This window comes from Schistosoma haematobium, chromosome 6 (assembly GCF_000699445.3).
Source record: "Schistosoma haematobium chromosome 6, whole genome shotgun sequence".
Lineage (NCBI taxonomy): Eukaryota > Metazoa > Platyhelminthes > Trematoda > Strigeidida > Schistosomatidae > Schistosoma > Schistosoma haematobium.
This window is the reverse complement of record NC_067201.1, coordinates 21932004-22004092: the sequence shown is the minus strand read 5'-3', so window position 1 is coordinate 22004092 and position 72089 is coordinate 21932004. Positions and strand designations below refer to the sequence as shown.

The 72089-nt window shown below is 35.7% G+C and overlaps 3 protein-coding genes across 3 annotated transcripts; 1 reads left to right on the top strand and 2 right to left on the bottom strand.

Annotated features, from left to right (window-relative positions):
* Positions 1–3125: 3125 nt before the first annotated feature.
* Positions 3126–18346, bottom strand: MS3_00008791 (uncharacterized protein). The gene is made up of 3 exons (XM_051217140.1): positions 17414–18346; positions 7971–8496; positions 3126–4702 (listed from the first exon to the last, which is right to left on the bottom strand). Exons 1-3 carry the CDS (start codon positions 18066–18068, stop codon positions 3691–3693), a joined length of 2193 nt encoding a protein of 730 aa, XP_051065774.1. The 5' UTR covers positions 18069–18346; the 3' UTR covers positions 3126–3690.
* An 18518-nt stretch (positions 18347–36864) lies between these two features.
* MS3_00000630 (uncharacterized protein) lies at positions 36865–38537 on the top strand. Its single transcript, XM_051208327.1, has 2 exons — positions 36865–37480; positions 37528–38537. Exon 2 carries the CDS (start codon positions 38043–38045, stop codon positions 38460–38462), a length of 420 nt encoding a protein of 139 aa, XP_051065773.1. The 5' UTR covers positions 36865–37480; positions 37528–38042; the 3' UTR covers positions 38463–38537.
* Positions 38538–41200: 2663 nt separating this feature from the next.
* On the bottom strand, positions 41201–69099 carry MS3_00008790 (uncharacterized protein). The gene is made up of 4 exons (XM_051217139.1): positions 68884–69099; positions 54335–54596; positions 51344–52032; positions 41201–46691 (listed from the first exon to the last, which is right to left on the bottom strand). Exons 1-4 carry the CDS (start codon positions 69061–69063, stop codon positions 45858–45860), a joined length of 1965 nt encoding a protein of 654 aa, XP_051065772.1. The 5' UTR covers positions 69064–69099; the 3' UTR covers positions 41201–45857.
* Between the last annotated feature and the right edge of the window lie 2990 nt (positions 69100–72089).

Below are 72089 nucleotides of genomic sequence, written 5' to 3'. Positions count from 1 at the left end.
GCTTCGGTTTGGGCAACCGGGCAGTATTACATCCCATACACAAATCAAATGAGATTTGTGTGGCGCATAATGTATCTGGTCCTCTTTTGTACCAATATCTATGTGTTCAAACAAATAAATAAAAAGATAAAAACACAACTAGTCTGGATAGTTCATCTAAGACAATCACCTGTTTCGGTTTGGAAGCCCAGACAGTATCCCAGCCTTCACATAAATTGAATGATTTATGTGAAGCATATCTATTTCATGCCTGTTTATGTGTTCAAATAACTAAACAAATCATTGACAACCTAGAAGCACTAAACAGCTGTTCTCTTCTTGTATGGAATTACTCAGTAGTGTTCATCTATGATCCTGGAACCAAGAACCAAACCCAAGACTCAAACTTTCAGTGGTTATCGTACTTGAATCGATTCAATAATCTCCACAACCCTAGACCGATAAAATGAAATCTCACAACAGCAAAGTTCTACTCTATTGTTGTTATTTGACTGAAACCTAATTATATAACCATTTATTTCTTGTCCTTTAATCAATCACTGCTATCAATGTTCCAGAATGTTCTTTCGTATAAAATACATATTTTCAATGTTTTACACTTGTACTAACTATGACGATACATATTTTAACTAATTCATAGCTATATTCATTTCTGTAAGCATTTTCACTTCTATCCTTTGAAATATTACAGGTTATAATCAGTATTCACTTGGTGTTCTTTACATGTATCTTCGAGTCCCAGAGTGAACATCAACTCTCAGATGCAGATACATCGTCCAAATAAGACGAAAAGCGAGTTCTGGATTCCACTCCTATCCACTAACCATCTTTGCTTATAATCAGTAGTTGATGTTAACCTAATAAAATTAGCATGAACTGTCATGTCATCTTGATCAGTTTGTTTGATAAGTTCATGAACAAAACTTTGTAGCCCCCCCCACACACACATAGTTACTATGTTGTAATTGCATTTCAACTGACCAATCTCTGTTAATAATAAATACATCCTGAAGTGGATTTGTTGTGAACAATGGAATCCAAGAAGTGCATTTCATCCTGACACATTGGTGTTTAAAGAAATAAGAATTCAAGTGAATCAAACTGATGAGTCCCAATTAGGACGAAACACACATCTTAGATTCTATTGGTTATTTATAACGAAATAAAAATTAGATTTTCTATTAGAATGATATGATCTAGGATACTATAGGATAACTAGAAAGTACTAGACCAGTACTTCATTTCAAGATGGTGATTTTCAACAATTAACATCCATAACTTATCCAAGGACTAAATGAAAGAGTTTCAGAATTTCAAGTGGTTGTCTTACATTTCAAATCACTATCTAATACCTCATATTTTCAAATTAAATTATTTAGAGGGGGGGTTTTGTGGAGACTTTAGTAATTTAATAGTTAAATTCATGAGTCCATCGAGTCTAGACTATCATGGAGAACCTAGAAGCACTGAAGTGGTTGAAGATAGACATTAACACCATTGAATACCGGCCCAGTAGATTTAAAGGTCAAGTGTTCGTGCACGAAACTGATAGATCCTGGGTTCGAATCTCACGAGATGAGATCATGGATGCACACTGCTGAGAAGTCACACAATAGGACGAAACGGCCGTCCAGTGCTTTCTTATTTTGAATCTTTGATATATGAGTTGTCGCTGGAAGTTTTGAAAATTATCTCTAAGGTAAACAATTCATCCTCGGTTATGAGTGATTTGTAGATTTTACTTCAAATTAGTTTGTCTTTTAGTTATGGTCACATAGTTCAACAGTTCAGTATTTAGTCATACATACTTTTCTATTCCATTTTATTTTTCTTTGAAACATATACTCATTGTCCAGTCCTTCTTCTTCTTATGATTGCTACTACATTGTTTACCACTCGTTTACTGGTCACAGTGTTAATTTCATCTCATGGTGGTACAATGATATGGTAGCTTGTGCCAATCTTTATCAATCCCAGACTGTACTTTAATAATTATTGACTTAGTGTTTATCACAGATGAATATTACAAGTGTAGATTGAAGTTGAGCCTTTTACCAAAGCAATTAACCAAGTACTTCCCAGATAATTTAAATCTGTAATAAAATTCCACTTCAACGGTACGTCAGATTGATAGTTGAAGATAGTCACCAGAAAATCCTAATAAACAGGGATTTCATACTACCTGGCACTATTCATTAAAGTATACCTGGAATCTTCAAGGAACCAGTACTAGTACGTAGAGAATTGAAATCCAACCCATTCAATTTCATATTGTAATATGTCAATACAGGGTTATTCAACCAGTCATTGATCTTTCATATAACTGATATATTCACAGTAACTAATCACTAAGTATTATTCACGTGAATATTAACCAGAGATGAGCTGAATGTTACAAATATTAATCATCTTTATAATTGTTTCCTTCCATTAATTAAACATATACCCTATCAATTTAATAAAATAAAAAAAATTCCTCAATCCAATCAATTGTTTTGGATTGAGATCATGAACCGATTGATGTTAGACCACCGTTGGAAACCTGGAAGCACTGGGCAGCCGTTTCGTCCTAGTGTGGGACTCCTCAGCGATCTCACACGCGGGATTCGAACCCAAGGCCTTCAGTCTCGTGCGCGAATGCTTAACCTACTAGACCACTGAGCCGGTATCCAATGGTGTTAATGTCTAACTTCAATCAATTCACGAAATTATGCGACCATCTTCCATTTTACTAAGGTAGATACCTGTCTCTACCCGACACGGATTAGCTCCATTGATCACTGCTTCTCACTAGAACTCCGAGAATTCCCTCGTGAAGTTAGTCACTAGTCAGTATATGGTAAATACCAGGAAAAACTTAATAATCTTCACAACCCTTATACTGATAATTGCGTTCGAACCCCGCGAGCGGGATCGTGCATTCGACTGTCCTCACTCGTATTCTTGTTCACTACAGTAGTAGTAGTAGTAGTAGTAGTAGGAGGAGGAGGAGGAGGAGGAGGAGGGAGAGTTTTATTAGTAGTATCGGTAATTGTCGTCTTAATAATTCATCACTCAAAAATTAAACTATATTTTATTCAATTTTCAACAAAAAATTAAGAGATAAATTTAATAAAGAATAAAACAAAATAAAAAGAAAGAAAAATAAAGAAAAAAAAGCAATAAAAGTAATTTTTTTGTACAAATTAAAGGAACAAATAATGAATTGAACCTAGTAACTAAAGTAAATTAAACCGAGATCAAGACAAGTCATGGCAACAATATTATTGATTAATAATAAGGATAATAATAAAAGTGGAAAAGTTAATTTACACTTCACTCTTATAGATTTGCACATACAATTGGATTATGATGTGTGTGTTTTGGGGGTGGGAGGAGGGCGGAAAGTTCTCACTCCTATCAACATCGTTCACTCATTTAAAGAATAATTCTAAGATGATGAAGAACATTTATAGCTCAAATGGATAATTTTGACAGAGTTCTTTCTTTTCTGTTGTTGTCCTCTGAGCTAAATGGTTTGTATCAATGAACCGTTCATTGTTCTACTAAACAGCATTATCATTAGTATAATGATCAAGATTCCGACCTGAATGTTTGTATTCAAAGAACAAACCTTCATCCAAAAACAAAACCCAACAAATCAATATTCTATCAAGGAAAGAATCAATGTATCATCATTACGTACTATTATTAATCTTTTGTTATGATACAATGATGACGTAATAAATTATTAAATAATGGTATATTTTGTGTAATAGATAATAGATCATTTGTATTGAATGTTGACCATAGATTCATTGATGTATAAGGTTGTATATTGAATGATGATATTGTTGAATTCATTGGTAAATCCAATTGTAATAATTTAGTTGTATCTATGAGAGATGAATTCACTATAGGACAATAGGATAATGTTGAGATAGCAGGAGTAGTCGGAGTAGTAGTGGGAGTAGTAGTAGGAGTGGTAATAGTTGAAGAAGAAGAAGAAGAAGATAATGTATTTTGATATTGTATTAAATCTTTTATGGTTGATTTAAAAGGCCACCAATCTGGTAGTTCCACTAATGATGTACTATCTACTGCATTTGTAGTCGTCGTCGTCGTAGTCGTCGTCGTCGCAGCAGTCGTTGTAGTAGTATTCAATTGATGATCTATTGTAGTAGTTCTTAATGGGAAAGTAGAAGTTCCTATAGTGATTGGTAATTTCATTGATGAATTTAGTTTTGAACAATTTTCTAATTGATGATTAAGATCATTTGATTGGAATAATAATGAGGATGAGGATGAAGATGGTATTTGATGATTGAATTCAATCGATTTAAAAGAAAGTGAATCTTGATCATTTGATCTTGAATGATGATTATAAGTAGTATTAGTAGTAATAGTAGTAGTGTTAGTAGTAGTGGTAGTAGGACTACTACTAATATTAGTATTAGTAGTATTGGTAATAATATGTTGATTATGATTCATTTGTTTAAAATAATTCATTTTACTATCATTATGATTGGTTTGTTTTAATTCATCAGTAATATTGCAATCAGTTTTCTTCTTCATTATTGCTTCCATATTAGCTAGAATAGTTTGTGCTGCTGGATGATATGCCCAATATGGATTCGTTTGTAAAATACGTTGAACTGCTACAAAATTACCAGCTTCAGCGAGTAATTCAAAACCGACAGCAGTTTGACGTTTCCATTTTGTTCTATAATTACAAAGAAAACTGAAGGTATAATGTAAAACTAAACATCATTTGAGTAAGTTTAAAATATTATATATGATGTATAGTGACTAGCAGTGGAATCCAGGACACATGTTTCGTCCTAGTTAGGACTCTTCATCTGGATGTACCTGCACCACAGAGTTGATGTTCACTTGGGGAATCGAACCCAATACCACTCGCTTCAAATATGATCGCATTATCCACTTAGCTGTTGAATCTTTATAGCCAGCAATGGGGTGAAGTTATAACTCCATCTTTTCTTATTAAGCTTATAACTTAGGGCTATATCGAGGCAATCCACACAGAATGCACATATGCCAACATGAGACTGATCGACTTTAGGCCTAAATAAAAATGGGAAGATACATCTAAAACAACGTCAAGTGATTGTTTGACAGGCCACTGAATACATGAAAGCATTGGATAGTTCTTTTGTTCTAATGCAAGACATCTCGAAAGTGTACATTCACAATGCTGAAACCAAGAGTCAAACATGAAAGTTGAACCTCTAAACTATTGAACGGTAATCCAATTGGATTAATATTTCCCTATAAACTACCCATCCACAGGTCGAGTGAAGTTAGATTTGTATACCAATGTATCCTGAATCAGTAAATTGTATTTTAAGTGTTTACGCGTGACACTGACGATCTTAGATTCATCCCCTTGTGATAAGGTCTTGGATGCACACTACACTAAGGATTACCATGCTTCGGCTAAACAATTGTCTAATGTTCCCTGATTTTCAGCGGTACCGTAAATGAAGCTAATCAGTGATTAAAAGATAAAGTCCATAAAACTGTGTCATCTAAAGTTTATCTATCTAGATATTCAATCTAATACAATTGGCGGCGTTTTATAAAATGTAATATTAGTATATATATAGTGTACACTACTTATATCTGATGATATAAGTAGTATGTAACATCAGTCGTATATGGAATGCCTGTCAAAAGAAGATTGAAATGATGACAAAAAAACAGTAAGGGAGGCATGACACAATTAAGAAGTGAAAGAATCATCAGGTATATAAATAACAACTGATGGAAGATTTGTAAATTGCATATTTTTATGTATGGTTGTTACATTTTACCAAAGAACTCTGTCAAGATGAATCCCTATTTCTGAACAAATTAAATATTAATTTCAATAATTGAGAACATGAGTCAACTGAAACTAGACCACTATGGAAAACCTGGAAGTACTGGACAGCCGTTTCGTCTTATTGTCAGATTTCTCAACAGTGTGCATCCACGAACTCGCCTCGTGAGATTCGAATACTGGTCAAACTCATCAGTGATCAACGTTGGTCGATTAGTCGTTCCATAATTGTTTTCTGTAAATAGACCTTTTTAAGGATTCATCATTCTTACTTGTCAGTAGCATATCAAGAAATGAAATAGAATGATCTATTTCATTTATTAACATGAAATATAGGAATAGATGTCAGTTGATTCAACAGTTCTATAACTTACATATCTTTTGTATAGACTAAGTTGAATGTTTTTACATATTTGGGCAGCATCATTGATGAACATGGTGGATCTGATGCAGATATGAAAGCGCGGATCGGTAAAGCAAAAGCAGTATATTTACAACTGAAGAACATATGGAACTCAAAACAACTGTGTCAACCAACACCAAGGTCAGGATTTTCAACACAAATGTCAAGACAATTCTACTGTATGGGCCGGAAGCTTGAACAAATACGGAAGCCATCATCAAGAGGAGGCGGGTGTTTGTTAACAGTTGTCTATGTAAAATACTTCAGATCCGTTGACCAGACACTATTAGTAACAGCCTATTATGGGAGAGAACAAACCAGGTTCTAGCTGAGGAAATCAGGAAGGGGCGCTGGAAGTGAATAGGGAACACAATGAGGAAATCACCCAAATGTATCACAAGGCAAGCCCTAACTTGGAATCCTCAAGGCCGTAGGAGAAGAAGAAGACCAAAGAACACATTACTCCGAGAAATGGAGACAGATGTGATATAAATGAACAAGAATTGGATAGAACTGGAAAGAAAGGCCCAGGACAGAGTGGGTTGGAGAATGCTGGTCGGTGGCCTATGCTCCATTAGTAGCAACAGGTGTAAGTAAGTAAGTAAGTAAGTAAGTAAGTAAGTAAGTAAGTAAGTAAGTTAGTTAGTTAGTTAGTTAGTTAGTTAGTTAGTTAGTAAGTAAGTAAGTAAGTAAAGTAAGTAAGTAAGTAAGTAAGTAAGTAAGTAAGTAAGTAAGTAAGTAAGTAAGTAAGTAAGTAAGTTGAATGTTTTCCAGTTCAAAGATGAGACAACTCGCTAATATTATGCTTAATCGAAATATCATTATCATCTTACTTCTTTGTCTAAACATTAAAAGCACAACGTAATAATACTTATCTCAAGTGATCAGTCAACAAGCCTGTATTTATGTTAATAAAACTGATATAATCATGTGTAACATATAGTTTCAATTCATGGTATACCAATGAACAGCGAACTAGTATTAAACGAGAGCATAAACTTTCCAGAAGTATTTCCATTATGAATACTATCAATAAATGGAAAAGTATCATAAACAGAATATTGAGATAATTGCCTTCTATTTGACTGCAATCTTTTGATCAATCATTTGATTATTTAGTAATAGGATGAATTAAACATTATTAGAGAGTATGGGACTCCTTAACGGTCCTTATCCATGATATTGCGCAGCGAGATTCGAACCCAGGACTTATCAGTCTCTCGCGCGAACGCTTAACCTCTAGATCGTTGGGCTGACCGGTATCTGACAATGTTAATGTCTAACTCGAACCAATCCATGAGATTGAACCACCATCCACCATTGTCTTCAATCAGTTACTATCTCACAACAGACCCGGTTGAACTTCACTATTCACTCCTTCTCACTAGAACTCCAGGAAATACTGCTTGAAGCTAGTCACTAGTGAGCATATACTGATTAGTATCAATTAGAGCTAGACCACTATGGAAAACCTGAAAGTACTGGACGGGCGTTTCATCCTAGTACAATCCTGCCTCATGAGATTCCAAAACAGGACCTATCAGTCTCAAGAGCGAACGCGTGAGCCAGCGTCCAACAATGTTAATCTTTAACTTCAATCAATAATGTACGGGATCATGAGTGCTCACTTTTGAAGAGTCCGATTATAGGACGAAACAGTCGTCTAGTACTTCCAGGTTTTCCATGATGATCTAACTATTTGAATTTCATATACATTTATAAATTATATAAATCAAACAAACTAACCTACGATTTTGATACCATGTTTTAACTTGTGTATCCGTTAAATGTAATCGTTCAGCTAATTCAATACGATCTTGTACACTTAAATATTTTTGATGATCAAACATTTTCTCTAATTCATTTAATTGTAAATCAGTAAATGCTGTTCTAGATTTCCGAGGTTTCTTTGATTTATTCATTTCATCATTAAGATCATATTCTTTATGATGATGATGATGACGATCATGATCATGATCATGATCATGATAATGGGGATGATATGATCGATGTAATTCATTGGAATGTTCAAATTTTGATTTTTTCTTGATGAATGTTAATTTATGATATGGATCTATTGAATGCGTTGAATATAAAGATCCATTTGAATTCATTTCAGAATATTCATCATCATCATTATCATCATCACTATTATCTTCTTGTAATTCATTATCTTTATGATTTTCATCATTTGTATTTAAACTATTTGGACTATTTATTGTTGATAGAATGAATTGAGTATTATCTGAATTCGTTGTAATTTCATTGAAACCTATTTAATTTAAAGAATATAACAATTAGTAATAGTTAAATATATGAGTCAATGAAAGTTAGATCATCATGGAAAACCTAAAAGTACTGAATGATCATTTCGTCCTATTGTAGAACTCCTCAACAGTGCATATTCATGATCCTGCCTAGTGACATTCAAATCCAGGACCTATCAGTCTCATTAACTTCGATAAATTTCGATAATAGAATGAGTAGACGAAGGTTATTAGAAGAATTATGTGGGATTCGAACCCAGGACCTTCGGTCTCCAACCCTAATTAATGAAGTAATAATAAACTAAATTTTACTTAAATCTTATTTTATGTTTATGATAACTTGGTCAATGTTCTTCTGTAGGAAGTAATTCTTCATTGTCGAATAAATGAATTGATAAAGGTAATAGATAGGCATAAATTGTGTGGCGCGAGACTGATAGGTCCTGGGTTCGAATCTCGCGGGGTGCGGGATCGTGGATGCGCACCGCTGAAGAGTCCCGTACTAGGAAGAAACGGCCGTCCAGTACTTCCAGGTTTTCCATAGTGGTCTAGCTCCAATTGACTCATGATTTCAGTTGAAAAAAATAAATTGTTTGGTTCGAAATGTATATAAATTATAAGTACACCATTTGGTAATGTTGATGATGTAATTGAGTAGACTAAGGTTATTAGAAGAATTATGTGGTTATGTATTTGCATAATACATTTCGAACAATCTGATTACACATAATGTAATTGCTATGACATCTTCATATGAAAACTAGAAGGTCAACTAGACCGATTCAAGGTAAACTGTAACAAAGAAAAATAAAGTACACAGTAACAATGTGGTTACCACTCTGGATAATAAATCAGTATTATCAGGGAAAGTTATAGGTAAGGACTAATTGTTTTTGAACATATAAAGGGGGTTTCAGTTTCCGTATGAATAATGCTTCAATAAATCTTAGTATACGTTGTTGAAGGCTTTTGTACTGCACTACAAATGCTGATTTGATATCAACCTTATGACTAGTGCCGACCAAATGTTTCACAATGAAGGAAGATATCTGTCTATGCTATGATCTTATTTGACCATTGGAATTCATTTGTTTCTGCAGCCATTTGGGTATGTGTTCCTCCACACTTACTTGCTATGTAGTTGTCTCCGCACATACATGTAAATAGATAGACACAATAGGATATGACGCAATCCCGTACGTGCTGGTTTTGGTGAAACATAGACCCTATCTTTTCAATAATGACAAATTGGGCTGAACCAAATGTCCTATTGATGGCTAATTTAAGTCTTCGTTTCAATATGAGACCATTTGATTCACCTCTAATTGGTAACAATGAAAATTCGCATTTGGATACCAGAAGCGTCATAGGTCTAATCGTATTACAACCCTTCCAGTGGTTTATGAAATTCTATGAATAAACATTATTCATGAACGTATCAGTCAAGAGCTTCGTCTCTACTTCAATATTAATGAACGAAAAACAACCATGGAAACAAGAATATGGTTCATTGTAAAGATTTGTTTTTAGGTACTACTTAAATATATACGTGAAATATCTAACAACAGGTTAATCTGTTAATTCTCCATTTCCACTGCTTAGAACATCCCTGAACGTCGAGGAAAAACAATCAAGTTTTTAATGAGAAGGTGAGATCAATGAAGTTTATACCATGTTGTGAAGATGAAATGGATAGACGAGACTATAATTTATGAACAAACCAATGACATATAAGACAACACGTCCTGGATTTTGGCGCAAATTTCACTCATCCATTTGGTTAAATAGAGTTTTGGTATTTTAGGTGATGTCAGTTCGTGATGAAAACCCTAAATCTAATTCCTAGCCTCCAAATGCCTTGGTATGGCCGAGAGTGGGATGGGCCCGCTCTCCCTCTTGAAATGCTCTCACACGGACACGCGTATACAGCCTCTGCCAGGGAAGTCCGACTCACTGCCTTCTCGCAGTGGGGTGTTGTTTACGAAACTGAGAGCACGAAAAGCGAATGTCCGGCGCTTTAACCGGATTCCAAATCCATGGTGCACATGGGCTCCAGTATCCTGAGGGAACAAATAGCATATGAACCAATCGTTGGTCACTGGCTACCACGGGACTGCATCTCCTCACGATGCTCCACTGCCTTGTAGATTAGACCTTTGGGTCCAAATCTCGGGTTGTGGCCCCCTAAGAAAACCACCTGCTTCGGTCTGGACACCCGGGCAGTATCCCAGCCCTCACACAAGTCGAATGGTCCATGTAGTGCATATGTATTTGGTGCCTCGTTGTACGAATGCTTATGTGTTTAAATAAATAAATAAATTCCCAACCGTAACCATCAACTAAAAATCATAATCCTGATTTCTCATACTTGTTTATAACCCTCATTCTGTTCTAGTTACTAGGTGGACACTCTCAAGGTCACTCAAGCGTCACTCAAATGCTGTTCGTAAATTAACTTCTCACTGATGGATATCATCCATGACAATGAATGATTGTTGATCAATTGTCTGAGTTGATGGAATCTGGAAATCTATACAAACGAACAATAACCCTGTAACGTAATGGTTAAATACTTGACTCAACATTTAAAAGCATTGAGTTCAATCTCTGATAGATTTGTAGTTTCCCGCCGATGAAAAATCTCATACTAGATTAGTATAGTTGTCTAATATACCCTGATTTTCAATTATATCCTATCTAATATCAACATATGAAGAACAACATTTACATATTAAAGTTTTCTTCACAAAAAAGTCTTCAATAAAAGTGATAATCAGAAGGGGTTTTATGGAAATTGTATTAATTTCAATGGTTGAGATCATGAGTCGATTGAAGTTAGACCACCATGGAAAACCTGGAAGCACTGAACGACCGCTTCATCCTGTTATCGGACTCTTCAACAGTGTGCATACAGGACTCTGCCTCGCAGGATTCGAACCCAGTACCTGTCAGCCTCTCACGCGTGCGTTTAACCTCTAGACCAGCGAATCGGCATCAAACGGTGTTAATGTCTAACTTCAACTAATCCACGAAATTGAGCGACACATCCACCATTGTCATCCGTGAGTTACTATCTCAAAACAGACCTGGTTGAACTCCACTGGTCACTGCTTCTCACTAGAATTCCAGGATATAACTCTTGAAGCCAATCAGCCCCGCGAGGCTAGATGCGCACTGCTGAGGAGTCCCACAATAGAACGAAACGGCCTTCCAGTGCTTCCAGGTTTTCCATGGTGATCTAGTTTCAATTGACTCATGATCAACAAAAAGAATTAGTAGAAAATCATTTATTAAGAATTTTCTACCCTATGAATTATTAACAGTATTATAAACTACTTTTAAACACCATGATGATGATCGTGGTGTTAAATTTCTACAACTTCTGTCGTATACAAAAGACCAGATTTATATATAGCGCTCGTGCGCAAGACTGATGGGTCCTAGGTTTGAATCCCGAGAAGATGGGCTTGTGGATATGCACTGCCGAGGTATCCCACAACAGGACGAAACGGCTTTCCAGTGCTTCCAGGTTTCCAACGGTGGTCTAACATCAATTGACCCATGAAGTCAACTATTAAAATTACTATAATATCCACAAAACCCTTTCTAAGATATAATTCTGTTGGGGAAAAGTGATAAAGTATACAATAATTAAATTTAAATAGTGTCACTTTATTCTAACACATGTCTACTATCTATTAAATTGAATAAAACAAAATAGAATAATGACCTTATTTGACCCTTTCAAAACTATGTAGATAGATATTCTGGTCACTAGTATAGGGGTTGTGGAGATTACTAAGTTTTTGATTGAGATCATGAACCGATTGATGTTAGACCACCTTTGGAAACCTGGAAGCACTGGACGGCCGTTTCGTCCTATTGTGGGACTCCTCCTTGGCAGTGCGCATCCACGATCCCTCCCGCGGGATTCGAACAGAGAGCCTTCGGTCTCGCGCGCGAACGCTTAACCTACTGGACCACTGAGCCGGCATTCAATGGTGATAGTGTCTGGTCATTAAATATAAACTATTCAAGAACATTCAGAACACTTGTCTATTCAAATCATGATCTACTGTCATCTAGGAACAGCAATAGTAAGAAAGAAGAAATGAACAGCCATTTTGTCCTAGCATAACATTCCTCAGTAGTACATATCTACAATTCTACCATAGGAAATCAAACTCAGGATCTATAGTCGTGCATGGAACATATTTACATCATTGATTAAGTATTCAATCATTGAATTATATTATCGATAGAATTTTAGTCGTAAACTTTTCACTTTTATAACCTTTGGGTATTTTAGTTTTCAAAAAAAAATTGTTACTTTGAGATTATGGAGAAGATTTATAGGTCAGGTGGATGATTTTGATGGAGTTTTTTTTATATTTCCCTCAGCTCGATGATTTAGTCGCAGAGCTTTCATCGTTCTTCTGAACAACATCATCAGCGAAAACTTCAAGAATTTTCACCTAAAAGTTTATGCTAATGATGTCGTTCAGAAGAACAATGAACGCTCCACGACCAAACCATCTAGCTCAGAGAACAAATGGTTTGTAGCTGACAGTGAATAGAATCTAGGATATGTGTGGTTCTTCTTTATTTATTAATTTAAACACATAAACATTGGTACAAGGAGGCACCAAACAGATATGCACCACATAAATCATTCAATGTATATGGGGGCTGGGATACTGTCCGGGTTCCCAAACCAAAACAGGTGATTTTCCCAAGGGGCCACATCCAGAGCCTTTGATTTGAAAGTTTAATTCACAAGGCAGTGGAGCAATGTAAGGAGATGCAGTCCCATGGTAGCTGGTCACCAACAATTGTTTCATACACCATTTGTTTCCTTAGGATCCTGGAAACCATATACATCATTGTTTTGGAATGAGGGTTTTCCAACTCCCTTAGGTGAATCCGCCGTTTGTTCCTATTCATAGCTCGTCAGCTTGATAAGTTCACATTCTAAAGTTGATATTCACTTAAGAATTTAAAGCTGATACTTTTCATTTTAAAAACTAAACTTATTATCCATTAAACTGTTAAGTTGAGATAGTCTCTTAATTGTGTAATCATAGGTTTAAGCTTTGATTTCATTTGTAAAAAGATTTCCATGTTATCCCATTGTTCATATTGTCTCTATGATACATAAGTATTTGAATGATTTGAATGAATTTAATCCCTGCAAATCTCAAAATATACCATCATAGTGATTCATCATGTTTTCCAATCTTCTTCCTATACTTCTTAAGGGGTAACCACCCATGACTACTATAGAATTTATGTGTCCAATTAAATCCAGTGATTGAAGAATGCTGTTGTGTGTATGTGTGCGTGAATATTTACAAAAATGACATTTAATCACTATATGAAATCATAAACAGAGATAGATGATGGTTAGCATTGAAATCCAAGATGTGAGTCTGAATTAAGTAGAGATAAGTTTGAACATGGATTCAGTAAACTACTTCTAATTCTATCATTTTCATTGAATGATTTCTACTTATATTAGAGTTAATTCATTTCATCAGATGTAAAGCTTATTGCTAACATCAAGATGATCTCAAATGCTTTCGGAGGTATGAAGATAATTTTCACTTTACCTTTACTTAAATAATGGAAGAATACTACTCCTTCAGAGATCTGAAAAGGAAAGTGGATTAATAATGGTCCTAGTGACTTAAGGAGAGCTACCGAAAAACCCAAAAGACAACTGCTTATGCATAATGTTGCAGATTATTGATGAGTTAAGTGGTGAATCTTTTGATATTATCATAAATATGATAGTGGAAGGAGATTTCATACCTTATAAACAATCATTCACATCACTCTCTCTATTTCTTCTAGGAGAATAAGATACAAATGTATTAGAATAAATGTTTACAAACAATAGGAAAAAGCTTTTTGTAAGTAATGACGGATAGTGGCTAGCGGTGGAATCCAGGACGTGCCTTTCGTCCTATTTGGGACTCGTCAGCTGGATGTACCTGCGTCTCAGAGTTGATGTTCACTCTGGGACTCGAATCCAGTACCATTCGCTTCAAGCGCCATCGTGTTATCCACTCAGCTACTGAGTCCTGATAGCTTGTGAATTAAGGTAATATCGAGGCATACGCACAGTATGCACATATGCCAATAACAGACTGATCAACTGCAATCTTAAATTTCAATGGGAAGATACAAGTCAAACAATACCAAGTGAATAGGAAAAAAGCTCTATAATACTGTACCTGATATATATTGAAGACACGTGTTTCGTCATATCTGGGACTCATCAACCGAATGTACCTACATCCTGGAGTTGGTGAAAACAAACCATATCTCTTGGATTTCTCTGCTAGTCGCATTCTAGATAGTCTATATAAACTTGTGACATAATGTCTTTATCAAAGTAACCCGTACAGGATGTACATATACTAACGAAAACTGATCAAAAATCAGTCAGAAACACTTAAATCAACGTAATCCAAACTATTACAAATTAAATTATTACTACTATTCATTTGTTGAGGAAAGCACCCAAATGAGTCATAAGACAAGCCCTCACATGGAATCCTCAAGGCTAAAGGAAACGAAGAAGACCAAATAACACATTACGCTGAGAAATGGAGACAGAAATGGGAAGAATGAATAACAATTGAATAGAACTAGATAGGAATGCCCAGGACAGAGTGGACTAAAGAATGCTGGTGGGCGGCCTATGCTCGATTGGAAGGAACAGGCATAAGTAAGTGAAACTCACTTGCACTCATTAAAATTCATTCCGAACAATCAATCTAATTAACTCTATGAACAGCAAATTTTAAGTTGAAATAACTGTTGTATTAATAATGTAGAATAATGATTGAACATCCTAATATGAGACTCTTCAACAGTGCGCATCCATGATCCAACTCTAAAATGGACTCGAACCTAGGACCATCAATCTCTCGAGCAAACATTTCACCTATAGACTACTAAACCGGCATCCAAAAGTGTTAATGTCTAACTTCAATCGATCCATGATCTTTCACAATCTTTCATTCATCCTTTGAGTTGGATAACTGTCCCACACCCAACACAGATTGAACTCCACTAGTCACGGCTTCTAACTAGAATGCAAGGAAATATATATTTATATTTAACTGTCCAACTACTTTAATACTCTTCTTATTGTATCATTTTGATGACTTTCAAAGTCTTTGACTTGTTTAATTCAATTGGAATTAATATCAGATAGGTTTTGTGGATATTATAGTAATTTCAATGGTTAAGATCATGAGTCAGTTGAAGCTAGACCACCATGGAGAACCTGGAAGCACGAGACGGCTGTTTCGTCCTATTGTGAGACTCCTCAGTAGTGTGAATCCACAATTTCGCCCCGCAAGATTCGAACCCAGAACTTATCAGTCTCGTGCACGAGTACTTAACCTTTGGAATTGTTTACTTATTTTCATACAGTTGCGTAATCTATTTCATTGTTATTCATTAGCTCATAAACTGCCTTGATTGATATCGATCTAGTATCGATCTGTTTTTCTATAAACTTCTACAATCAGTTTGATGTGTGCTGTTACATATTTCTACTTCATTTGTCTATGTTGTTAATAGATACTTATGTGTGGTGTGTGTTACTAATGTCGACAGATATAAGTAGTATGTATCATCAATCAGAATTGGAATGCCTATCAGCAGAACATTGAGAAAATTGAAGCGAAGAGAACGAGAACAAAGAATGGTTGATATGGAAACGGAAGAACAATGAAGTCTGAGACAATTAATTGACATCTTGCAAATGAATTACTTACTGTATGGTTCTCAGATTTTACTAAGTGATTCTGTAATGTCATATTTGGTTGTATATATTGGTGTTAGTACTGATGGGTAGCCTGTGCCCCTCCACGGGGAGAAATAGGCTTAAGTAAGTGAGTAAGTAAGTAACATTGTTGTTCTCGTTCATTATATGTGAAGTGAACTGTTCCAATTTCAATCCACTTAAACTCTGTTTATTTTACATTGTCATTAAATTTCAGTATGTTTGAATGTGATGTATCATTAACTCCGCCTGGAGTCCCTCCGGGGGCTACTGCCGGTCCTAAGCCCGGATAAAGGAGGAGGGTTGAACATGGAGTTAGCGATCCCATCCCGTAGATAACTAACTCTCTAACCACGTGATGTATCATTAAAGTCTCTATACTATCTCTTTACAATCTTCAAAAATGGAACTGTAGACGTTCCATTTTATAATTTTATAAATTAAATCACTGAGACCTCTACATCTTGTCAGCTTCCTGATCTAGATCAATATATCAATACTATGATTTCTATTTCCTATTGATTATAGAATGGTAATCCCATTAGACTGTCAAATACAGATATGTAATGTATGACTAGAACATTTCAAAATAGTTGAAGTAAACAACGAAGGATCATTCTTACGAAAGTACTCCGAAGTTATCCATGGTAATCTAGCTTTAATTGACTCATGATCTCAACTATTAAAAGCAGTGACACCCAACTGATGAATCCAAAAGAGAATGAAACACATGTGTTAAATTTCATTGATAGCCTCTATTCAACTTGACTATAAAAGAAATATAAGACAAAATGTCGATATATTGACCTGATCCTTTTAGTATGCACACATATGCAATATAGATCAACATACCCTTACAAATACTTAATACTATTTCAGTAGTTCAGACCATGAAGTAATTGAAGCTAAACCACTTTGAAAAACTTGAAAGCACTGAACAACTGTTTCGTCCTATCGTAGGACTCCTCAGTAGTGGGTATCCATGATCCTGCCTTGTGAGATTTAAACCCAGAACCTATCGATCTTGCGCGCAAACGCTTAACCTCTAAATCACTGAGCCGATCGGCATCTAACGGTGTTAATTATTGTTATTATTATTATTACTTAGATACAATATTTACCTGTTGCAGTATAAAGTTGTTTTAAATTCCCTTCTATCAATTGTGTTGTATCATTCATAGATTGTTTATATTGTTCATATGATTGATATTTTGTAAGATTTATTGACAAATTTTTATGATCTACATTCATATATGAATTACAATCTTCCTTTATTGTCATTAAGGACGGTGTTGTTGTGGTGGTGGTGGTTGTTGTTGTTGTTGCTGTGGTAACTACACGTTTATCATGATCATTCTCATGATTATGATTAGTATATTTTCGTTTCATATGATATTTATCATTTCGTTCATAATCATTTATAACTGATTTGATCATTGGAAATGTTTTAATTTGTTCATTATATGATTTGTATAGTTTATCTTTATTATTCATAGTAGTATTATAAGTAGTCTGTTTAGATTTATCTAAAATATCATGTATCATAAATGAACGACATTGATAGATTTCATGAATTGATGATACAGTTAAACATGTTGGTGAAGTGATAGACGAAGGAGATGATGATGACGACGACGACGTTGGTGTCGATTTTGATGAAGTGAATGACATTGAAGATGATAATGTCACAGAAGATGATGAATTCAATAAATGAATATCATTGGAATTATTATGATCAAGCTCGTCTATTTGTGATTGATTAAGATTAGGAAACATGCTTAGCAACAATTACATAATATCAATTTAAGGGCAATAAACTGTATTACATATATCTATATATATCTATTAAATAATATTACATTATGTAGCTTTTTACCGACATATCTCTGAAGTGTTAAAGAAAAAACTGTACAGTTATGTTATTCTTATCTCTTTTTTTGAAAAAATGCAATCTTTGTTTAGACACATATGTTATCCACAAGTTTCATTGAGTCCCTCCACCCCACCCCCCACCCCCGTTTTTGATTATATAGTCTCTTCACAACAAACTGTGATAATCCATAAAGTGTCTTTTACTCTCCCACTCCCACTCTGTCTCTTTCTTTCTTTCGTTCTGTCTCTTTTCTATCATGATTGCCAACAATTATATTTATATACATTGTCACTAATGAAATAAACCGTGTATTGGTTTAAATGAAAATTATCATGAAAGGGTTTTTAGAAGAAGAAAAAAAAGAAAGAGAAAATTATCTGAATTTTGAGTAGTAACTAGGGTGGATTATTTTCCTATTTGTTTTTATAGGTTAGGCAAAGAAATTTTTATTCTATCATGATTATGATTATTTCGAGAATACATTTTGTATAGGTGTATATTCTAATGTCGTATTGATAGGATAGTGTAGGACAGGATAGTATATCCAAAACAAACAAACAAACAAACAACAAAAATTTGAGGAAAGAGAAGTAAATTGTCATGAGTACAAAATTGTGAATATTTGATTGGATGAAAATTGTTGTTATTTTCTGTAATAGATAGATAGATAGATAAACAGGGTGGGTAATTAATTCATTTTGAGATGGAAACATTTTTGTGTTTAACTCTGTATACGGATTAAATGATTTTGTCTATTTAGATGTCTGTGTGTGTATGTGTGTGTATAATGTATGTATGTATATAATTTTGATTCACTTACAATCATTATAACTCCGCCTGGAGTACCCCCGGGGGCTACTGCCGGCCTCAAGCCCGGATAAGGGAGGAGGGTTGGGCATGGGGTTAGCGACCCCATCCCGTAGAAAACCAACCGCTAAGAAAGCGCTAACCATAAAAAATAATTCAAACCATTTAAACTCTGTCCTAGGAGATAGGTCTTCATCTACAAGAGTTAGGACGCCTCATGATGAAAGCCGAGTTCCTTCGGAAGTCACGTGGCCCTTCTGACAACCAGAGCAACCATTTATTTAGGTACATGTAATGCTCGTACAATGTTTTTTCCTCCTTCCATAATGTTAATTATGTAATATTATGCAAAAGATAAATAGGTTTCATAAGCAAAGATGGATAGTGGCTAGTAGTAGAAACCAGGACTCGCGTTTCGTCTTGTTTTGGACTCTTCAGCTGAATGTATCTGAATCTCAGTGTTGATGTTCACTCTTGGACTCGAACCCAATACCGTTCAATTCAAACACGATTGCGTTATCCACTTAGCCCTAGAGTGAACATCATCTCTCAGATTCAGGTACATTTAGCTGACGAGTCCCAAATACGACGAGATACGTGTCGTGGATTCCACTTCTAGCCACTATTCATTTTTGTTTATATTGCTTGTGACTTCAGGAAATATCGAGGCAGTCTGCATAGGACGCACATATGCCAACAAGAGACTGATGAATTGCAGTACTAAATAACAATGGGAAGATACAAGTAAACAAAACCAAGTGAATATAAATAGGTTTCATTTAACTTAAACAACTATCGGTCTAGCTTCAATTGATTCATGAATTCAACTATTTAAATTACTATAATATCCACAAAAATCCTTCCCTGATTATAACTATTGAAAACCTAAAAGCATTGGATGGTTGTTTTGTTGCAGTATGTTACTCCTCAGTAGTGTATATACATGACTCCATAGCTGTGAATCGAATCCAGGTTATTCGATCTCAATTTAGGTATGACCAATGTTATCGTATTGTTTGTAATACAAATGGTCCATGGAGAGTGTTGAATTTTGTCATCTCATATCACTAACTGATTTTATTTAAATAGTCATTAAAAATCAAGGAGCACAAAACAACCATTTTGTTTCATGTTACTAACAAAATACATGTGCTCACTAGTGATTAACTTGATGAGATAATTCGCATGGTTCTAGTGAGGAATCATGACCAGTGGAGTTTTAACAATGTCATACATGAGATGAAGATGATATGGTTATTGGATGATAACCACCCAATCTCGTGAATTGACTAGAGTTAGAAACTCATGCCAATGGATGTCAGTCAGTGCTTTAAATGTTAAGCGCTTGTCAAGAGACTTGAAGCACCTTAGTTAAGTCTCTGATGGTGGCATGAACTAAAATTACTGAGTACTATACTAGAACCAAGCATCTGTATGTATTTTAATATTACACTGTCAGAAATCGTGAACATATACAGCATGCTAGTTAAATCAGCTTGTACAAAGCTCTTTCATTCAAACCGTAATAATCAGCTTATTAGTAATCTTCCTCAAAATAGTCTTGAAGTTCTAATGAACATTCGTAACTGGTAAAGTTTGTGTATGCTAGATGATTATCATCCTATATCGCAAACTGATTGAAGTCAGAATTAAACTAATGAATGTCGGTGAAGTGATTCTAATAGTTCAGTTTTCGTCATGAAACCTAAAGATTTTGGGTCCAATATTTTATAGGGCAGTGAGTGTTCACTACTGAATGTTCCTAGACCAGACAACACCCCAAGATTAATCTGTAACGAATACAAAATACGCATTACATTGATCTACACAAAACCTTTTCAGTCAATAATTTCGGCGACTATCGAGCTAGTGCATAAAATTGTATGCGTTATGTCTGTCACTATTATATCAGACGAATGTTTAACTGGCTTCTGATCGGTAGTGAAAACCCTAATCTGACAACAAATAGTGAACACACACGGACTAATAATATGTATTAGATCCCGTAAATAAATTGAAATGATGTATGAACATACCACTTTGTATTTATCTGGACTGAGTAGTACTTGACATGTGTAAACACACATTTATCACATCACATAGTTGGGTATCTATAACTAACGAATGGAACTGACTCTTCAGCAGTGAACATCCATGATCTTGCACGTGTGACTCCAACTCAGGACCATCGGTCTTAACCTCTAGATCACTGAACTGTCATCCAACGGTGTTGATATCTGATTTTAACTAGTTCAAGGGGTTTCGCGATCATCTTCCATTGTCTGAGGTAGATATTCGTCCCTACCTGACACGGATTAGCACCAGTGAAGATAAAATTATCGAAATCGACCAGAGAAGGGAGTGAATATGCGAATTTAAGAAAACAGTTTGAGCTTTCTGTGCCAATGATAAAAACTTTAGAAATCTAAATGAGACAGAAGAACCCTGTCTCTATGCAGCTAATAAATGATTGGAAAGGATAAGTCACTTATGATGACATAATACATATTCACAAAGTGTTCTTTTATTGAAATTCCTATGGATCTACTTCTAACTCTTTTCAACAATACAAGATACTGTTCTGGAACTTTGTTGTATGAACTGTACATCGAATGGTCAATATTTTTTATCTTCAAAAAAGCAAGTGTAACAATAAATGAATACTGAAGTGATCATACACTAACTATTATCATTTCAGATTATTGGTGAATCTACGTTGATTGGAGACAGGTCGATGAGACTATAATTTATAGACGATATTTGGGCAATGCTAAAATGACCTTCAGAATTTCTGCCTACTAACTAGGATTAAATGAAGATTATAAACCAGTGTGAGGAATTAAGATTAATATTTATAGTTGATAGTTAGAGTTAGGAACTAGATTTAGGGTTCTCATCACCAACTGACATAAGCTAAACTATCCGAAGGGGTTTTGTGGAGATTTTAGAAATTTCACTGATTGAAATCATGAGTCAATTGAAGCTAGACCACTATGGAAAACCTGGAAGCACTGGGCAGCTATTTCGTCCTATTGTGGGACTCCTCAACAGTGGGCATCCGCAATCCCACCTCGCCAGATTCGAACCCATATTCATTTGTGAATAGTATTCTTTCTAAACGATGACTAATTCGCCTTTTATAATATGCATATTGAAAATTATCAGAATGAGCATTAAAAAAAGGGAAAGAATGAGCAAAGGTGTAAGTGAATTTCAGGATTCAAGTTCTAATGGACGACAAGGAATAAATGAACCTGAGCCATATCCCTCTATGTCTCCAATCATTGGTTATAGTAACCATATGGACTCCAATCTATTAGTGTAAACTTATATATATATATATATGGACTGATGTTATATCTCGGTTTAGCCGATCCTAGCTTTCCTTCATCTTACTCGCACATTAGACATCCGCCATCAATGTAGGCGGTGGTTGGGCATACCTAACAAATATCTCAACCACCTCAATAGAAGAATATTTACTAACTCATCAGTCAATTTTCCATCTTTACCTAGTACTCTATGATCAATGATCTGTGATCAAATATTGGTAACCAATCAATATCCTCAATTTTTAAATACAGAACAGAACAAACTATTGCATAATACACTCGTCCTTCAGTTGGTCGACAGATATCTCATCTATACAACATGTGGCATAAGTCGGCAAACACTAATTGGACATTCTTAATTTATACTATGGTTTCATTAGGCTCCAATCTATCAAGGTAAATATAACTTCAAACTGTAGTAAATGGGTTGATATGCTCAACTTCCACAATTGACTGATCACTGGGTGGTGATCAATGTCATGTTTGTCAAGTCCTTATTTGGTGCAGATCGAATGCTGTCGACCAAGTTGCAATGTGGCCACTAGTCTAGGTGACTCGACACTGCGGGCACTATGTATTGAGATTAGATGGTGGTTGGAGGTAGTCAACAGGAAACCCTGGACCCGGGTTTCGTGCTACTTGGCACTCGTCAGCAAGGTGTACCTGTAATCTTGAGGGAACCGGTGCTTGAGACCTGGATAGCTCAATGGTAGCGTCTCTGACTGTGAAGCTGGGTGACACGGGGTCGAATCCGTCAGGGAGCACCAGTTCCCTCAAGATTATAAGTACACCTTGCTGATGAGTGCTAAGTAGCACGAAACCCGGGTCCAGGGTTTCCTGTTGACTACCTCCAACCACCATCTAATCTTAAACACACAGTCTGTACAACGTTAACATCATTACTTAAGGCAAGAAAAACTCTGCATTTTGTCAGTATCCCTATCAACACTATAGTGTCAATCAGTTTACTCAATAAATAAGTACAATCATATCATTACAATGAATTACTAACATCTATTGTATATTAAATCAAATATACTTTATTATTAAGCATATTAACCCATTTATAATATCATGATAACCAACGATTTTCTTTATTTTGATTATGATTATTTCCGTTTGTCGTTTCAAAACAATTAACTACTATGTTCTTTACAATAATAATAATAGCAGTAACTAAATAGCCTCACCCTATCTGTTCCTTAATCAGATTAACAATGAATCGTTTCATTCTATTTACTTATTGTTATTCTCCCTATTAGTATGTGTATGTGAGTTGTTGTTGTTGTTAGACCCCACCCCCCACCTCCACCCGCACTACCCCACTCAGTCACTTAACAACAAACAACATCAACATATTTATATACCTTAAAGATAAAATCTATGATAAACTTTCTTGGTAGAAAACTGTTTTTCTTCTTGTTTCTTTTAGAAAACCATTGGTTTTCAATAATTATTGACTAAATCAATGAAATACAATTATTATTATTATAATAATAATTCACTTGTGTCTTAAACACAAAACCGGATATACATATGTATTATTTAGTCAATTGAATACACAATATAGATATGATAGTAAGATACATGATTTGTAAAATTTTCTTTTGAAGGGGAGGGGGGGGCGACGGAACGGTTAAGGAGGAAGAGAGGGGATAAAGGATACTTATTTTCTTTTTCTTCTTCTTAATAACTGTTACAATGATTACGCCCCTAGACAAATTAGGTTAACTGTTTTAATAATGTAATCAGTTATCGCGATTATTATTAGTATTATTATTGTTTTAATGCGTTTAAATGAGAAATTATTGAAACATTGAATGGTTTGTTGATAGGTAGGTAGGTAGGTAGGTAGGTAGGTAGGTAGGTAACATTAACTAATACAATATATACATCGTATTATACATAACAGAAATAAATGTGTGTGGTAAATTCTATGCATTAAACGTTGGTTTTTATCTATTCATTATGATCAATGTGTATTATTAGTACAGTTGACATAGAGAATAATTATCAGTGTTAATATGTCGTTTTATATTAAATTTTGTTATTTTATCTAGAACCGGATATTTGTGTAGAATTTTTGGAGCCAACAATATAAGTACTATTATTCATAAGATTTATAAGTTCTGATGAAGTTTTATTCTTTGAATTGGATGGAGTTTTCATTGTTCTTCTGAACGATATCATCAGTACAAACACATGCAGTTCAGAGAAGGAAAGGAAAACCTCTATCGGAATCATCCAGCAGAGGTATAAATCTTCTCCATTATCTTAAAAATTTATAAGTTCTTCTTAATGTGACTAGTCTTTTCTAGATAGTCTGTATAGGTTAATGGAGATTGTAAAGTTTAGATTCATATCATGAATGGATCATTGTTAGACTATCATTGAAAATCTGGAAGCAGTGGATGATCGTTTCGTCTTAGTGTGTATTCAAAATCTTGGAGTTCTATTGTGAGGTATAAACTCACTGAAGACAATGATGGACTGTTGAGCAATATCATGGATTAGCTGAAGTGAAGCATTAACACCGTTGGATACCAGTTCAGTGATCTAGAGGTTAAGCGTTCTCTCACGAAACCGAAAATCTAGGGTTTTACTCCAGTGTGCGGGATTGTGTACGCACACTACTCAGGAAACCCATAATAGGATGAAACGGCCGTCCAGTGTTTATAAATGTTCATTAACTGGTTAATATCACCATAGTAAAATAGAATCTTTAAGATTTATTTCAAGACTGAGTATTAAGGTATAGGATTCGGAAATCGTGTTGACTTTCTTGTTATGTACAATCTATAGAGAAAGAATTGAGTATTTGATACATCCTAAGATTATCATTTCTAGGCGAGACTCTAACTTATGGACGAGCCAATCAGAAGTGTTTTGGAGATTTCAAGGTTAGAGTGTTAACTTCAGTGCTTAATGCTAACGTACGATCGGTTCACAGGGAATTTTGTACAAAACGTGATAATTGAGCCGTTATAACAAATAAACCGGCGAGACTATAATTTGTGGATGAATCAATCAGTAGCCGTAACCTTGAACTCCTTAAAACGCTTCTCATTGGCTCGTCCATAAATTAGAGTCTCGTCTCATTTCTACCCTATAATCCGAAGGAATAAGTTTCTATTGTTATTCCATACACTTTGAGGTCTCTGGGGAGATTTTTCTACTGACATTTGAACTTGTTATTTGAATTATTTGCACGAAAGCTTAAGAGTTACGTTCTCGAATCATATTAACTTATCCCTTTCATCATATTTCATTATAAAAGTCTAGAGTTATCTCCAATTGTGTATTATGAGAATGGCAGTGTAAGCCAGATTAACATGTAGAATAAAAAATGAATACGATGAAATTTCAAACTTGAATTGAACTTTATGACAAGAATTCCACTCTAATATACAACAGTTATCAATTAGAAAACGAGGGAAAATCTTTGAAAATTCTGGGAATAATATATTTCAATGGATAAGATCATGAGTCAATTGAAGCTAGATCACCATGGAAGACCTGGAGTTCTAATGAGAAGTAGTGACCAGTGGAGTTTAACCAGGTCTGTTGTCAGATAGTAACTCACTGGAGACAATGGTGAATGTGTCGCTAAATTTGGTGGATTAGTTGAAGTTAGACATTAACACCGTCGAATGCCGGCTCAGTGTTCTAGTGGGTTCGAATCTCGTAGGGGGCGAGGTCGTGGATGCGCACTGCTGAGGAGTCCCACAATACAACGAAACAGCCGTCCAGTGCTTCCAGGTTTTCCATGGTGGTCTAGCTTCAACTGACTCATGATCTTAACCATTGAAATCACTACAATCTCCATAAAACCCATCTGATAATAATGTATTTATTGAATTTATTTAGTATTGTTGTTTAGTTGAATCTTCCCATTGATATTTAGGACTGCAATTGATCAATCTCTTTCTCATTGGCAAATGTGCATTCTATGCGTATTGCCTCGATATTGTATTCATTCACAAGCATTATAAGCAAAAATAGAGAGTGGCTAGCAGTGGAATCCAGTTTGACGCGCATTTCGTCCTATTTAGGACTCTTCAGCTGGATGTATCTGCATCCCATAGTTGATTTTCACTCTAGGACTCGAGCCTAGCAATTTTTTAGCTACAAATGTGATCACATTATCTACTTACCTACTGAGTTCTGATAGCCACCTACTTGTGTAATGAAGTGATATTTTATTCATTTTGCATTGTTTGTTTGAATCTTCCCACAGATATTTAAGTCTGCATAACAAGTCAATTTGAATTTCACCCCATAAGCAAATGACTATCAGAAATAAGTAGCTAAGTGAATAACACGATCATATTTGAAGCGAACAGTATTGGGTTCAAGTCCCAAATTGAATATCAACTCTGAAATCCAGACACATTCAGCTGATGAGTTCTAAACACGACGAAACATTTAAATTTTGATAATAATAATAATAATAATAATAATAAACATTAACTTAATTGTTCTACTTAAAATCATGTTCATTAGAAATGAAATCAAAAATTTTATTTTATCCGGAAAGAAAAATATTTTTTTAGTTTCTAGAATCCCCCCTCCAAAAAAAAAACAGAAAAAAATTCAATTAAAAAGTTTTGATATTTTATTTTTTTAAAAAGAGAAAGAAAACTAAAACAAAAAGACATCAAAGATTTAAAATGTCCACCTATCTATCTCTCTCTCTCTCTCTACCTTTATCTCTATCTCTTTATATATAATATATGTTGATGTTGAAATTCGCGCGCGCGCTGTGCGCACGTGCATGCGCGATAACTTGTAAGCGAGCCATTTTGTTGGTTCAAACATAAATAAATAAACAAACAAACAAATAATTCTTTTTAAAAACTTAAATAATCATTTATATCGGTCATAGGAAATAGTTCTTATTCATAATTTCCTAATAGTTTTAAACGGATATATATATATATATATATAGATAGATAGATAGATAGATAAATGATGAACATATTGAACATTGAACAAAGTAGCGTAAAGAAACATAATTGTTCAATTAAATAATTCAATAAAGCTTTTAATGATAATTAATTATGCTCAATTTGCTATTTCAATTATAATCATAATTGTTTGGTTTGTTTGTTGGTTAGTGTAGGTGTGTGTCAGAGAGAGAGAGAGAGAGAGAGATAGAGGGAAGGAGGAGGAGGGAAACATAGTGATGTTTAACATTATGTTAAACATTCATGTTACATTTGGGGAGAAACAAATAAACAAGTAATGATTTATATGATTTAATGCATTTATGTGATTATGTAATATTTAAGTTAACATGTGTAGACAAATGAAATCATTGAATAAAACCTTGTAATGTTATAAGATATGTCAAATGATTTTTGATGATTTGTGTTGAATTAAGTTTGTTCAGGAAATGAATGTTTGTTGTTGGTTGGACTAATTAATTGAATCGTTGATATGAATTCAATATAGGTAATATTGTGTTGCTTGCATGACAGATGAGGCCAAAAGTAGACTAGCTTGAATCACTCGAGTCCCTATATTATGTGTCCCCGATTGCCTGGGTACGGCTGAGAGTAAGCAGAGTCAACTCTGCCTCTCGAAATACTTTCATATGGTCACGTGTATACAGCCACTGTCAGAGAAGTCCTACTCGCTGCCTTGACGCCGTGGTGGTGCTGTTTATGAAATTGAGAGGACGAAAAGCGAATGTCCGACTCCTTAACCGGATTGTTGAGTACGGAGGATCCATCTAAGAGAGTTAGAAAACTCTAATTCCAAACCAATGGTGTACATGGGCTCCAGGATCTCATGGGATCAAAAGCCGTATGAACCTATTGTTAGTGACCGGCTTCCATAAAACTGCATCTTCTGAAGTTGCTCGACTGCATTGTGAATTAGATCTTCAGATCGAAGGCTCCGGGTGTGGTCTCCTAAGAAAATCACCTGTTTCAGTTTGCGCACACAGGCAGTACCACAATCCTTACACATATCAATGATAACTGCTACTGGCCGCATTGTTAGCGTATGGCGCATATGTACTTAGTGCCCTCGTGTGCCAATGTTTATGTGTTCAAATACAATAATAATAAACTGTAGTTTAATAGGATCCAAGTCTTAGTATCTGATTCTTTAGTTGTTTGGGCCTATTCGCAGTTTAAATGAAAAGCCACAGCAACTATCGATTCATCCATGTCATATTTTAGAGGTTACGGTCATGAAATATCACGATTTGGCTGAAGTTTAAAATATAAACCACTGAACACTATTTCAGTGGCCTAAAAATAACACTCTTTCTATGGACCTTGAAAGGCATGAATTTGAATATTTAGTAGAAAGAAACAGGTGCCTAGTGCCTCTTGGATTTCAATTATTCTTTAGGTCCTGTCAGTTACTGATATAAATTGTCTTCCAATGATATGTAAAATTGGTTAACCACCTCTAATAGTTTCACAGAATCCACCAGTATGAACTGACCGAGTGATGATGTGTATAAATATTACAAAAAATCCCTTTAGTCAAGCCTGATTGTTCATTCTTGAGAGAAAACAATGCTGAAACTAATGTAATTTTTTTGCTTAGTGTAAGAAACGGATCCGAAGTATTTTGCGTAGACAACTGTTAATAAACACTTGTATCTTCTGGATGATGGCTTTCGTAGTTCTCCAAGTTTACGTTCCATACAGTAGAACTGTCCTGACATTTATATTGAAAATCTTGACCTTGGTGTTGGTTGACAGAGTTGTTTTGAGTTCCAGATGTTCTTCAATTGTAGATATGCTGCTCTTGCTTTACCGATCCGTGCTTTCACATCTGCATCAGACCTACCATGTTCATCAATGATCCTGCTCAAATATGTAAAGGTTTTTACATCTACTAAACCTTCTCCGTCAATTGTGATTTGATTGATACATGTTGTGTTGTATTGGAGAATCTTGCGTTTCATTTTGTTTATGTTGAGACCTACTGCTGCTGAGGCTGCTGTTACACTGGTCGTGTTCTCCTGCATTTGTTGTTACGTGTGTGATAGAAGAGTCAGATCATCTGCAAAGTCTAGATCGTCCAGCTGTATCCTAGGTGTTCATTGTATCTCCTAGTTCTCCCCCCCCCCAGATATTGGAAGTTCCGTATACGTAAACATATATCTTACCCATTGTAATTATCATTTTAAAACTAATTTACTATAACATAATGAGCATCGGAAAGGTTAAAATTTTGCAACCATCTTCTACGTTCATTAATTATGAACTACATAAATCACACAACCTATCGCTTTGTATTGTATCTTACATAAAATACTGTTAGTTTAATACCAATCTATTACTTCATTGTATTCCATTTATATCGTCGTTAATGTGTGGTCGACAAATTACTTCAAATTGATTATAGAAGCTGGCTGTTAACATCTATTTACGTTCAAAGAAACACTTGAGAATAGCGAAGCAATAAAAACTTAACTGACTTGATCTCAAGGTTAACGGTGTAGGTCAAAAGTGTAATTCATCAAATTCAAAAATACCACAATATAGAAAGAATTAGAACTTTCAGTAATTGAGATCATGAGTCAGTTGAAGCTAGACAATCATGAAAAATCTAAAAGAACTGGATGATCGTTTCTTCCTATTGTGGGATTCCTCCTTAGCAGTGCGCATCCATGATTCTGCCTCGTGAGATTCAAACTCAAGACCTATCAGTTTCGTGTACGAAATAACCGCCCAGTGTCTTCAGATTTTCCATTGTGGTCTATCTTCAATTAACTCATGATCTCAACTATTGAAATGATTACAATCTCTACAAAATTTATTATTATTTCAACACATAAATATTGTTAGAAGAGGGCACCAAATATATATGCACCATACCATATTTGTATGTGTGGGCTGTGATACTGCCCAGGTGTCCAGATCGAAGCAGGTGGTTTTATTAGGGGACCACACCCTGAGCCTTTGACCTAAAGGTCTGACCCACAAGGCAGTAGAGCATCGTAAGGAGATGCAGTCCCATGGTAGCCGGTGACCAACGGTTGATTCATACGCCATTTGTTCCCGCACGATACTGGAGCCCATGTGCACCATTGATTTGCGATCCGGTTAAAGCGCCGGACATTCGCTTTTCGTCCTCTCATTTTCGTAAACAACACCCGCGCCACGAGAAGGTAATGAGTCGGACTTCCCTGGCAGTGGCTGTATACGTGTGGCCGTGTGAGAGCATTTCGAGAGAGAGAGAGAGAGAGGGCGGGCCCACTCCACGGCATTTGGGGACTAGAAAAACCCCTTCTAATAGTAATTAGTATTTTGATTACTAACTTTGACCAATATGATATTGATCAACAGTTTCAAGTTATGACTTAATTTATATGACTATACAATACATCACTATTAAAGATGAAAAGGATATATGTACAATTTAAGAAAGAAAAATGATTGTGTTTTATGCTATATCATTCTAAAATTAGGCTTGAAATTTGAAAGAAGAAAAGAAAAAAGAAAGAAAACAAAGTCGAATAAGGAAAGAGAAAAAAATTACCCCCAAATCAAGTAAGAACAACAATAATAACAAGGACAACTATTTAAACGACATAACTAAATGTCATTTGACTAGAACAGGATATAATATTGACATTGAAACAATTATTTCCTCTGTTGTAATAATCATAATAATCTCGTTTCTCTGTGTTTCCCCTCATACATGAATCTCTCTCTCCCTCTCTCTCTCTCTCTCTCTCCCTATATATATATATATATATATATATACCCGCAATATAATTTCCATGTATTTTTTTTTAACTGACGGAAATAACATTCAATAATATTAAATGGATTCCGTTTAAAACGATTAAAAGTTGTGTAGTTTCTTTTTTTTCTTCTTTTTTTCTTTCTTTTAAATGAATTATGTACTATGACAATGATGGGAATGAAAACAAACAAACAAACGTTTCCATTCAATGTTTACGTAATGTTTTTAAAATTTAGATCCCCCACCCTTAAAAAACACCAAAAAAAAAACAACAAAGAAACAGTAAACCTTTAGTTAAATGGTATTGGTAGGTAGGTAGGTGAGTGGGTGGGTGGTTGGGTGATTGGTTAGGTTGGTTGATTAGTTGTTATGATTGTTGCTTAATTATGTTCTAATTTAAATGATATAGGATGGTTCATACAATAATACTTCTACTACTAATAATAATAATAGGAAACAGATATCCTAATATTAACACAGCCTTTTATAATTCATTTGACAAGGTACATGTTTAATAATGGTAGAAATGTCTTTTTCTTGTAATCATTACTTAGTTGACATATGTAAGTGTATATATATATATATCAACGAGTGGTATTGGGAGAGAGAGATAGACAAACAGATCGACAGACAGACAGATAGATAGAGAGAGAGACAGACAGATGGAGAGAGAGAGAGAGAGAAGAGGAGTTTCAGGAGGAATAGATCGAAAATGTGAAATTTCCGGAATCTTTCAAATTTTCTTTTCTGTTTCGTATTTGTTGTTGATTTCTTATCAATGAAATAAAGGAAAAAATAAAAAGAGAAATAAATTAAATAAGAAATGTAAATAATTTCAATAGTTGAGATCATGAGTTAATTGAAGCGAGACAACCACGGAAAACCTGGAATTACTGGATGACCGTTTCGTCTTAGTGTATGAAACTACTCAGCAGTATACATCCACAATCCTGTCCAGTGATTCCAGGCTTTTCATGGTGGTCTAGCTTCAATTCACTCATAAATCTCAGCTAATCAAATTACTATAATATCCACAAAACCCTTTCCGACATTTCTCTCAACCCAAAAGCGCATATTTATTTTGCTTGGTTATAGGGGGTCAATAAGATACCTTAGATACAGGATTCGTTCTGTTCACAAATAATCAGTAAGACATATTTGGTCTGCTCCCAAAAACATAAACCAGTGCTTTACATGTATTCAAACTTATTCGATAGGCTCGATAATACACCTTATGTATGTTATTACAACTACGTCTAAATGAATAAATGTAATGCACACTCGTTTCGTTTTTTGTCGTTAGGACTAGTGAAAACAGAAAATCGTTCATATATGTTTGAATGAAATTGGCACAATGATTTGTTTTACAAAAAAAAGTGTTTACATAACAAACATTGAACATTCAATAATGTCTTCAGAGGTTGGAACTACAAATGATGTTTTTGTGCATAATATTATACTACTTTCATAGTAGTAAGTAGTATACTTTGATAAAACTGAAAACAGATTTATGAAAATTAAAATTTGAATGTTTCTAACTTCTCGTCCAGCAACTTTGTCTGAACTTCTTCAGGGTACTAATCAAAATCAAAATTATCTAAGAATATATAGTTTATCAACTTATAATACACAGATAACATAGTTCTGTTTAACGAACATGCTGATAAAATGTAGAGTCTTTAAAAATTACTTCTAGGAGTTAATCATTACTGGATGCCACACTGCTGACGATTTCTATACTAGAACGAAGCGGTCATCCAGTACTTTCATTTTTTCCATGGTTATATAGCTTTAATTGTCTCATGAATTCAACTATTACTTCACATTGGTTATCTTGAAGGATTGTAACTTTAAAGTTAATTGATCACTAAATAATAATTAATGTTATATCTGTCTCATTCAAAGTTCTTATTGAATAATTAAGATCAAGTTTCCATGAGGTCACTAGTCAATGTGTAATGATATGTCAGTGTTGAAAAAAAAAAGTAAGATGACCTTGGGAAATGTCATCCAGTTGTTAGCCAATCATAATGTAAGTTAAGTGATAAAAACAAGTAGTAATAATGATAATTTCTTACACAGTAATCAGTACGTCCTGGGTTCGAATCTCGCAGGGGGCTAGGTCGTGAATGCGCACTGCTGAGGAGTCCCAAAATAGGACGAAACGGTCGTCCAGTGCTTCCAGGTTTTCCATGGTGGTCTAGCTTCAATTGACTCTTGATCTTAACCATTGAAAATACTACAATCTCCACAAAAACCTATCTGATATCAATCAATATTTTGTGTTTTTGTTTTTCTTAACGTTCAGCAATCATGAAATGGTATTGATCTATCACAAAGACAATAATAAAAACACTATACCATTTACCAGTCAGGAAGTGAAGGCTGTTTAAACAAAATTACACATTGGCATAATTAACTAAATCTACAGATTGACAACTTCCGTTCAAGTTTGTCGCTAAAAGAGAAAATAAACAAACAGATATATATATATATATATTTTAATCAGAAAAGGGTTTTGTGAATATATCCTGGAGGTCTATTGATAAACAGTGACTAATAGAATTCAACTAGGTTTGTTGTGAGATAGTAACTCGTTGAAGACAATGGTGGACGGTTGTGCAATTTCATGAATTGGTTAAAGTTAGACACTAACATTGTTGGATGGCGGTTGACTCAGTGATGTAGAAGTTAAGCGTTCGTGTAGGAGATCGATAGGTCCTAGGTTCAAATCTCGCGGGGTATGATCGTGGAGTATTATACTAAAACAAAAAGGTCATCCAGTACTTCTAGGATTTTCATGGTGGTCTAGCTTCAATCGGCTCATGAATTCAACTATTAAACTTACTATAATATCCACAAAACCCTCTTGCGGTTATAGCCTCATTGCCAATTTAATTTACATTAGGGTTATGATCTAGGATCCAATTCAGTTATTGAGCACACTATATTAACAGTTGGTTGTTACAGCCATATATTATATAGAGATATAACGAATAGTAATGTTTACAATTTATCCCGATAATGACGTGTGTAGTTGAGTGACAGGTTAAAAATAATAATCATCGTAAGAGCTTTATTTAATATCATGAATCTTGTATAGAGAAGAATTCTCAGCACCATTTGTGCACAATATTTCAACAAATTTCAATTAAACGTTCATTTATATTAAGTAAAGATGGTTGGTAACTAGCAGTGGAATCCAGGACGCATGTTTCATTCTGTTTGAGACACATGGGCTGGATGTACCTACATCTCAAAGTTGGTGTTTACTCCGTGACTCGAATCCAGTACCGTTCGCTTCAAACATCATCACACTATCCACTTAGCTATTGAGTCCTGATAACTACTTACTTATGCAATGTGGTCAAGTTTAAAATCATTTGGTATTGTTTGTTTGAATCTTCCCATTGATGTTTAGAACTCCGCCTGTGGCTCTTCTAGAGTTACTGCCAGTCTCAAGCCCAGGTAAAGGAGGAGGGTTCAGCATGAGGTTAGCGACTTCATCCTGAAGAAAACGAAATCGCTAAAAAAAAAATGCTAGCAACATCACGTTGATTCTGGTGGGAGAGTAGTGTAGTGGCATTGGGGCCTAACCACACAATCCACCTCAATTGATGTTTAAGACTGCAACTGATCAGTCTCTCTATTATTGGTATATGTACATTCTATGCGGATTGTCTCGATATTACTTTAATTCACAAGCATTATAAGCAGTGGAAATAATTTCTCACATTAGAAATACTTCACATAAAATGGAATTCAAATAATCTGAATATGAATGATGGTATAAGATAAAAAATATAACTTGACTACATTATCAACCTCCTTCCAGTTAACATTGTTAATATGAATGTAACAAGAGAAAATTTCCGCCACGTTTACTTGAAGATCACAGTTGCTCCTCCCTATGTAGCTGTTTCTGAACATACATGTAAATAGATAGACACAATAGGATATGACGCAATCCCGTACGTGCTGATTTTCGTGAAACATAGACCCTGTCTTTTCAATAATGACAAATTGGGCTGTATCAAATGTCCTATTGATGGCTAATTTAAGTCTTCGTTACAACATGAGACCATTTGAGTCACCTCTAATTGGTAACATAATGTAAACTCGCTTTTGTGTGCTAGAAGAGTTATACGTCTAATCGTATTGCAACCCTTCCAGTGGTTTATGAATTTCTATGAATAAACATTATTCATGAACGTATCAGTCAAGAGCTTCGTCTCCACCTTAATAGTATCGCTAGTACAAATATGATTGATTCTATTGAATAAATCTGCCACCCATGTCTAAGTAGCGGAACACATACCCAAATGGCTGCAGAAACAAATGAATTCCAATGGTCAAATAAGATCATAGCATAGACAGATATCTTCCTTCATTGTGAAACATTTGGTCGGCACTAGTCATAAGGTTGATATCAAATCAGCATTTGTAGTGCAGTACAAAAGCCTTCAACAACGTATACTAAGATTTATTGAAGCATTATTCATACGGAAACTGAAACCCCCTTTATATGTTCAAAAACAATTAGTCCTTACCTATAACTTTCCCTGATAATACTGATTTATTATCCAGAGTGGTAACCACATTGTTACTGTGTACTTTATTTTTCTTTGTTACAGTTTACCTTGAATCGGTCTAGTTGACCTTCTAGTTTTCATATGAAGATGTCATAGCAATTACATTATGTGTAATCAGATTGTTCGAAATGTATTATGCAAATACATAACCACATAATTCTTCTAATAACCTTAGTCTACTCAATTACATCATCAACATTACCAAATGGTGTACTTATAATTTATATACATTTCGAACCAAACAATTTATTTTTTTCAACTGAAATCATGAGTCAATTGGAGCTAGACCACTATGGAAAACCTGGAAGTACTGGACGGCCGTTTCTTCCTAGTACGGGACTCTTCAGCGGTGCGCATCCACGATCCCGCACCCCGCGAGATTCGAACCCAGGACCTATCAGTCTCGCGCCACACAATTTATGCCTATCTATTACCTTTATCAATTCATTTATTCGACAATGAAGAATTACTTCCTTCAAAAGAACATTGACCAAGTTATCATAAGCATAAAATAAGATTTAAGTAAAATTTAGCTTATTATTACTTCATTAATTAGGGTTGGAGACCGAAGGTCCTGGGTTCGAATCCCGTATATGAGATAGTGGATGCATACTGCTGGGTAGTCATATACTCAGATGAAATAGCTGTCCAGTACTCCTAGGTTCTGAATGGTCATAGAGCTAAGGTCAATTCACGATTTAAGACTATGAAAATACCATTCAATTGACAGTGATTGACATCTCGTAACGAAAAGTTACTTACTTACTTACTTACGCCTGTTACACCCAATAGAGCATAGACCGTCAAGCAGCATTCTCCAACCCACTCTGTCCTGGGCCTTCCTTTCTAGTTCTATCCAGTTGTTGTTCATTCTTTTCTCATGTCTATCTCCATTTCTCAACGTATTGTGTTATTTGATCTTCCTCTTCTGCTGTTGCATTGAGGATTCCATCTGATGGTTTGCCTTGTGACGTAGTTTGATGCTTTCCTCAATGTGTATCCTATCCACTTCCAACACTTATTCTTGATTTTCTCCGCTGGAATTTGACCATACAAATTTGTATAAACCTCTACGTTGTATATAGCTGGTTAAATAATTAATTTGAATGTACTTCTGTTTGGATTGTTCAGTAGTGAGATCATATAATAGTGTGAGTATAAACATTGAGATTTAGTATTTAAAAAAATACACTTTTCCACTGAATATTCTGATAAGAGTTTGGAAAATAATTCAGTAGGAAAATCATTTAAGAAAAATTAAGATGCCTCTGAGATAGTGGATAAGATTTGTACCTCAGTTGAATCATTTTGATGGAGTTTTGTGATCTGAACTATATGACTAAACCATCCAGATCACAGAATAAAACTCATTTACGACGCCACTCTCAGACTAGTAATACAATCACAACTGTTATGATTATTTATAAGTAATCTCTATCCGACTTTTTTAATTGTATGGAGCTGAAACTTGGAGAACTAGCACAATCATCATCAGAAAGGTGCAAGTATTTATAAATAGTTGTCTACGCAAGATATTCAACATCTATTAGCCGGATACCATCAGCAACAGACTATGGAAGAGAACAAACCAGTTTCCAACTGAGGAAGAAATTAGGAAAAGATGATGGAGGTGGATTGGACATACATTGCAGAAACCATCAAACTGCATCACGAAGCGAGCGCTAACTTAGAATCCTGAAGGGCAACGAAAAAGATGAAGGTCAAATAATACATAACGTCGAGAATTTAAATCAAGCATGAAAAGGATGAATAGCAACTGGAAAGAACTGGAAATGATTGTCCAGTACAGAGTTGGATGTAGAATGCTGGTGATCAACCTTTGCTCCTCCATGAGGGGTAACAGGCGTAAGTAACAAGTAATCACTATTCTGATAGAAATTGATTTTTTACAGTTGGATTTACGAGTCAATCTAAGCTGGACCACTATTGAAAACTTAGAAGCACTGGATGGCTACTTCGTCCTAATGATGGACTCCTTAGCAGTGAGCGTCCACGAAATTGATTTGAATACTTTACCATTACAATTATGTATTTGATGGTTCTTAATTTATAACAATCACTCATTCATTTATCTTCATATTGTGAACTTTTCACATTACTCACATAGAACTTATATTATGCCACTTACTAAGATCCGCCTGGAGTCCCTCTGGGACTACTGTCAGTCCCAAGCCCTGATAAAGGAGGGTTGAACATGTAGTTGGCGATCCCATCCCGTAAAAAAATAAATCACTAAAAAAACGTTAATCATAAAAAAATAATTCAAAACATTTAACCTCTGCCCTGGGAGATAGGTCTTCATTGACAAGAGTTAGGACGCCTCACGGTGAAAGCCGAGTTCCTTCGGAGGTCATGAAGCTGATGCCCCTTCTGACGACCAGAGAAATTATTAATTTAAGTACATGGGATGCTCTTGAATCGACCAGCACCAGTGAACTCACCCAACATCGAAGCAGCATCCACAGACCTCCCAATCGATGTTGGCCCACCAACAATTGAACAGATCAGACAAATCAAAAGCGGCAAAGCAGCAAGACCAGACAACATTACAGCAGAGGCATTGAAAGCAGATGTGGCAGTAACTACAAAGATACTCCACATACTCTTCAACAAGATTTGGGATAAAGAACAAATACCAACAGACTGGAAAGAAGAACTTCTGGTCAAAATAAGAAAGAAAGGCGATCTCAGCAAGTGTGAGAACTACAAGGCCATTACTCTTCTCTCAATACAAGGAAAAGTCTTCAACAGGGTATTTTTAAGCAGAATGAAGGACTCCGTAGACGCCCAACTTCGAGATCAACAAGCTAAATTCCGTAAGGATTGATCGTGTACAGACCAAATCGCAACACTACGGATCACTGTGGAACAATCAACATCAACTTCATTGACTACGAAAAAGCATTTGATAGCGTGGAAAGAACAACATTATGGAAGCTTCTTCGACACTACGGCGTGCTTCAGAAGATAGTCAATATCATACAGAATTCATATGATGGATTACACTGCAAAATCGTGCATGGAGCAGATTTGACAAAGTTGTTCGAAGTAAAGACCGGTGTCAGGTAAGGTTGCTTACTACCACACTTTCTCTTTCTCCTGATGATCGACTGGATCATGAAGACGTCAACATCTGAAGGGCAACACGGGATACAGTGGACATCTAGGATGCAGTTGGACGATCTAGACTTCGCAGATGATCTGGCCCTCCAATTGCAAACGTAACAACAAATGCTGAAGACGACCAGTGTAGCTACAGCCTCAGCAGCAGTAGGTCTCAATATACACAAAGGGAAAAGCAGGATTCTCCGATACAGCACAGAATGCACCAATCCAATCACAATTGACGGAGATTTGGAAGATGTAAAAACCTTTACGTATTTGGGCAGTATCAATGATGAATAGGGTGGATCTGATGCAGATGTGAAGGCGCGGATCGGCAAAGCAAGAACAGCATATTTACAACTGAGGAACATCTGGAACTCAAAGCAACTGTCAACCAACACCAAGGTCAGGATTTTCAATACAAATGTCAAGACAGTTCTACTGTATGGGGCAGAAACCTGGAGAAATACAAATGCCATCATACAGAAGATACAAGTTTATCAACAGTTGTCTACGTAAATAATTCGGATCCGTTGGAGAGAGACCATTAACAACAATCTACTGTGAGAGAGAACAAACCAGATTCCAGCGGAGGAAATCAAGAATAAGTGTTGGAAGTGGATAGGATACACATTGAGGAAAGCATCAAACGACGTCACGTCACAAGGCAAGCCCTCACATGGAATCCTCAAAGCCACAACAGAAGAGGAAGATCAAATAACACAATACGTTGAGAAATGGAGATAGACATGAGAAAAGAATGAACCACAATAGGATAAAACTAGAAAAGAAGGCCCAGTTCATAGTGCATTAGAGAGTGCTGGTCGGCGATCTATGCTCCACTGGGAGTAATAGAAGTAAGTAATCTGAACATGATTGAATAAACATAGTATAGATTTTACCTGATTGCCAAACGTCATATATCCTCAGATAATTTTGATTAGTACCCTGAAGAAGTTCAGACAAAGTTGCTGGACGAGAAGTTAGAAATATTTAAATTTCAATAGACGAGATTAATTTTCACAAATCCGTTTTTATTTTGTTCGAAGCATACTACTTACGCAATAGTAAGTAGTGTAATACTCTGCACAAAAACGAAAGTCACGATTCCAACCTATTCAGACTATTATTGAATGTCCAATGTTTGTTATGAAAACACTTTTTCATAAAACAAATCATTGTGCCTATTACACTGAGACAGGTATGAACGATTTTCTGTTTTCACTAGTCCTAACGACAAAAAACGAAACGAGTGTGTATTGCACTTATGTAAATATATATATGTTCATTTAGACGTAGTTGTAATAACATAAGGTGTATTATCGAGCCTATCGAATAAGTTTGAATACATGTAAAGCACTGGTTTATGTTTTTGGGAGCAGACCAAATATGTCTTACTGATTATTTGTGAACAGAACGAATCCTGTATCTAAGGTATCTTATTGACCCCCTATAACCAAGCAAAATAAATATGCGCTTTTGGGTTGAGAGAAATGTCGGAAAGGGTTTTGTGGATATTATGGTAATTTGATTAGCTGAGATTTATGAGTGAATTGAAGCTAGACCACCATGAAAAGCCTGGAATCACTGGACAGGATTGTGGATGTATACTGCTGAGTAGTTTCATACACTAAGACGAAACGGTCATCCAGTAATTCCAGGTTTTCCGTGGTTGTCTCGCTTCAATTAACTCATGATCTCAACTATTAAGAGTAAGAGAATCGCGGATATACATAGTCACATGAAAGTTTGTCAAAATAAACAAACTTCGAAATTTAAATGAACTAGTTTCTGAAATCATCTGCAAATAAGATAAACTTATCTCGCCAGATTTTCTTTACCGGATCTTCTAATGGCCCATGTTTAAAATGACTTCTAATTGTAAAATTCGGATTACTTCGCTGTTAAGTATGCAATTTTATTCGAAAAAAAACAACCTATTCAAATATCATTTGATTTCAGCCTGTTAAGAATAGCGTTTTTTCAATATGTTGATGATCTAAGTGGTTACCATCCGCTAACATTGTATCATTGTACATCACCTATCATTCAACATTTAAGCAATCCAAAGTTGGATCATTATCGCAATACAAGCATTCATAAATGATTATTTATCAATGTAAATAGCCATCAGTTCACAAAGTAGATCAAAATATCTGGTTCTAGAATTATTCAACTGGCTCAAGTCTATGATAACAACCATAAATTCAAAGCTAACTATTGACTCAAACCTTAAATACAACAAACCTCCTGTTAAGTTTGTCTTACATTGTTCCCTTTCTACTCTTTTGTATATTGTCTTATACTACTTATTTACATTCAGTAAGTAGTTGTATTCCGAACAACTTTCACACTTATGTTGTAACTCGAGTTGTACTGTGACATTCCGAAATGTTCACATATATCTTTAACGTTCATTGTACTTATCACTACAATCACTGTACTTTAATTACTGTAACGGTTATCCACAGTTTTGTGCATTTGTTTAAACGCAACAGTTTCCATATTGTTTTGCTCTTGGTTCGAGTTTCGGTTGCTCATAAACTGTTATCAAATTTAGACACAGCTATCGGTGGTGCCCATGTGTAATCGGCATCAAGCAACTGTTTTTTTCCTGTGCTTTGAGGTCACACCTTCAGGCTGATATAATCTTCACTAACTAATTCTATATATATATATATATATATATATATATATATCCTTCCATAATATAGGCAATCGAAAAACGACGTATTGCTGATGGTTTGTCAAGTTCATCTTACTTTTAATTGAGCCTCTTGCACACTATTCATCCTATTTATTCTCGTTTCAACTTATTCTTTTTGTAGATTGTGACTACTCACAATGTAAAGTCATGTTTTTGATAATACAAGTCAATAAACATTTAATTTTGTACTCGAGTAAAACATCGGACAGGTAAGAATGGTTAATAGTTCTATTCTCGCTAACTTAGTGGACATAGATCATCAAGTTGAATTGAATAAAGCTTTTAAAGTTAACCACCATATTTCATCGAATTTGCCGTATGGTTTATGAAATCGTCTTTTGCACATTGCTGAAGCCATTAGAATCCAAGTTCACAAACCAAACCTTTGCATCTAAAAGAAATTTGTACAACCACTCTCACCACCTTCGCCATCGGTAAACGAGTGAGTTTGTAGCAGAACTTTGCCCCAAAATGCCATGGTACGGCCGAGAGTAGGAAGAGTCCGCTCTCCCTCTCGAAATGCTCTCATATAGCCACGCGTATATAGCCTCTGCCAGGGAAGTCCTGCTCACTGCCTTCTCTCATTGGGGGTGTTGTTTAGGGAATTGCGAGGACGAAAAAGCGAATGTCCGATGCTTTAACCGGGTTGGTGGATATAGAGAGTGAACCTAGGGGAGTTGAAAAACCCTCATTCCAGTATCCTGCGGGAACAAATGGCGTATGAACCAATCGTTTGTCACCGGCTACCATGGGACTACATCTCCTTACGATGCTCTACTGTCTTGCGGATCAGACCTTCAGATCGAAGGCTCAGGAAGTGACCCCCTAAGAAAACCACTTGCTTCGGTTTGGGCATCCGGGCAGTATCACATCCCTCAAACATATCAAATGAGATCTGTATGGCGCATGTGTATTTAGTGCCTCCTTGTAGCAATATCTATGTGTTAAAATAAAATAAAACTTTCGTATTTTACTTATTTCCAACATTCGTCTCTTGATTCTTACATTACTATTATACTACTGACCATTCATCAAAATATTATGTTAGTTCCTTCTTCTCTTTTTTAGATATATTATGCAATGTAGCAACTACTTGATTTTTGAATAATTACTTTGATTATTATTAATCCTCTCTCTTCCCATTACTCAATGTTATGTCATTTAACCTACAATTGTAACGGTAAGATAAAAATGATCTTTGATAGGTTGGATGAAAAACTTTTAACTAAATAATTATAATTATAATTAGAGAGAGATTTTGTGATTATTATAGTAATTTTCATAGGTGAATTCATGAGTCGATCGAAGCTAGATCACTATGGGAAACCTGGGAGCACCAGATGTCCGTTTCATTCTAGTATGAGACTCCTCAGCAGTGTGCATCTACGACCTCGCCTCACGAGACTCGAACCCAGGACCTATCAGTCTCACGTGCGGACTCATCAGGAATGGGAATCACTGAGCCGGTATCCAACGATTTTAATGTTTAACTTAAACCAATCAACTGACTCATACATTCAACTACTAAATTACTGTAATATCCACAAGACCACTCTCTGATTATAAACTTTTTTGCTCAAATTTTAAGCATTCTTATAGTATGTGTGTATAAGTGTTATTAGCGAGACTATAGTTTATAGAAGAACCGATCACGTAAAAAACAGGTCTCAAATTTTGACACGATATTCACTCATTCATTTGGTTAAATAGAATCTTGGCATTATAGCTAATGTCAGTTCGTGATGAAAAACTTAAATCTAATCAATTGTAAATTATAATTCTAATTCATCACACACTTTTATAACCCGCATTTGATTTTAGTTATCAGGTGAACACTCTCAAGGTCAGTTTAGAGTCACTGAAAAGTCAATCATAAATTATAGTCTTACCAGGTTATTAATATTACATAGCTACTATTTAGAAATTGATATACTCAACAACTTCATCAGTTGAGATGGCTGGAACATGTGTCACGTATGCCCAATCACCGACTGCTTCGACATGAAATGTTTCATGGTGTAGGAGTAGGTTGGAAGAAAGCTAGGGGTGGCCAGACCAAAACATGGCACAAATCCATGAAGTCACTCACTGACAAGTGGACTGAACCATGTTAGTAAGTGTAGACTACCTGGTTGGGATCCTCGAGGTGATAGCAACCGATGATTAGAGACCTTGAATGACATGGCTCAAAATCGTTTGCAATGGCGCAAGTGCATCCACTCTTTGTGTTTTCATAAATTCTAATCTTCTGAATTGTTCATGTCCCTTTCTTTTTGTCTCTTTCCAAATTTATTTCACTGGATTATACTCGTTGAATAACATCTTCATACCCTAATCTTTCCAATTACTGCTTATGCTTTGACTACATCTACCACTACGGGATTTGAATCGGCAACTGCATCTCTGTGCTAATGTGGTATGGCAACTCGAACTGATGTACGTCCGTACAAAGTTCTACGTTGTTACTGACTGATACTCAACAACAACAACAAAACTGACTAATTTCATTAAATACTTCCCCATTCATTCAATAAGCTATTCAGCTCCAAGACAAGTGGTGTAAAAAAACACACACAAGAAAACACAAAAATAAGAACGAGGCATTTAAATCATTTTATTTTCAAGAATCTTTTTATTATTATTATTATCCCACTTCAAATGCACAGACGTAAACACACACACACACATGAACAAAATAAACAAATCAATCGATCAATATATATATATATATATATATATATTTAATAAAAATAACTAATTAATCAATAAACTGAGACAACAACAAGAAAACAGATTGCAGAAAATTAGGCCGATCAAAGTTAGGGGTGGAGGGAGAGAAAGGGATCATCATTGAAATATTGTAATATATAGACATAAATAATAATAAGTTAATTACGTCAAAAATTAAGTAAATAAATAATATTAATTGTTTTTCACAAATGACTATAGAAGCTGTTTGACTAATTATTAGGGCGTGAAGTTTGTTTGTTACTCTCTCTTTGATAATACTCAAGGCATAACAACAACAACAACAGCCCCCACCATCATTATTTTTATTATTACTCTTTTTGTATCCACACTATTTTGTACTGTGTAAACAAATCAAATCTCCCAATTGCTCTCTCTCTCTCTCTAGTCAATCACACATCAATGGCGGAAGTATGAAGAAGACAATAAATGTTTTTTTTTAAAAATAAATAAACTGTTTGCACTACTAACATACATGTTTTATAAAAGATTAACCAACCAATAAGAAATCAGCAAAATGCATGAAAATCAGGTTTGACCTTGGGAAGTATATCATGGACAAATTAACAGACAGATATAACTAATGCATACAATCAGCTAACCAATCAAAAAAGAGTAACAAGAAAAATACGCGCCCTTGTCTACTTGACCTTGACACACATTCAGTTAACCAATTAAAAAATAGTGAACAATATTTGTTTATCCCGAAATAGAATATAATAAGATGCATATTAATTATGTAAATATCACAGTATTATTTGGCGCTAAAAAAAAATATGAGGCCAATAGAACAAACAATTTAGTGGTGATAAAATAAGAAAGTGATATTGCTGTAAAGTTTCAACATTTAATATAAAAGGGGAAAAAAGTCATAAATGAACAGTGGGAAAACAATCAACAACAACAAAAGAAACACTAAGAAGACAATAGACAGAGGTCGACAAATCATCATCAGGATCATCAAAAAAAATATGTGAAAACAAGCAGCGATAAACACACTGGAAAGGGGAGACTCCAAAATATCACATACACATAGATTCATATCATCAACAACGACAGTATTTCTGAAATATAATAGTTTAAGAAAAACAAAGTGGAAACAACATAGACCATGGAATATGACACAATCTATACCAGGAAAGAAATAATGATAAAGAGTATCCGTCTATTGTTGATTTTCTTTTTTTACAAAAACATGTTTACACACAATATATATTCAGGAAGAATAGACGTGGAAAAACATAAACACAAAAACTCAAAGAATAAGAAGAGAAAAATAGGGGGGGTAAAACTGAGAAAATGGGATGAGTTACTTCATCCCTATTTTTTCTACTATTATTTGTTTCAGAGAGAGAGAGAGAGGGAGAAGGGGAAACAAAAAATGAGAATAAACGGACATTTTATCCCAACAAAAAAGATTATTAAACATAATCAGCATAATGATGATCAGTGACAAATAGATTGTTCTGATTCAATTGGATAATACAATGATAGGAGGTAATGTAAGAAACCAATAAATATAATCTGATATAAGTTTATAGATGAGATGAGAAAAGAAAACAAGAGAAAGAGAGAATAAAGACATATATCAGTAGAAAGAGAGGGAGAGAAAGAGGGAGAAGAGAGTAGTTGAATAGTACATGAAAATCATATTCTTATCATTTAATCAGCTTTTCTCACTTTTGAACGCTTCGTAGTAACTTTATTACTATCATTATTATTACTATTACGACTACTAATACTACAAGTCCCACCGACAAGATCATCAGTTAACTGTTCCTGTTGATTACTAGTTTGACTATTACTATTATTATTATTATTATTATTATTACTACTACTTAAGGCTAATTTTAGTAATTTATTCGCTTGTGGATGTCTTCCACTTTCAAGGAGTTCTACTTCCATTGTTACAGAAATTGGATCACCATTATCTGCTTTAATTAATGGTGGAAAATGTGATAACAGATCAGGTGGTGATATTGATGCTTGAGGTAATAATGACTTTTCAACAACAGTAGTATTAGTACTACTAGTAGTTATTAATGATGAATGCATTTCTAATTCATCAGATTCAACAGCTGACGACACTGATGAGGATGTATTTGAAAGTTCAATTAATTCAAAGCCACTTTCATCATCGTCATTTTGTTTATCTAAATTTCGTTTCATTGATGAATTAATAGGAGTAGGAGTAGTAGTAGTTGTTGTTGTTGCTGTAGTACCTGATAACATTAGATTATTATCATCAAATTGATTTTCATTAGATAATATACTATAAGATTCTATGTTGTCATTATTAATAATAATTTCATCAGTAGATTTTTTACGTGGAATATTACGACGTTTACGTTTTGATGTACTGGCAGAATTAGAATGAAGAACACCAAGAGATGCATCATTACCACTACTAGTAGTAGTAGCAGTAGTATTAGTAGTAGTGCTAGAAACAGACTGATCCATTAATGAATGTTTCCTCAATGAAGAATTGACATTTTCCTAAAAAAATAAATTTAGAAACATGAAAAATATATCATCAGGAGTTTTGTGGAGATTGTAGTAATTTAAACAGTTGAGATCATGAGTCAGTTGAAACTGGACAACCATGGAAAACCTGGAAGCACTGAACAGCCGTTTCGTTCTATTGTGGGACTCCCCAGCAGTGCGCATCCACGACCCCGCCTCGCGGGATTCGAACCCAGGACCTATCAGTCTCGCGCCAGGTGGTTAAACAATCAGACCACTGAGCCGGCATCCAACGGTGTTAATGTCCAACTTCAACTAATCCATGAAATTGAGCGACACATCCACCATTGTCATCAGTGAGTTACTATATCACAACTGACCCGGTTGAACTCCACTGGTCACTACTTCTCACTAGAACTCCAGGATATATATCTTGAAGCTAGCCTCGCGGGACTCGAACCCAAGACTTATCAGTCTCGCGCCGGGCGCTTAACCAATTAGACCAGTGCTTCCAGGTTTTCAATGGTGGTCTAGTTTCAACTGACTCATGATCTCAACTGTTTAAATTACTACAATCTCCGCAAAACCCCTTCTGTTATTAATCAACATATGCTCACTAGTGACTGGCTTCAAAAAAATATATCATTAATTTAACAACAAATGTCTTACTTGATTTGTTATATTTCTCTTCTATCATGGAATTCTTAAACTATCCTCTTCACTCATACATTTCCACTCACTTGATTCTCTTAAATTATATGAACTCTTCAAATTCGATTCAAGTATTAAGTAACCCATCTATCTTATCAGTATTTCAATTCCATGAATCTTATGTAAATCTTTTATTACCTCTAAAATTATAACATAACTTATTTTACTTGTTTCTGAACTTCAGTAAGTATTGTCATTTCACTCTGTTTGTGTGTGGGCTGTGATACTGCCCGGGTTCCCAGAACGAACCACGTGGTTTTCTTACGGGGCCACACCCCGAGCCTTTGACCTTAAGATCTGACCCACAAGGCAGTGGAGCATCGTGAGGAGATGCAGTCACATGGTAAGCGGTGACTGACGATTGGTTCATACGCCATTTGTTCGCGCAGGATACTGGAGCCCATGTGCACCATTGGTTCGGTTTTGGGATCCGGTTAAAGCGTCGGACATTCGCTTTTCGTGCTCTCATTTTGGTAAACAACACCCCCTCCACGAGAAGGCAGTGAGTAGGACTTCCCTGGCAGAGGCTGTATACGCGTGGCCATGTGAGAGTATATATATATATATATATATATATATATATATATATATATATATAGAGAGAGAGAGAGAGAGAGAGAGAGGGGTTATTGTTGATAACGCTTGCCATCCCAATTCTTTACATTCACTTATATCAATTGTTTCACACTATTTGGTTGTAAGCAGCTGATGAGAACCTAATAAAATATAATGAATTCCTATTATTCTGTATCAATGTTTGTTCTGACTTCATTTAAATTCATAAAAGGAACTAATTGCATGAATTGGTAACACTGAAAAACTACATATATGTATATATATAATACTAATTTATGTAAAAATAAACAAAAGATTTCGATTATTTATTTACTCCGAAGAAGTGTTCTACAACAAGTCACGAAACACCAAAAATACATTTTTTCTACTTCTTAGGATATAACAAAAATATATATATTGATTATTAACTATCTATCCAATGCTTAATTTATTTGAAACTATCAAATTTAACCTTCGTGTTGCTATGCTTGAAGAGATTACGAGTTCACTTAATCTGAGAATGGAAAGCAAACTCTGTGACGCATCCCAGTCCCACGAAATAGAAAGAGAATTTCAAGTTTGAAAGAGGGAAATCTATTCCACAAAGAGTCAGAAATACGAACAACAACAATAAGAACAACGCAAGTATATATATACACCTAAAAATATCATTGGGAAACGGTACAAAATAGCATACAAAAAGAAATAACGAACCAATAGTATTTAAATTCCTCCCAAGTGTAAAATACGACGTGAAGGTGAAAATGGGTGTTTTTTGGTGTGTAAACAAGAAATTCAACTTTTCAAAATAGAATTACAAAACTAAGGCATTTACCAAGTGAGTTCTAGAGATCTAACATCCCCAACAGGTATTGATACTTAGAAAGATTTCTTCGATGTATTTATGAATGTAATGTTAAACCCAACAACAGAAATCAACGAGAAACATAAGACTCTCAAACAGTTGTTTCAACAACAAAGTGTCAATAAAATCTTTAGAGGATTGATCTTATCCGTACAAATCGTACCCACGTCAACTAGCGTGGCTCAATTAACTCATTCACTAGGTACAAATTTATGTGATTGGTTTCGAATTTATACTCTAAGTATGATGATTAGTGATGATGTGTATCTATGTGTATGTTTTAATGTCACTATTAGTGTCAAACAGAAAACACAACGTATTTATACAGTCTACAGTTATTTAGCATTATGAAGTTCCATACTTCATACATATTGTTGATTTCATTCCCTTATTTACGCAAAGAGATAGTAAAATATAAAAAAAAACTCAAGCCAACAAACATTCATGGAGAAACCTACTAGCATCATCACTTACACTATGTCTTCTAACATGATGAAGGAGATGATCACAGGCTACTACGATACAGTCAACCACTGTCTACCTCGATGAATGATATTTGCTGATGTAGAAATAAAGAAAGCTAGGGGCGACCAAACCAAGAAATAGTATTAGTCCATCAAGTGAATGACTGTTGGATTATGGTATGTTGATGGGTGTAAAGATCAATTGTCTTTCATTCGATTTTGAGTTCTAAAATTAGTTTATTCCACTTATCCATTCTTCATCGTATCGTCTATGTGTAGTTTTTTTCCACTAACATTGATACTGATATTATTTATACTATGCTAGGATTTGTTTTGATATGTGCAAAGTTTTACTTTACGTATGATTGACTTTCACTTCGCTAGCATAGTAGTAGATTGGAAGAAGAAAAAGAAGACTAGGAGTGACCAAACCAAGACATATTGTCGGCTCATCACGTGATTAACTTTTTATCTGGACTATGTTGATATAAGTGTAGATTATCTAATCAAGCTTGGAGTAATGATCGTAATAAAAGGTTAAAGAGCCTATAGCTTAAAATTGGTCATAGTGAGACAGATTCATTCACTCTTTGTCTACCTCCAGATTAAGAGTTTCGAAATTAGTTTTATACTGTTTTCTTATACTACAGATTACTATTTTTTTCTTTTAAAACCCCACACGCTTCATGTTTAGTCTCCTCCATTGTCAACTTTTTTCATGGTGCATAAACTTGAAGCAATTGTCCCAGATCCTATATTAAATAATGCTAGTTCATTGGTTAACCGATAGTCAAACAGATTCGTATTTTGTCATAGTAACTAAATCCATATCATGCTGTGTTAAGTTTTGAAATTGAAGAAAAGAAATCACATAGAAATTAGTGTATTAACTGACTAGCTACTACGGAGAATGACACTTCTTCATAAACACAAACATATACAAAAGGTTGATAACCTTATTTAAATTGTATCACATGGAAATAGTAAACCCTATGTAGGTTAGTAGGAGCACGTGTTTCATGGATAAGGATAGTACAAAATGAATCAATATATTATAAATAGTACTATTAAGCAGTTTAAGAGTATGAAGTTACCCGATTCAGTTTGTTTGTTTTTTACTATCGGTATCAATTGATGATTCGAAGAAAAAAAAGCACTCCCCATCGAAAGTGTAACATTAAAGTCAATAATGAGTAGGTAGGTGAGTGAGATAAGTCTTAAACAAAATGAGATATCATCAATTCTCTACAGTTTCACAGAAACTTCTTGCTAATAAATGTCTACAAGAAAGAAATTTAAGTTAAACAAAGTTTATGTTGTCGATTCACTACGAACACTATTGATTAATATTCAAACACATAGAAGTACATCTTAATACCAAAGTCATTTAGACAAAAGGGTTGTCATGTGAGAAACTAAATCGATAGAATTCTATCAATACGAAATGAAATTCACACACAAAAAAGACATAACACATTGGTTACTACTTCCTAACACAGTTAATGACTTTATGCTTTGATATTTATTTAAATATTGATACAAAGGGGCACCGAATACAAATGCACCACACAAGTCACTTGATTTCCGTGTAGGCTATGATACTGCCAGGGTGCCCAGAACGAACTGCGTGGTTTTCTTAGGAGGCCACACTCGGAACCTTCGACCTAAAGGTCTGATCAATAAGGCAGTGGAGTAACGTTAGGAGATGCAGTCACATGGTAGCTGGTGGCCGACAATAGGTTCATACTCCATTTGTTCACTCAGGATACTGGAGCCCATGTGCACCACTGGTTTGGAACCAGGGTTTTCCAACTCCCCTAGGTCGACTCTTCGTATCCATCAACCCAGTTAAAGAGCCGGACAATTTCTTTTCATCCCCTCAATTTCGTAAACAACATCCCCACTGCGAGGACGCAATGAGTAGGACTTCCCTGACAGTGGCTGTATACACGTGGCCATTTGAAAGCATTTAGAAAGGGAGAGCTGATTCTCATTCCCTTCGGCCGTTCTAGGGCATTTGGGGATGATAGTGAATGTAACAAATATAGAATTCGTTTCAAATTTTATTTCATGTAGTGTAAACAACTTACTATCATTGAAGATGTATTTTTGCAACATTCCAATACAGATTGATGACTAGAATCAGGTTCCAAATTTCTATTAGTTTTAGAATTAATAATATCTTGACTGGTTATTAAATACCGTTGATCATTGCTACTAATGTCATGTGTAGAGTTGGACTTATTTTGACTATTTTCTTCTGCGACTATTAAGGATGATAACTCAATTGGTTGTTGTTGTAGAACGTGTCTTTCTAATTTGGTGTCATCAACATGAGCATTATCATTATTATCTGTACTCGTCAATTGTTTAATGTCTTTGTTATTATTATTGCGTCGACGACGTCTAACTGTTTTCATATTTGCACATAACCACTCACCATCATCATTCCCGGTAGTATCTAATGATTGTGGCGTAACAGATGTATCAGGAACAGGAGTAGATATATATGAGTTATTCAGTGGTTCAGGAACAGTAGATGAAGACGTCAATGATGATAACGATTCAACTACTGCTTTACACGACTCATGATGTATAGGATTTGATTTCTTTGTTTTCAATGATTTAGCAATGGTACTGTTACCACTACTATTGGATGTCTTCACTACTTCATGAATCGTAGAAGTGATAGTGTCTGTGTCTTTCGAAACAATGCTCTTATTCGTCATCATCAGTTCATTAGCAACTGGTTTTTGTTTAACCGAACGTAAATTAGTATCTGAAAAAAACGAAATAACGCAATATTTTCAAAGCATATATACCAACATGCATCACTAAACATTACATAAACCACAAATAATCATATTGTTAATAGTAAGATCAACAATTATAGCATTATTGATATTTGATCCTGAATTCCTTGACTAGACTTTATAGGTATATGTACATTTAGTACAGATTGTCACTAAATGAATTGTCCTGTATGGGTTTTGTGGATATTGTAGTAATTTCAATGGTTAAGATCATGAGTCAATTGAAGCTAGACCACCATGGAAAACCTGGAAGCACTGGACGACCGTTTCGTCCTATTTTGGGACTCCTCAGCAGTGCGCATTCACGACCTAGCCCCTTGCGAGATTCGAGCCTAGGACCTACTGGTTTCGCGCGCCAGCACTCAACCACTAGACCACTGAGTCGGCATCCAACGGTGTTAGAAAATTAAGCCACTAATTATGTATGCCTCATACCTGGGATATATAAGTCATTTTGAGGCCAATCGTGTACACTTATCATATGGTTGATTTCTGATTGGTTGAACGTGTTAAAATAAACAATTATCTATGTATTATTTGTTTGTAGTATCCATGAATAATCCTAACAAAATAAAAATAAATGATCAGTATGGAGGATTTTAGTATTTTAATAGTTGAATTCATGAATCAATTCAAACTAGACTACCATTAAAATCCTAGAAGCATTGAATGACCGTTTTGTCCTAGTATGGGACTCTTCAGCAGTGCGCGTTCATGAGCAAGACCAAAGGCCATGGGTTTGAGTCCTACGTGAAGAGTTCCGTACTAGGACAAGACGACTGTTCAGTACTTTCAGGTTTTCAATAGTCATCTAGCTTAGATCTTGACACCTGAACTAATGATAGGGAGTGAAGTAATTTAGCGTGTCGATCGCTTCACTTATCTTGAAAGTTTCGTCAGCCCTTGTGGTCTGGTGTGTGACGAAATCTCAGCACGGATACAGAAGGCTCGACTAGCTTTTGCCAACTTGCGCCACTTATGGCGTAGGCGAGATATCCGTCTATCAACCAAAGGACGTGTTTACTGGCACAGTAGTTCGTTCCGTCCTACTTTATGACAGTGAAACATGGTCGGTAAGAGTAGAGGATATCTGTAGGTTACTAGTATTTGATCATAGATGTCTTCGAAATATTGCTCGTATATCCTGGGACCATCGAGTAAGTAATGCAGTTGTTAGGAAACGGGTACTAGGTAAGGATGTCAAATAAATTGATAAAGTAGTGAGACTTCATCACTTGAGATGGCTGGAACATGTGTTACGTATGCCAAACCACTGACTGCCTCGATGTGCGATGTTTTGTTGTATAGGAGTAGATTGGAAGAAAGCTAGGGGTGGCCAGACCAAAACATGGCACAAATCCATGAAGTCACTCACTGACAAGTGGACTGAACCATGTTGGTAGGTGTAGACTACCTGGTTGAGATCCGCGAGATGATAGCAATCGATGGTCAGAGACCTTGAATGACATGGCTGGAAATCGTTTGCAATGGCGCAAGTGCATCCACTCTTTGTGTTTTCATAAATTCTAATCTTCTGAATTGTTCATGTCCCTTTCTTTTTGTCTCTTTCCAAATTTATTTCACTGGATTATACTCGTTGAATAACATCATCATACCCTAATGTTTCCGATTACTGCTTATACTTTGACTACCTCTACCACTACGGGATTTGAATCGACCACTGCATCTCTGTGCTAATGTGGTGTGGCAACTCGAACTGATGTACGTACGTACGAAGTTCTACGTTGTTACTGACTGACTGACTCTAGCTTAGATCGACTCGTGAATTTAACTGTTTAAAAAATGTATTTTTTATTGTAAATTTGCATAACTCCCTTTTATGGAAAGTTAAACATTCCGTACGCATGGTTATTTCACATATATAGAGAGGGAGAATTGAGGAGAAAACATAACGTTAGGCGGTTGAAGATCTTAAACAAGAAAACCCACTAGACCTACTCTACATGGTAGTTAGTACTCATTAGCAAGATGTACTTGCAATCTCCAAAAAGAACATTAGTTCCTTATCAATATTTAAACCGATGTCATGGTGTGAGACACAACCAGTTAGTAATGATTAGGGTAAAGGGTTGGTCTTTCATAGGAATTAGATATTCTTTTAGTACTTTGTTGTACCAGAACTTGACAATTTAAACAAATAAGCAAACTATGTTAACCAGAACTTATAAACTGAACAGAAGATATATAAAACTTAAACAATAAAAACTCAATTTCACACAACTGAATAAAGAATACCTATATATTTACCGTGAACACATTCATTTTGGACATCATTTAAAATTGCATCTAATTTCTGACAACATTCAATAGAATTAAAGGAGTTTACAGATGAAGAAAAGGAAGAAGATTTATCTGATAATTTTGTTGAAGATGATGACGGTGATAATGATTTTGCAGTTGATGATAGTGTTGTTGTTAACTTACGAATGGAACGTTTACGTAGAGTGGGATTTTTCTTCGAATGAATTAATTGCACTCCATTTGTTGATTGTGAAACTATATTCTCGGACTAATTTTTTTTTAAAAAAAGAAAAGGAATGAATTATTTAGATAAACTAATACATTATATCAGAAGGGGTTTTTCTGGATATTCTAGTAATTTCGATAGATGAGATCATGAGCTTATTGAAACTAGATCACCATGGAAAACCTGGACGGCCATTGCGTCCTATTCTGGTTGAAGTTAGAAATTAACATCGCTGGATGCCGGTTCAGTGATCTAGAAGTTAAGCGCTCGCGCACAAGACTAATAGGTCCTGGGTTTGAATTTCAAGAGGCGGGATCGTGGGTGCGCACTGTTGAGGAGTCCCACAATAGGAAGAAACGGCCATCCAGTGCTTCCAGTTTTTCTCTGATGCTCTAGCTTCAATTGGCTTATGATCTCAATTATTGATAATACATTGTACATGTGAGATAACTGATGAGTGCATGTAATTGGCTAAGAATTAACTTTGTTTTCCGAGGGATGAGACACAAACTACCAATATATATACGCTGTACATTTTGAGGTGTCAAGCTATACATTGTCTGTTTCAGAAGAGTTTTGATTGTGAACAGGGTGATCCCGAATGGAATTAAGTGTTTGTGAGCGGTTGTCGCTGTCCATTTAACCACACTGTCGAACAATACTTATAATTGAGGGACTTGAAAATGAAACTGGGTTAAAGGTGATCTTAATAGTGGAGACCAGGAGAAAACTAAGTGAAACCAGTCACACAGCTGCTTGTAGTTTGTTCTGTACATTTTAGACCTTACTGTTGACAATAGAAATCTGTGAGGCAAGATGTGTTACTTTCAGGACTGACGTTTCATAATTCCCTTCTCCTGTTATGCGAAGGCAACATCGTTGTATATCCTGGTTGTTTAAGGTAAACACCTTACTGCTGTCACAACCCAACACAGTCTGTGGTCTTACAGCTCTCCAATTAACCTGCCTGGCGAAACGGTGTAGTCTACAGTAACGAGCGGATTATCATAGTAGGCAAATTCGAGGTAAAATTAAAACGAATGACAAGATGGGTTCGAACCAATCGTAATACCAATGATAGTAGACAAGAGTAAACATTCCCACTGGGGTAGCGAATGTACACTGCTGTGAGTCCCATATGAAGATGAAAAACTTGTCTAATTATTCCTGGTTTTCATTAGTTGTTTAACTGAAACCAATCCCATATGCAAACTACGAAGAACCTATTTCTAAGTAAAGGGATTAATTCACGTAATAAAAGTATACAGTTACCTTAAAAATTCAAGATTAAGGAAAAGAGTAAGAATGATGAATGCAACTATTTTTAAGCCAAGTCAACAAAAATTTGTTCCTAACTAGGAAGTTAAGATTCAACTACACGATTGAGACAAATAGCCAATGATTTGATGGAATGATGATGTTATGTTCACCCCATCGGCCAACCACCTAGGAATACTTGATTTTTAATTTAACCCTTAGACTTTGTATAATTACAACTCCATGCGAACGTAAAACAAAAACGTTGATGTGGTTGTGAAACTTCATGTATGGGACACCATTGTTTATTTCTACAGGCTGATGTAGAAAATTTAACGCAGTAACTATTATCCCTATCGAATGAATCTATGGTAGATGCTAACTTGTAGACATTTTAATTAATACTTCATGTGAAAATTGTAATCCATGGTTGGGTGGTAATAAACAATAATTTTAATATAAATTAAAACACGATCTAATCACTTTGATCAGTGATCTAGAGAAATCCAAAGGGGTTGTGTTTCACTTCAATATTTCATTAAGTGATCTAGTTGTGTTTTTATAAGATTATCAAACAAACATCGAGATGGTTTCATGGAAATATTTGCAAACGCAGTCTATTAATAAACCAAGACGTTTTTACTTAACACATTTTTTGAAAAATTAAATAGTGACGTTGTGAAAACATTGACAAGAACATGGTACGTTGGAAAAAATGAACAAATCTCATGTGATCAATATTTCAAGAGTATACATACACCATTTCTGGGACATATGTTACGTATGTTCAACCACCAAATGCCCCGACGTGCGACGTTTCATGGTGTAGGAGTAGGTTGGAAGAAAGCTAGGGGTGGCCAGACCAAAACATGGCACAAATCCATGAAGTCACTCACTGACAAGTGGACTGAACCATGTTGGTAGGTGTAGACTACCTGATTGGGATCCTCGAGGTGATAGCAACCGATGGTTAGAGACCCTGAATGACATGGCTCAAAATCGTTTGCCATGGAGCAGAGGTGCATTCACTCTTTGTGTTCTCCTAAATTCTAATCTTCTGAATTGTTCATGTCCCTTTCTTTTTGTCTCTTTCCAAATTTATTTCACTGGATTATACTCGTTGAATAACATCTTCATACTCTAATGTTTCCGATTACTGCTTATACTTTGACTACCTCTACCACTAAGGGATTTGAATGGACAATTGTATCTGTGTGGTAATTTGATATGTCAACTCGAACTGATGCATGTACGTACGAGGTTCTACATTGTTGTCTGACTGACACCATTTCTGTAGATTAGAATTGATTTTTATATCGAATTACAAGTTCGATGTCATGTGGTTATGGCTGATCATATTTGAAAAACAAAATGCAAGATATATTAATTCTGCATTATGAACTACTTAGTTCGAGTTCAAAATATTCTTTACAAGGGATAAGACAACTTAGCGTCTGATCTATGTGCACAGAAACAGTTTGTGTGGTAACTTTCATAATTATTTGCCGCTCTTTGATATCATTGCTTTTTTATGTTTTTAAGTCAGTTACAAGAGTACTTTTGTTCTTAGCAATTTATTGGATCCTCTTGAGTAACAAAGCAAATATACTTGGGGTGTGTTTCTCCACTCGTTACATGAAGAATGTCACTTCAAGACTGGTCTGCGTAAAGTTTAAAATAATGATAGGAAATAAAGTAAATGAGAGCGTTGATCACTACGCTCATCATAGAAGTCTTATCATGCTCCTGGTAGGTACGTATCTGACGAGATCTAGACATGGATTTAGAAAGCCCGGTTGGCTTTTACTAATTTACATCACTTGTGGCATAGGTGTTGTCCGTCTGTCAACCCAAGGACGAGTGTACGGTGTAGCAATATGCTCTGCACTACTCTATGAGTGTGGAACTTTAAAAATAAAGAATATTTGTAAGTTACCAGTATTCGATCACAGATCTTTTGAAAGCATTGCTCGCATATACTGGAACTATTGAGTGAGCAGCATTGAAGTTAGAAACAAGATACATATTGGTTAATCAAGTAGCGAATCTTCTTCGAATGAAGTAGTTGAGACGTGTGTTACATACCCTAAGTCGTTAATTACCTCAACGTGCAATGAAGGCTGGAATAGGAGTAACTTCGACGAAAGATAACAACGATCAAAACAAAGGACTAGTCTATGTAGCCGTTGATTGTTGGTTTTAACAATTTTGACAAATACAGACTACCGTGATTGATGATCTCGTGATAATAACAGTCAGCGGTTGGAAAAGTTAAGTGACATGGCTCAAAATTAGTAGCAGCAGCATGGATTCACTTATTCCCTATCTACTCCTTAGATTTTGAGCTTTGAAAATATTTTACACTTGTTATTCCATGAATTCATCCACTCTTTTCTAATCATATTGTCGTATACCTGATGTTTTCTACTAATCCTACAACACTGTTATTTGTCTTGACAATTTCATCTTGCTGCAATGATTTGGCATAGAATTTGGTGCACGTATGTATAAGGTTCTACATTACTTACTTACTTACGCCTGTTACTCCCAATGGAGCATAGGCCGCAGACCAGCATTCTCCAACCCACTCTGTCCTGGGCCTTCTTTTTTAATTCCATCCAATTTTTGTTCATTCTTCTGATGTCTATCTCAATTTTCCGGCGTAATGTGTTCTTTGGTTTTCCTCTTTTCCTTTGGCCTTGAGGATTCCATGTGAGGGCTTGTCTTGTGACGCAGTTGGCTGCTTTCCTCAATGTGTGTCCTATCCACTTCCAGCGCTTCTTCCTGATTTCTTCCTCGGCTGGGATCTGGTTTGTTCTCTCTCACAGTACGTTGTTGCTAATAGTGTCCGGCCAACGGATCTGAAGTATTTTGCGTAGACAACTGTTAATAAACACCTGTATTTTCTGGATGATGGCTTTCGTAGTTCTCCAGGTTTCTGCCCCATACAGTAGAACTGTCTTGACATTTGTATTGAAAATCCTGACCTTGATGTTGGTTGACAGTTGAAGGTTCTACATTGCTTATGACTAAATGAATTCACTGAAATTCAAACAACTTATACCAATCTATTTACCATTTCCACGTATTCTTCTTATTATTATTATGCATAACCCTTAATCAAGTCATGTTCTTATTTGCAATAACTATCATCGATCTAATAAAAAAATCACATCATTATTATGTACAATGACATTGTATCCTTGACCTTTAGTGTTTCGCATAATCTTCATTTTGATGATTCATAAAAATACTTTAGTACTTCAATAATGTTGATTATTATAGTTCTACACAATTATATATGTATATATGCATAGTTAATGAGCATGCATAAATCTAGAATGAGATACAACTTAAAAATTGATTTGAATATATGTTAAGGATAAGTTACCGTTTTAAACTGATTCTACCTATCAGTTTACATGCTATCAGTCAGACAACAATGTAGAACTTCGTACGTACATACATCAGTTCAAGTTGCCATACCACATTATCACACAGATACAATTGTCCATTCAAATCCCATAGTGGTAGATGTAGTCAAAGTATAAGCAGTAATCGGAAAAATTAGGATATGAAGATGTTATTCAATGAGTATAATCCAGTGAAATAAATTTGGAAAGAGACAAAAATAAAGGGACAAGAATAGTTCAGTCAACCAGATATTCATACTATGTCAGGTCCTAGAACATAGACACATATTCAGACGCCTCACAATCGTAGTATTTCTCGACAAGCAGATTACATCTGTTGCAATTATTTATTTTAACACATAGATGTTGGTACAAGGAAGCACCAAATACATATGCGTCACACAAATCTCATTCGATATGTGTGAGGACTGGGATACTGCCCGGGTGTCCAAACCGAAGCAGGTGGTTTTCTTAGAGGGCCACTCCCCGAGCCTCCGACCTGAAGATCTGATCCGTAAGGCAGTGGAGCATCGTAAGGGGATGCAGTCCCATGGTTCATGCGCCATTTGTTCCCGCAGGATACTGGAGCCCATGTGCACCATTGGTTTGGTTCGGGATCCGGTTAAAGCGTCGGACATTCGCTTTTCGTTCTCTCATTTTCGTAAACGACACCGCCGCCACGAGAAGGCAGTGAGTAGGACTTCCCTGGCAGAGGCTATATACGCGTGGCCATGTGAGAGCATTTCGAGAGGGAGAGCGGACTCTCCCCACTCTCGGCCGCACCAGGGCATTTGGGGGCACATCTGTTGCAAACAATGTACAATCTTCAAACACATTGCTAAGCATTACTTAGAATGGTTATCTAAAGGTGAATATAGAATGATTAGTAATTCTATTCTTGAATAATCCTGGCTTAATAAAGGGATATAAATAAAAAAATTTCAAGCAATAGAAGTGTTGGTCATTCATTATTTTAAACCTAATTTGTGAGTTCGAAAATGGTGTGATCTAAGCTTTCATTCTGTATTGATTTTAGAAATTTATGATAATAATGGATCATCTCTAATTTGAAGAGTTATTACCTGTTTTTTATTCACAATTTTGATAGTTTAAATCACAAACTGATCTTAGCTAAACTTTCATTGAAAATTAGAGAGCACTGGATAGCTGTTTCATCCTAGTATCGTCATTTGACGATATACTTTTATCACATTCATACCACAAGCAAGTTTAGTGTCAACCTCTGAATACTGGTATTGGCATAGTTTATGGTCATATGCTGACCCGCCCCTGCCAGACTTAATGAAGCTTAACGGTTCTGCCTTTCACGCTTATCCATACAACATACTTCATTCTGTTAATCAGGTTTTAAGACGGATTGAATGATTAGCCTAATCTTCCACTTAGCTGCCCACGTTAGCTTATGAACAAGGTTCACTAATTTCAAGGCATTACCAAGAAGTGTGATTCGGTCTTTCATTACAATTCTTGAAATTTCACATCATAACAGTAGTAAATAAGCATACTTGTTTACTACACATTATTAATGAATCTGTGTAAAATACATGATTGTGAAACAATTCTTTCCTGAGAGAAGGGATTAAGAATTTAATCGAAATAAATTGTATGCTAGTCTCTGATAGAATATTTAAACAATGGAACTACATTACATACTAAGAAAAACAATATTCAATCGAATAAATCACATTTTCATTAATGAAAGCGATATATGTGGCTTGATCTACATTAACCTATGTATGTATATATATATATATGAGGAAACATGTGATTGAGTAGGAAATACTACTATTACGAAAAGTGGTTTGAAATCATATGATTTCCAATGTATCATATGAGTTATATATACATAGATTTCAGATATGATATACTCTTCGAATATTTATAGAATAATCTTGTCCAACGCTAAACAGGCGAACGGAGCATTATTACAAATATTTAAGAAAACATCTTTTGCACATAGTTAATATCTGTTGAGAATAAACAAACATTTAGACATAAATATCAAGGGCTAACTTTATTTAGACGATAATTTGAAACTTAGGGATACTGAATAGGTGTTTCGTCTTTGTATAGGACTCCTCTGCCATGCATACCTACTACTCTACCAGGGATCGAATCTAGGGTCTGTAGGTCTTGTGGCGTTGCATAACCACCAACCAATTTACGATATTGGGTGACCATAACCATTATCTTTAATGACATTCATTTTACCTTCGATATAGTTTAAATCCACTAGTCACGGATTTTTGTTATAATTGAAGTTGAAAATGCAAACTATTGTATACTAACTCTGTGGTCTGAGTTTTAATCGAGAGACTTGATGTATCTGTATCTAACCTCTAGCGATGCCGCATATGCGCACTATTGAAGAACTCTTCACTAAGAGGAAACTTCAGTGGTTATCTAGGAGACATCAATTCGTGATTTTAATCTAATTTATTTATTTATTTGGACACAAATATTGATACAAATGAGCACCGAATACACATGCGCCACACTTCACTTGATTTCCGTGTAGACTATGACACTGCTCGGGTACCCAGAACGAACTGCGTGGTTTTCTTAAGAGGCCACACTCGGAACCTCTGACCTAAAGGTCTGATCAATAAGGCAGTGGAGCAACGTCATGAGATGCAGTCACATGGTAGCGGGTGATTAATAATCGGTTCACACGCCATTTGTTCTCTCAGGATTCTGGAGTTCATGTGCACGACTGGTTTGGAATCAGGGTTTTCCAACTCCCATAGGTGAACTCTTCGTATCCACCATCCCTGTTAGAGAGCCGGACATTTTCTCCTCATCCTCTCAATTCCGTAAACAACACTCTCGCCGCGAGAAGGCAGTGAATAGTATATCCATGACGGTGGCTGTAAACACATAGCCATGTGAGAGAATTTAGAGGGGAAGAGATGACTATCCCCACCCTCGGCCGTACCAGAGCATTTGGGAACCCGTGATTTTAAGCTTCTTATTCAATAACTTTCACAATATTCCATAAGACTAAAGTATAGAGACTATTGAATAAAGTTACTAATAGATAGCTACATTCATGATGTCATTACTTCCGAAATCGATCATAACCATACTTACAAAAAGCAGTACACACATATCAAATATGAAGAAATACTCGTGATTACTAATTAATATAATGAGAATTAGTTCCATTCTATCACTACTATATTTTCAACACTTGCCTATATTCTTGCCCTACAACTAAGTCATGTAATCCTATAAAAAGCATTATTATTTAAAGCCAATGATTAAAAAAACACCATTCTCTTTTACCATCGATTTCAAGGGAGTTTTTATATGTAATATGTTGTATAATATTAGCCTTAAGAAAGCAAATCAGAAAAAAAGGTCACATACATAGATTTAGATTAAGAAATGTTTTGTACATAAAACAGTAGTGTAAATGAATATGTAGGCATAGTGAAAGTGAGAGAGAGAGAGAGAGAGAGGGAACAATAGCGAAAGCATGTGACATACAAGCTTAGTTTTATGAATACAACGTAGATAAGTGAATAAAGAAATAAAAGTACAATGTATATACAAAACGAGTTAGATTTCACGAGGCACTTTTAGGAAATTAAAATAAGCGAGAAATCTATATGTAAATGTGTGCATGTATGTGTATGTGTGTGTGTGTACAAGAAAAATTGACACATACGTTCATTTGGAAACAATCAACATACTACAAAGTAGTAAATAATACGAAAGTACAATAATAATAATAATAATGACGGAACATTTAGACGTCTGTCCCTAGTTAGCCTGAAAAGCATAGAAAGTGTATGTGTGTTTGACGGGAGAAGATTCAAGAAAAAATAAAGAACAAGTACAACAGTGCATTGCAGAATATTGGATTAATCCATAAAAACTCAATAGGTTTCAAGTTCAAACTACTTAACTGTCTTTAAATTGGTTGATCTGGTAAGTAGTATTATGAACAGCGGGAGAAGTTGCATTAATGACTGTACTGAGGTGTGACGGAAGTAAGGTGTTCCTTTCAGGCAACCAGGATCTACAACAATCATACCTAACCACAACGGAAGGACGGGGCTAGAAAAAGTCGGCCCTAAGAATGTCACACCTTAATTTACCCTAGAGATTTACGTCACTGGGTTGCTGCGACCACTAGTAATAAAGTTTCCTTTCCAGAACTCTCAAGAAAAAAGTCCTTCCACAGTGTAGGAAACTAGGAAGTGGCAACCGCTATCATACCTTCAACGGAAAAACATTCTCATGAGTGACTGGCATTATTAATATGTAGCTTAAAACCGCCAACAAACGATGGATCCACCAACCTAAATTGAGTTTTCGGGAAGAGAAAATCAATTAGATGTAACATAAATAAGAATATTGAGCGTCCCTAACTCGAATTATCAGTAAATCATCGCTACTGGACACGAAAGTTTCCATTCTGTCCACAACTACTTGGACACTTAAAGGAATACACCACTTAGAATAAACGACCCATAAATCCCAAGTTCGAACATCGTTTTACATAATTTAAATTCCGCCGGATGTTATTTATTATTATTTGAAAACAAATACTGGTACCAGGGGGCACCATATACATATGCGCCACAAAAATCCCATTTTGATTTGTGTGAGGGCTGTGATACTGCCCGGGTGCCTAAACTGAAGCAGGTGGTTTTCTTAGGGGGTCAATCCCGGCGGATATGACTAGTCATTATATATATATATATATATATATATATATATATATATATAATTCTTCCCAACGAATTATACAACTACAAAGAGGGTAATGAGTTTTACTGCAGTCAGGGGTCTATGGTACCTAAACTCTCATTCGAAAAATTCTCTTGTATCGTAACATGTTTCTAGATTCCATCGCTCCGTTAAGTCAGCAGCTATGGCAAACTGTCAATAGGACGGGCAATATCAAATGATGCTTGCTTTTTTGCATTTTTATCTCACTCAGTCATAGAGACAACGCCTTTTTTATTCGACTTCCTATTAGTAGATTCATTTATCGTAGTTATATTTAGTGGAGACGCTTACAATGCTTTGTCTCCTGAATGTTTAGTGACAATATAAGCACGCTGGGGATGCGTTTAGTCCGGCACAAATGAAACATAGCGCTGCAAGACCGGTGTTAGTTAAATAGTCAGCTACAAAGTAGGACCAGGCACATATGTGCATCGTTCTAAGATGCCATACCTCTTTAGCACAACAAGATGAACACCGAATTCATAGAAGTAGTTAGTTCAGTGGTGGTAATCAGTCAGTCGTATGTACATACATCAGTTCGGGTTTCCATACCAAATTACCACACAGATACAATTGTCCATTCAAATCCCATAGTGGTAGATGTAGTCAAAGTATAAGCAGCAATCGGAAACATTGGGGTTTGAAGATGTTATTCAACGAGTATAATCCAGTGAAATAAATTTGGAAAGAGAAAAAAAGAAAGGGACATGAACAATTCAGAAGATTAGAATTTGGGAGGACACAAAGAATGGATGCACCTGCACTATTGCAAACGATTTCCAGCTATGTCACTTTCAAGGTCTCTAACCATCGGTTGCTATCACCTCGAGGATCCCAATCAGGTAGTCTACACCTACCAACATGGTTCAGTCCACTTGTCAGTGAGTGACTTCATGGATTTGTGCCATGTTTTGGTCTGGCCACCCCTAGCTTTCTTCCAACCTACTCCTACACCATGAAACATCGCACGTCGAAGCAGTCGGTGGTTGGGCATACGTAACACATGTTCCAGACATCTCAACTGATGAAGTTTCACTAATTCATCAATTGATTTGCCATCCTTACCTAGTACCCGTTTCCTAACAACTGCATTACTTACTCAGTGCTCTTAGGATATATGAACAATGCTTCGAAGACACCTATGAACGAATACTAGTAACCTACAGATATCCTCTACTCTTACCGACCATGTTTCACTGTCATAAAGTAGGACGGAACGAACTACTGTGCAGTAAACCCGTCCTTTGGTTGGTAGAACAACGCCATAAATGACGCAAGTTGTCAGAAGCTATTCGAGTCCTCTGTCCCCGTGCTGAGATTTCGTCACACCAGACCAAAGCGGTGGTAATATGCAAAAGAAAGATTGCATATAAGGACATAGTACAGGAAGAAATAATTAGTTCCTAGAAAAAAAGATATGGAGCGATTTTAATCTCATAGTTTAAAGGAAGACAAAGAGTGTATACACCTACGTCATTGTGATCGATTCTGAGCCATGTCACACAAAGTCTCCTATCATTGGTTACGTCAGTCAGTCAGTCAGTCATCTACAACGTAGGACCAGGCACATATGTGCATCGGTCCAGGTTGCCATACTGCATCAGCACAACGAGATGAACACCGGATTCATAGCAGTGGTTAGGTCAAAGGTGGTAATATATAAGAGAAAGATTGCATATAGAGATATAGTACAAGAAGAAAGAATTGGTTCGTAGAAAGAAAGATATGAAGTGACTTTAATGTCTTAGTTTAAGGGAAGACAGGGAGTGTATACACCTACGCCATTGTGATCGATTCTGAGCCATGTCACCAAGAGTCTCCAACCATTGGTTACGAAAGTCACACGGACCCCAACCAAGTAGTCTGTATCTACCAACATGGCTCAGACTAGAAGTTAGTGTCTTCAAGCACTGATGCCACGTTTTGGTTTGGCCGCCCCTAACTTTCTTCCAACCATCTCCAATACCGGATAGCATTGCACGTCGTGGTAGTCGGTGTTCAGGCATACGTAACACGTGGCCCAACCATCTCAGTCGATGAAGATTCATAACCTCATCAACTGATTTACCATCATTCCCTAATACCCTGCGTCTAACCTCACTATTACTTACCCGGTGATCCCAGCAGATGCCAGCAATATTTCTAAGGCATCTGTGGTCAAATACTAATAGCTTACGAATGTCTTCTATTCTTAGTGGCCATGTTTCGCTGCCCTAAAGTAAAACAGAACGGACTGCCGCGCAGTCTTTCTTGACTTAAAAGCAGCATTTGACTCGGTAGACCGCGAGATTCTGTGGCAGTGTCTGTCATTGAAAGGCGTACCACAGAAGTACATAAACCTTGTGAAGGCTCTTTACTCGAACACTACTAGTCGAGTCAGAGCTTATGGCGAACTGTCATCTACTTTTGCAACCTCAAGTGGTGTCCGTCAAGGCTATCCACTTTCCCCATTTTTGTTACGATGGTCACGCGGACCCCAACCAGGTAGTCTGCATCTACCAACATGGCTCAGACTAGCAGTTAATTAATTTAAGCACTGATGCCACGTTTTGGTTTGGCCGTCCCTAACTTCCACCCACGAATATCCATCTCCGGTGGTAAGTTCTCAACAAGTACGAAAATTACCCACAAAAGGGTCGTGTGTGACCTACCTCAAGCAGTTGTCCCATGGATACTGCGGTCACGCTCTCAGGTCACTAAGATCACCTTTAATTCAATTTCCTTTTCAGGTATTTCCAGAAGAACCCTTCCACAGTGTGGGCAACCGGGAAGTGATGAGCACCCTCGTACCTCTAACAGCACTCAAGACCACTGTGTTATTCGATGCCTAGTTTGCGTTAGTCGTCACTCTTAAACTTCTAATGCAACAGTGTATTTGTTCCTTTAGAATATGCACTTATGTTTAACTTTCCACATTCATTTCGCCTTATTACTGTGAATTGAGATTTAACAACTTGGTGATGACTGTCTGAGATTCTATTAAGTGTTAGAGTTAGTGCCTTTAAAAAACTAGTATGTTTCTAACAAAATGGATAACCAAAAATTTGGAATTGAATTCCAGTAGACCGGAGGATTAGTTTATATGAATCGAAAAAACTGATTAGACAATTAATGAACTCTTGCCCCAACATATATAAGGGATAAATTACATCAAATCCCCCTGATCAACAAATTTTAAGACGTAGATTCCTACTATAATGTATGTTGCAGGGAGCTGACTCATGAGACATCAACAATATTTTTATTAACCTCCACTAATAATCCTTTCGGCTCCCCCTCTTTAGATATAGTCAGATGTAGAGTAGGACAGAAGTTGCTGTAATTCTAAATGGCAGGAACGTGTCATGAGACTGTCAATGACAGATGGTTTTCTGAGAAGTACATCAATATCTTCAGAGCTCTGTAAAAATGCGCCCGACTGGAAACTAACAGTGAGGACAGAAAAAGTTATTTGATCGTACCGTTTCTATTCGCAAATTTATCCATTCATTATTTAATCAATGATCTCATTTTGGAATGATGAATAGGAAGATTCATGCACGTTTTGTGTCTAACATCTCAACGGTCTCTATACTAAGTACCACATTCAGACGTCTGAACTGCGTGAAACAAGTGGAAGTAACACACTTCCATATTGTTACACTGTGAGACGTAAGATAACTTATTAAACTTCTATTTACCAAGAAATCTGAGTCCTAAAGATATGACTGATTGAACTGATAGCGTCATCGAATAGGATCCAAAATCAAAGTCAGTTGGAGTCCTACGGAGCATTTAATTGGTTCTTTTTTAAAATCCAATTATAAGGACAATTAAAACTTCTTGAATACATCTAACCGTAGTTATGTTCTCTCACTTTTCTGGTAAGTCAGACTTTATTTCTCCTACTCTACATATGTTACACACCTGTTGAGATAGATTTTTTAGTGCCCATGTTGTACCGGATTTGTGCTTAAATAAAAAAACACCACATCTAACAAACTTTAAAATTTAAGTTTCAATAATTTTGCCAATTTCAATTATCTGTAGCATTTGAGAATCTGAATCTGTTATGATTCATATAGTGACATGCACCACAAAGCACTAAAGTACAATGGCATTACTGTTAGAAATTGGTGGAAATGCAAAGCGGTTCATTTATATACTATGAATCCATCGAAACATCAACCTATTTTATTCGTTTTAGTAATAAAAGCAAGACAAAACCCAGGGGCAAAGAAATCCAGAAGATATTTATTTGTCATAGCAGAACAATCTATCGATATGTAAAAATGAATGCCGGTTGACTCATCACCTGACTATAATTGCGTCTATTACTTGACTAGGGAATCGATTCCTAACTTTCAACCAAATGAATAGTGCAGGGTGATAAAACATTTAGGTACAACTTATCCAAACGGTATGACATTTATTAATGTTTCTAAGGGTTCGTATTTTCTTGTAATAAATGTAGATGGGCTTGCAAATATATATATTTACATGAATTATCTAAGATACCGAATACAATGGCTGAATTCTTACACTAAAACTATTAAAAAAGCGGAGAAATAGAACAAATGTGTTAAGATGAAATCTGGATTATCTTACAAACGAGTGTGGGTAAACGACCAGATAATCTTCCGAACTTTATATTAATATGACATAGGGTTTCCACACCTCCGAAGAGCACAGAGAAATTAAGTCAACTTGAAATGTGTCGACTGACAGCGATACACATAATATCGTAAGTATCACACAAAGTGTAACTTGAAACCAGAATCAATCATTCGTTTTAACGTAGATTATAGGCAGCCCGTATTAGGACTTCTAGGGCTGAATACACATATTTTTTACAAATGATTGAGACCAATTATGACGAACTGCATTTCATTATAAGACAAAATGGGGATGGAACTTACTGTGTTAAATGTAGCAGTATTAGCGTTCGCGTGTTTGGTTGCTTCAATAGAATTATGCCAGGGCAGACGTGCCCTTATGTCTGGAAACAGATGCAGAACTATGCATACTAAGGCAAGGAAGATGACCAAGATTAGATATCCGTATAAACCAAAAAGCTGGCCTTCATCTGACGGTATCATCCCCCTGACCTTGAAAGACAATGTTTGGTCTTACCGCTATACCGATAAATAGAAAAACAAACATCTTGGTAAAAACATTGTAAGTGGATTTGTTTCGGAACTTCAACATCTTCGTACTCCAGTATAAAATAAAAAATTATGTGTGCTCATGTCATTTTTTTGAAATGTGCTGGGCTTCAGGTTTCGAACGCACGATGTACAATATGCATCTTCACCCTGTCCCAAAATGTGACGAGCTATTATTCTGGCAATCGGAGACTGTGATATTTCGACAGACTGGTCGGTTGATGTGGATAGATGGATTGAGGACTAATTGGACAAGTTAAAGGCTACATTCGAGTCCTTAACTTCACCGTTTATCCCATGGTCAACGAGTAAGCTATCTCATTTCTCTCTATGGATCGACAAGAAATCGAGTTTTTGCAGCAATACAACCCATTGTCATGGATGATGGCCATCTGATCTCTTATCCCTTCCACTCATGTTTGACAGCTGTAGGTCAAACTGGAGTCAGGTAAAGGGTCGCACTGAAGTGGTGGGCCGACGTGGTTCGAACATGCAGCCCTGTGATAATTACCATAAGCTTGTTTTGCAATCAGTTATTGTTATTGCTCACACTTTCTACAGAGGGGCTTTGTAGTGACTGATACTATGTCAAGCCCACATAGGCTATTCTAGTTTGCGGACAGTTCGGTTTATTCATTCTTCTCGAGCCACAGTCTCACCTTGCCACTTGTTGGCTTATCAACCTTGACCGACTTTACATGATGGTATCCGTGTTAATCACTTGCCCTTTTCATTAAGCATCTGTAATTTCTTTTTGCCTGATTATAAGTACTGAGTCACGCCTAGTCAAAGCGAGTTAGCTCACTATCCTTCTCTACTGAGCGCAATTTTGGTTCGATTCTCTCTAACTCCTTTGCTTCTTTAACTTCATTCCCCTGATTGACTGTTCAAATCAATGAGTGTACACAATATACGTGTTCAAACTTCATTCTCATATTCGACTCATTTTAAGTTCGTTATTCACTAACGTGATTTAAGTCTATAATTACATTCGACGGTTTGCGGGATTCATATTCTGACAAAAATCAGCATACGGTCCAATTGGAGCCAGATAGGGGGCCACACTAAACAGCTGAAAGAATTCCAGTATACATGAGTATACATATATATGTAGAGATATATAGGAGTGTTATTTGATATTGTTAACTAGTGCTGGAATAAGTACTGTGAAGTTTATGTACCCGACGTCTAATCTGTTCTTTAGATCGAGTCGAACGGTTGGTTTCTGGACGTTATCGACCACATTAACTGGGTTTTCATGACGATATTCCTTCATCATTTGTGAAATATGATAGTAGAGAATTCCCATTGTTTTGTTTAAAACTTTTCAATCTATCTATGGAACATGGGATCTATTCATCTGTATAAAAACATCTATTATCACCCCTGAACTCAAAATGGGATCACGTAGTGATATTGTTAACTATAGGCCAATTAATTTGACATCCGTGCTATCAAGAACCATGGAAAGAATCATCCATGAACAACTATTATCATTTTTGCTTTCGGCTAGTCTGATTAGCCCATCCCAAAACGGGTTTATGACTAAAAGCTCATGCTTTACATCGTAACTGGAATTTTTCGATCAAATTACCCAGAAAAAAAATGTTGGCCAGTCAGTGATAATTCTGTACTTTGATTTTAGTAAAGCTTTCGACAGTGTCTCACATAAACTTTTTCTTCTGTAACTTTCTTCATTTGGCATACGGAATCTGCTGCATAAACCTAAATCTGGCTATACGCAAACATATACTGAAACCTCTCAACACTGTTCGTGACTTGAGTTTGAGATATAGCAACGGATTGAACTTTTCCGAGCATATTGCATCTCAAGTATCCAAAGCTAGAAAGCTTATTGGATTCATAATGATATGCTTCAATAATATCAAATCGAGATTAGAATCATACAGAAAATGTATTTACCCATTCTTGAATATAGTATTTTAGTTTACAGTAATTGCAGGCAATAATGACCTGATTAAAACTGAAGATGTTCAAAGAAGGTTCATTAAAGCTGTTTCGCGGTTTTCCGACAACAAGGATTATCACCAAAGATATCAACAACTCAAACTAGAATTTCTGTGGATCAGGTGTATCAAATTAAACCTTGTCTTTATCTACCGGCTTATCAACGGTATTTCTTACTTTTCGGTATCCACTCTCTCATACTCTATGATGTCATCCTGTTAGATCCAAACTAAGGTTTGAGCTAAAGAATAGCTGTCTAGGTGGGTTAGATACGCTCCCTTGCCCGGTTGAAGCCAAAAAAGTGATTGGGTAAAATGTAGGTTCTGAAATTCACTGTAAATTTAAATGTACGTTGTTACCTAAACAAATATGACCATCCGGCTATCCAATCAATAATTGTTCAATTAACCAAATCTAAACTACAATAAATAAGAAAGTTGATAAAGGATGCGAGAAAATTACCAATCACAACGAATAAACGTTATTCTATCCTTTCTGTGTAGATCAGGTACAGATTTGTTCAAAAGATAATATTTGGTTGCTTTGTAACACAGTGTTTCCAATTCTGGAAGAGTGCCTCAATTCACAATAAAAATATGCACAATTCCAGTCAATACAGGCAACACGATGAAAAGGAGGAACAAACCAATATGGCTACCACCAAGACTAAGCATTAAGTGAAACAACATAAATGCAGTTCAGGAAGAAACATGAAAACTTGGTGAAGGCGTAAGAAAAATAAAAACTATATTAAAATACAGGTATTACCAACTCAAATGGAATCAAAAGACCAACAAAATGTACAAATGAATGAATCAATAGGAACAAACTGCAAGTGTATACATGAAGGGACTTTCACACACAAAACATTCTACATGGATCTTACAATCACACAACTTACGGAATAAGAAAAATGTTCTAGCGATCTAAAGAGCCTACACAAACTTACGCAAGAATTTTTTCATTATTCGCCAATCAACTATGCAGAACAG

Bases quoted from the DNA above. Each gene is read 5' to 3' on its own strand.
- MS3_00008791 (XM_051217140.1), bottom strand. From the start codon at position 18,068: ATGTTTCCTAATCTTAATCAATCACAAATAGACGAGCTTGATCATAAT. The intron at 8,497-17,413 runs GTAAATATTGTA...TAAATTAAATAG, and splicing joins ACAACTTTATACTGCAACAG to GTTTCAATGAAATTACAACG. The intron at 4,703-7,970 runs GTTAGTTTGTTT...TTGTAATTATAG, and splicing joins ACATGGTATCAAAATCGTAG to AACAAAATGGAAACGTCAAA.
- MS3_00008790 (XM_051217139.1), bottom strand. From the start codon at position 69,063: ATGATACCGTCAGATGAAGGCCAGCTTTTTGGTTTATACGGATATCTA. The intron at 54,597-68,883 runs GTAAGTTCCATC...AAAAAAAATTAG, and splicing joins ATACTGCTACATTTAACACA to TCCGAGAATATAGTTTCACA. The intron at 52,033-54,334 runs GTAAATATATAG...CGTTTTTTTCAG, and splicing joins CCAAAATGAATGTGTTCACG to ATACTAATTTACGTTCGGTT.
- MS3_00000630 (XM_051208327.1), top strand. From the start codon at position 38,043: ATGCTCTTGAATCGACCAGCACCAGTGAACTCACCCAACATCGAAGCA.